Source organism: Triticum aestivum, chromosome 1B (assembly GCF_018294505.1).
Source record: "Triticum aestivum cultivar Chinese Spring chromosome 1B, IWGSC CS RefSeq v2.1, whole genome shotgun sequence".
Classification (NCBI taxonomy): Eukaryota; Viridiplantae; Streptophyta; class Magnoliopsida; order Poales; family Poaceae; genus Triticum; species Triticum aestivum.
This window is the reverse complement of record NC_057795.1, coordinates 334,364,637-334,436,725: the sequence shown is the minus strand read 5'-3', so window position 1 is coordinate 334,436,725 and position 72,089 is coordinate 334,364,637. Positions and strand designations below refer to the sequence as shown.

Genomic DNA, 72,089 nt, shown 5'->3' with positions numbered 1-72,089 from the left:
GAGCGCTTCACTCCCCGGCAACAGCGCCAGAAAAGAGCCTTGATGACCCACAAGTCTAGGGGATCAATCGTAGTCCTTTCGATAAGTAAGAGTGTCGAACCCATGAGGAGCAGAAGGAAATGACAAGTAGTTTTCAGCAAGGTATTCTCTGCAAGCACTGAAATTATAAGTAAGGAGTAGTTTGATAGCAAGATAATTTGTAACGAGCAATTAACAATAATGGTAAAAAAAGTGCAGCAAGGTAGCCCAATCCTTGTGAGGCAAAGGATAGGACAAAACGGTCTCTTATGATAAGCAAAGCATTCTTGAGGGTACACGGGAATTTCATCTAGTCACTTTCATCTTGTTGGTTTGATTTGTGTTCACTACTTTGATAATTTGATATGTGGGTGGTGTAACGCCCCGGATTCGATGCGCCAAGTGTCTGCCAGTTATTCGCCATCCTTGCCATGTCAGTTGCTTGTGTGTTGCATTTTTTTCATGTCATCATGTGCATTTCATTTTGCATACGTGTTCGTCTCATGCATCCGAGCATTTTTCCCGTTGTCTGTTTTGCAATCCGGCACTCCTATGCCCTCCGGCGTCCCCCTTTTGTCTCTCGTTGTGAGCGGGTGTTAAACTTTCTTGGAATGGCCCGAGGTTTGCCAAGCGGCCTTGGTATAGCACCGGTAGACCGCCTGTCAAGTTTCGTGCCATTTGGAGGTCGTTTAATACTCCAACGGTTAACCGGGTAACCGTAAAGGCCTCTTTTGTGTGCAGCCCAACACCCCTTCAAAGTGGCCCAAAACCCATCTAACTCCCCTCCATGCTCTCGGTCGTTCGATCACGATCATATGGGCGAAAACCGCACCTCATTTGGACACTCCTAGCTCCCTCTACCTATAAATAAGCCCCCCCCCCCCGAAATTCGCGGATGAATTCTTCCCCCGAAACCCAAGCTTTTCCCTCTTCGCCGCCGGACGCGTCCGCCCCCGGCCGGACACGTCCGCGCCGCCGCGCCCAGCCAATCGGCGTGCGCCACGTCTGCCCCGGGCCACCCCACTTCGCCGCGCCTCCACCGCGGGCCCGCCTGGCCCGTGGCCGGCCCTCCAGCGGCGCCAACCGGGCCCGTGCCCGCGCCTCCAGCCGCCTGCGCCGCTCGAGGTCTTCTCCGCTGGCGCCGCCCCTTGCCTCCGGCCGCCGCCCGACTGCCTCGCCGGCGCCCGAGGTCTCCTCCGCCGGCGGCGCCCCGCCTCCACCGCGCCGTCCACCGCTCCCCGCTGGCGTCCCGCGCCGCGCCCCGCGGTGCCGCGCCACCCCGCCTCCCCGCTCGCCGTCGCCTCAGATCCGGTGAGATGCCGCCGGATCCGCCGCCCCTGCCCACTCCGGCGAGCACTCCGGCCGCCTCGGTTCGCGTGCCCGCGAGGAACCCTAGATCCCGAAGGTCGTTTTCCTACAGTCCCCAATTCTGCATATTATCATGCCTTGTTCATCATGTCATATCTCTGCATATGTAGCTCCGTTTTGTGCGTGTAATATGTCAAATTGTTCATCTCGACGAGTACTTCATTTCATTCCATTGCATCATATTCATTTGAGCTCATGTTAACGCACGAAATGCTGTTGGAAGAGTGCATGTTGCTGTTAATCTGCTGAAACTGTTATAACTTGCTCATTTGTCAATTTTTGCCATGATTGATGTGTGCATCCTATGAGGTTGATGTCTACATGTGTTTTGATCTATGCCATGTCATATTTCCAGAGGTGCTATCCATGTATTTTTTTTTGATTTGTGTGCTGAGTGCATCGAGCTTGCTAAGTAGGGTACTTGCTGTTGCTGATTTCAGTCCCTGTTCTGCTGTTATTTTTATGCCATGTAAACTTGATGCTACAGAGAGATCCATGCTTATTTTGAGATACTTCAGTAATGATGTTTTGTATATATGGTTATGCTCTATCCATTCATGCCCCTGGTTGCATTTATAGCTTGTTGTAGGTTGTTGTAATCTTGCTCCAAAGTTGCTAAATGATGTTGTTGTCAGCCTGTTAACATGAAGTTCAATGTTTCCATGATTGTTGTTAGTGATCCATGCACCCTATGACCTTGCCATTGCCATTCTTAGCTTCATAAACATGTCTTCTTACTGTTGCTTAACTTTCCATGCCATGTGTTGCTCTGTGGTGAGTGGTTCAAGCTCACCAACATGCCTACTTATTGTTGTTCCTGCCATGTTTGAATCTGTCATATAACTTGCCATGTTTACAAGGGTGCCATCATATCTTCTGATCCTTTTTGGCTCTTGGTCAGTAATGGACTTTTGTTCTATGCTATTAGTAGATTCATTCTATGCCTTTGTGTGCCATGATAAGTTCCTGTAACATGTCGTTTGATAGCTCTAAACATTGCAACCTGATGTTAATTCTGCTAAAGTCTGAAACTGTTATTATTTGCAATCTTGCCATGTGTGTTTGAGCATGTTCTAGTGATTTCTGGAGATAGCTCAGTGTTCATGTTTTATTATGATTTACCTATACTTCATGCCCATGCCTTTTGTTATTACGTTGAGATGATGTAGCATGTTGTTTTGATGCTTGCAATATGCCTACTTGCTGTTTTGGACAGATTGTTATGCTTTGTATAGTGTGTGTTGAACCGTTGCTCCGTTTTGAGTGTGCTCTATATGAAACTTGCTTGATTTTGCATGTAGTTTCATATTCTCATGTTGCATCCTTGTTTTGAGGTGTTTGCTTGATGTTTGTATGCATTTTGCATCAATGTCATGCTTAACTTGTTTTGCTCATATCTTCTAAGTCGTAGCTCCGAATCTAATGAACTTTATATGTAACTTGACTAGAATCCCGTGTAGATCATCTTGGTGCATCTTAACTTGTTGTTTAACAACTTGAACATAAGGTTTATTCAGATCTGGACCAATTTCGAAATATGCATATGAGGACTTACCGAAATTGTTATATGTTGTTCCCGGCCTCATTTAAACTTGCCTTGATGTGATGTTCTTGTTTGCATCGTCTCTTGCCATGAGTAGCTTCATGTAGTCTTGTCATGCATCATGCTTGTTGTGCATCATGTCTTGTCCATGTGTGGTGTGTTTACTATGTTGTGTGCTTCTTCTCGATAGTTCCCGTTTCGTTGCGATCGTGAGGATTCGTTCGTCTATGCTTGGTTCGTCTTCGTGGCTTCATCTTCTTCATGGACTCGTTCTTCTTCCTTGCGGGATTTCAGGCAAGATGACCGCTACCCTGGATCTCACTACTATCATTGCTATGCTAGTTGCTTCGTTCTATCGCTATGCTGTGTTACCTATCTTTTGCTCATCAAGCCTCCCAAATTGCATGAACCTCTAACCTTTGACACCATTCCTAGCAAACCATTGCTTGGCTATGTTACCGCTTTGCTTAGCCCTCTTATAGCGTTGCTAGTTGCAGGTGAAGTTGAAGATTGCTCCATGGTGGACAGGATTTTGGTTGGGATATCACAATATCTCTTATATTATTAATGCATCTATATATTTGGTAAAGGGTGGAAGACTCGGCCTTATGCCTGGTGTTTTGTTCCACTCTTGCCGCCCTAGTTTCCGTCATACCGGTGTTATGTTCCTGGATTTTGTGTTCCTTACGCGGTCGGGTGATTTATGGGACCCCCTTGACAGTTCGCTTTGAATAAAACTCCTCCAACAAGGACCCCCTTGGTTTTACCATTTGCCTCACCACCACCTATACTTTTCCCTTGGGAGTCGCTCTCTCGAGGGTCATCTTTATTTTAGCCCCCCCCCCTCCCCCGGGCCAGTGCTTGTCTAAGTGTTGGTCCGAACTGAGCTGCCTGCGGGGCCACCTCGGGGCAACTTGAGGGTTGGTTTTACTCGTAGCTAGTCTCATCCGGTGTTGCCCTGAGAACGAGATATGTGCAGCTCCTATCGGGATTGTCGGCGCATCGGGCGGCTTTGCTGGTCTTGTTTTACCATTGTCGAAATGTCTTGTAAACCGGGATTCCGAGTCTGATCGGGTCTTCCTGGGAGAAGATTTATCCTTCGTTGATCGCGAGAGCTTATCATGGGCTAAGTTGGGACACCCCTGCAGGGTATAATCTTTCGAAAGTCGTGCCTGCGGTTATTGGCAGATGGGAATTTGTTAATGTCCGGTTGTAGATAACTTGACACCAGATCCGAATTAAAACGCATCAACCGTGTGTGTAGTCGTGATGGTCTCTTCTCGACGGAGTCCGAGAAGTGAACACGGTTTCTGGGTTATGATTGACGTAAGTAGGAGTTCAGGATCACTTCTTGATCATTGCTAGCTTCACGACCGTTCCGCTTGCTCTCTTCTCGCTCTTATTTGCGTATGTTAGCCACCATATATGCTTAGTCGCTGTTGCAACCTCACCACTTTACCCCTTCCTTTCCCATTAAGCTTTGCTAGTCTTGATACCCATGGTAATGGGATTGCTGAGTCCTCGTGGCTCACAGATTACTACAACAACAGTTGCAGGTACAGGTTATGCGATGATCATGACGCGAGAGCGATGCTTGCTTGCGTTAAGTTCTTCTTCTGCTTCTTCGATCAGGGGATAGGTTCCAGGTCGGCAGCCTGGGCTAGCAGGGTGGATGTCGTTTGAGTTTCTGTTTATGTTTCATCCGTAGTCGGATGTTGCTCTTATGTATGTTGTATTGTTGTATTCGTGTGACATTGTATGCCTTATGTATGTATCCCCATCTATCATGTAATGTTGATGTAATGATATCCACCTTGCAAAAGCGTTCCAATATGCGGTTCTATCCTTGGTGGGACCTTCGAGTTCCTTTTGGATAGGGTTGCATATTGGGCGTGACAGGTGGACTAGTGCTTAGGTGATGTTCTTACTTGAACAAGCCTCCTACTTATGATTAACCCCCTCGCAAGCATCCGCAACTACGAGAAAAGTATTAAGAATAAATTCTAACCATAGCATTAAACTTTTGGATCCAATCGGTCCCTTACGGAATAGTGCATAAACTAGAGTTTAAACTTCTGTCACTCTCGCAACCCATCATCTAATAACTACTCCACAATGCATTCCCTTAGGCCCAAATATGGTGAAGTGTCATGTAGTCGACGTTCACATGACACCACTAAGGGAATAACAACATACATACCATCAAAATATCAAACACATATCAAGTTCACAAGATTACTTGCAACAAGATTTCTCCCATGACCTCAAGAACAAAAGTAACTACTCACAAATGATAATCATGCTCATCAGAGGGGTATTAAATAGCATAATGGATCTGAACATATAATCTTCCACCAAATAAACCATATAGTAATCAACTACAAGATGCAATCAACACTACTAGTCACCCACAAGTTCCAATCTATAGTTCCGGTACAAAGATTGAACACAAGAGATGAACTAGGGTTTGAGAGGAGATGGTGTTGTTGAAGATGTTGATGGAGATTGCCCTCCCCAAGATGGAAGAGTTGTTGGTGATGATGATGACGATGATTTTCCCCTCCAGGAGGGAAGTTCCCCCAGCGGAATCGCTCCGCTAGAGGGCAAATGTGCTCCTTCCCAAGTTCCGCCTCAAGACGGCGGCGCTTCGTCCCAAAAGTCCTCTCCTTATTTTTTTTAGGTCAAAATGACTTATATACAAGAAGAGGGGCACCGGAGGTAGGCTGAGGAGGGCACAACCCACCAGGGCGCGCCTGGGCTCCCTGGCGCGCCCAGGAGGGTTGTGCCCACCTAGTGGGCCTCCTCTGGTAGTTACTTGCTCCAATAATTCTTATTTATTCCATAAAAATTCCTCGTGAAGTTTTAGCTCATTTGGAGTTGTGTAGAATAGGTAGCCTGGCGTAGCTTTTTCAAGTCCAGATTTCCAGCCGTCGGAATTCTCCCTCTTTGTGTGAACCTTGCATATTATGAGAGAAAAGGCATTAGAATTACTCCAAAAAACATTATTATGCATAAAAACATTATAAATAACAGTAGGAAAACATGATGCAAAATGATGCATCACATACCTCTAGCATGATGAACATGGAACTTCCCATCTCTTTCATCTGTCCAGTAAATGCCAAACGCCGGGAAACCATCCCCATATGTTTTCCCTCTTCGTGTGTAACGTGTAGTACCGCGTTGGGTCACCCCTAGTACCGCGTATTGCCATGTTATGCTTTGTGATGCTTTGATTGCTCTATTATTTATTGTGTTCCCCCTCCGTTACTTCTTTTCTGGTAGACCCCAAGACCGTTGTTGATCTATGATTGACTACTTCACCATCGAGGGTCCGTATCTGACTACAGAGCTTCCAGGCAAGCAAAACCCCATTGATCATACTGATATCACCCATTCCACTCTTTCTCATGCTTGCATTAGATTTTGCTACTGTAAATGATTGTTCCTATTCTGATGCATAGCCTGCTTTTGTAACCTGCTTTTGTACCTTACCTGCTTATCCTATATGCTTAGCATAGGTTGGTTAGTGAACCATCAGTGAACCCTCAGCTTGTCCCTGTTGCCCCTGCTGGATTACCAGATGACTTGATCAACATGATCGACATCTAGGGCCCGACACATCACCTCACCCCCCTTAGTTGTACAAGTCTGCAGAGTTACTATCGAGTGTCGAGGGTGACACCTCGTAACGCACTCCTGATGATAACTCTGTAGTGTATTTAATCGGTCATGGTCTTCGAGGGTGATTCCTCCTTCACCACTCCTGATACGACTCTGTCGTGCAACCCATCAAGTGTGAACCATCAAGGGTGATTCCTCGTTGTTCACCTTGATGGCTCAATCAAATGGAATCCATCAAGGGTGATTCCTTGGATTCCCCTTTGGTGTTATGGACACGGGGTTACTTTCAATTTACCATAGAACCATGTTAAAGATGGGTCGGCCCTGAGGGGTACCCGTGAGTGATTTGAAGTCGGGTTGACCTGGAGGGTACCCGCGAGTTAATTACGAGGTGTGGTCGGACAGGCAGACCACCCTGGAGTGGGGTAGGCCTGGCCCTTGCCGTAAGCCCTCGAGATGAGGCGACAAGAGCACTGATCGTCACCTTGTGCTCCCAAGACACTAACGAGATTGGGTATTTGATCTGAGTTGGTCTTTTGACCTATATGCACTAACCACCACGAGGGAACATATATGGGCACTCGGTGTCGTATATATCAGTCGAAGCTCTCCAGACGTCAGCGACTGAGCGACTTGCGCTCGGGTGGCCTGCGTAAGCACCTACCTTGTATAAGGAGGTTGCCAGGACTAACACCGGTCGCCCTCGCAACATACATGAGTGCAAAGGGCGATGGGCCCAAGACCCCTGCGCGCTTAGGATGTAGACCGGCGTGCTAGCCTCTCTGTTGAGCCTAGGTAGGGCTATGACGTGTTAATCTTCCAAGGCCGGGCATGACCCAGCAAGGTGTGTCTGGCCAGCGTGATTGAGCATGTTGGGCAAAGTGGTGCACCCCTACAGGGAAGTTTATCTATTCAAATAGTCGTGTCCACAGTAATAGGTCGACATGGAGTTGTATCCCGATGTATACAACTAGAACTGGATACTGAGATGTGAAATGGATATGATGGCTCCGAGATTTATTTTTCACAGGGAGTCGAGGAAGGATCTCTGGGCGTTAATGCTATAACATGCTTGCTACTTATAATATGCTATTCTGTACTCTTCTAAATGTTGCAAGATGCTTGAAGATGCTAGTCTTTGATTGGCTAGGCTTTCCCCTCTATTTCGGTATTCTGCAGTTCAATCCAAAGATATAGCCCCATTCCTTGAAACTGATGCATACTTAATATAGTTCCGATGTAAGTCTTGCGAATACTTTGGATCAGTACTCACGGTTGCTTTGCTACCTCTTCCCCCCTATATACGAATGTTGCGATCACATGACGGATCCCAGGAGCCAGATGCCACCACCGACGACTACTACTACCTCGAGGGTGCCTACTACTACGTGGAGGCAGTCGCCGACCATGAGCAGTTAGGAGGCTCCCAGGCAGGAGGCCTTGCCTTTTCTATCATTGCTATCATTTGTGCCATCCTTCTTAAGGCAAACTTGTTTAACTTATGTCTGTACTCAGATATTGTTGCTTCCGCTGACTCGTTTGTATTCGAGCTTATGTATTTGAGCCCTTGAGGCCCCTAGCTTGTAATATAAAGCTTGCATGACTTTAATATGTGTTTAGAGTTGTGTTGTGATATCTTTCCGTGAGTCCCTGATCTTGATCATACACATTTGTGTGTATGATTAATGTATGATTGAATCGGTGGCATCACAACCATGTCATTAACCAACACCTTAGCATACAACTACTCCAATAGGTTGTATCTAGTTTGCACAATAGGATGTGAGATAATAAATAAGGTGCTCTGTCATTCTACAATGGAGCTTGTGCAAGGGGTGTTGGTTCATGTATATACAACCTTACTCTCTTTCATCATTTATTATAAGACACATCATCAAAAATCCTATATGGCAAAGTCTACCAACAACTGTCTTACAAGCATTGAAGATACCCTTATGTATCTAGATTTTTCCTTTCCCCACTGCGTTGTCTTTCTTCCAGCCATTTATTTCACCTTCGCCATGGAAGGTGTTGAAAGAGAGTACCGTCGGTGCTGCAATAAGACGCGATGGTCATTGCTTGCGATGCAGCTATGAGAGCCTACCCTTGGTGCACTAATCCAAGGCGATGAGCTGCTAGAAAGGATGGTGACCACTGGTGCTTTAGGGGGAGTGGCGTCGTTTCCATGGAGTCGGGCTGCTGGTGCTACAAAGACCTGCACATCACCGGAGACCACCACCGTAGGGAGCTCTGATGCAGGGCACCATCAACTGCTTCAAGGACACAGATCTCGTTGAGCGGAGGAGCTGCAATGCAACTCGGCGGTGCTACGACCCAAATCGCATCTGCGATAGATGCTACATGCGGTGATGCGATCTGTATTTCGTCGGTGGCAGAGTTGCAATGGAACTCACCGACAGCTCCCAGTGTTGCGATGAAACACTCGCCGCGTGACACGGAGCTGGGATGCAGCACTCGGTGTTGCACGGAGCGCTGCTGGTGGCACTCGGCGGTGCGATGCAGTGCTCACCGATGGCTCTCGGAGCTGTGATGCAATGCTTGGTGCTGCAATTTAGCGCTCGCCGGCTGCTCCCAGTGTTGCGATGCAGTACCCACTGTCGGCTCCCAATGTTGCGATGGAGCACTAGCCGGTGGCTCCCGATGCAGCTTTGCTGCAAGCGGCGTGTTGCACCCTTGCTATAGCTAGAAGAGATCGAAGTAGGGGGCTGGCTAGTGCGATGTGAAAGAGAACGAGCATGTTTGTGTGTCGTTGACCTATTCAAGGGCTGGGATGAGCGCATCGGGCGGCTGGCGACCCGACTGATTTCTCCAGAAAAGCAGTCGGTTGACGCCTCACAACCTCCCTACACGAAATCACTAGTTACCTTTTCACGCGCTGACAAGTGGCCTACTGCATGGGCGCCACTTGTCACAACATGGGAGTTTTTACCTTCTTTGGTAGATTCTTTATTCAAAACGTTTTATCTCTTGAACCGTGTGTCCAAATCCTGAACCATTTCACTATTGGATTTCTCACGTCGAGACCTTTGAAATTTAGATCCTATGTTAATAGGTTTCAATGATTTTTTTCCACGAAAAATATTGGTAACCGGATAAGAATTGTGAAAAAACAAATACCAAAAAACCGATAAAAGCGAAAACTGAAAAAAAAATGACAACCAAAAAAATGAATGACGAAAATATAGAAGGAAAATCAGAGTCAAAATACATGTTTGCGATTTTTCACTTATTTCCGTTCTCGAGAAGCACAGTTGTGCTTCTCGAATGTGTGCTTGCAAGAAAAACAAATATATGCATCTTGTGGAAGCACAATTATTTTCCAAGAAGCACAATGGTGTTTCTAGTGAAGCAAATTTGTGTCTCCACAAGAGGCAAGCCTGTTTGTGCAAGCATAATTATCTTTCCTCTCCGAGAAGCACAACTTGCGGAAGTAAATATGTGCCTCCATAAGAAGCAAATTTGTGCTTCTTGTGAAAGCATAGATTTTCCTCCCTTTCCGAGAAGCACGGTTGTGCTTCTCCCGGAAGTAAATCGGTACCTCCACAGGAAGCAAATTTGGGTTTCTCGTGGAAGCACAAATTTTTTTCCCGTTCCAAGAAGTTGTGCTGCTCGTGGAAGCAAATATATATCTCCATGAGAAGCAAATATATGCTTCCTATGAAAGCATGAATTTTTTTTTCCTTTTCCGAGGAACGCAGTGCTTCTTGTGGAAGCAAATATGTGCTTCCACGAAATGCAAATTTGTGCTTCTTGTGGAAGCACTTTTTTCCATGTAAAAAAATGACCCGCATTTTGTCTCTCTTCAAAACCTAAGAAAACTAGGAGGAAACTAAAAAGTCGAAAAACACAGAAAAACAAAATTCAGAGGGACCGCCCAAGACATAACATGTGGTGACAGCTGAATACACCACTTGACATGCTCCCAGGCCACCAAAAGTAATCCTTGGAGGTTACCCAAACCTTCGGTTAGTTGCTCTCTATTAAACAACGCTTAAGGCGCCGACTACCTTAGCAGTGCATTGTACGCACACTCGTATGGGTTGACCCAAACGCTCGTTGAGTTACGTTCTCACCCGTGTACACTCGTCTATTTTTTCCACTAAATAAACAAGCAATTCTGGTTTTCAGAAAACGACTAAAAGTTTTCTGATAGAATTTCAAAGTTTTATGGAATAGAAAAATGTTCATTTTTTTTCAAAAATCATATATTTGGAAAAGTTCATGAATTTCAAAAATTTCTAAAATTTGTAAGAGTTCTTAAATTTGTTTAAAAAATCATGAATTTTAGAATTTTCTCATTTAAAAGGTTCATGAATTTTAAAAAATTATGAATTTGAAAAGGTTGATATATTTGAAAAAAAAATCACAATTTTGAAAATTGTTTGCAATTCCCAAAATGTCCACAAATTTGAAAAAATCTCAATATAGAAAATCATAAATTAAAAAATATTCTCGAACTCGAAAAGGTTCATGGGTTTAAAAAAATCGTGGATTTGAATTTAGAAAATGAAAAATATAACCAAAATAGAAAAAAAAACATCAGTTGGAAGCTTCTAGAAGCTTTAAGAATTTGAAAAACTTTTGTGAATTCAAAAAAATTTATGGATTTGAAATAAGAAGAAACAAAAAGGAAATAGAAAATGAAAAAAAAAAGAAACAAAAAACTAAAAAAATCCGTTGAAAGTTTTTAGGAGCTTCACAAACCCTGGTGTTGTAAGTACAGAAAATGCAACCTACATGGGCCATGGGCCGGTCCATTTCCTACGAAGGAGGGTATTTGCCATATACAAAATAAAAAGCTTATAAACAGCCATGAAGCGTCAAATACGAATTGACACATGTACTAACTTCATGTCCTAAATTTTTACTAAAAAACTGCATCTCATAAAGAAAGAAAGAAAAATGCTAATTACTACTAAAAAGGGCTTTACCTGAGTCCGAGTGCATCCCAAACGGCCTGGTGCGTCTGTTATCAATTTCTTATTATGCGATGAAGCTTATCAGAAGGCGTACACTGGTCAGGTTGAGCTATCGGAGATGATAGCCACAACATGCTGGTATCTGTGGTGGCAGCGGAGAGAATTCGTCAAAGGGGAGGAGCTGCAAACGCCGGAGAGGACAGCACCTGCGATCTTGGCGCTTGCCCTCAACTACGCTCGTGCTGTAGGAAAAGGTCCGACTGTTGCTAAATTAAACAAGTGGCCATCTATCTTACCAGGGCATCTAGTTCTGAACGTGGACGCATCCTATTTTGCTGGGACAAATTCAGGTGCATGCGGGGCGGTTGTCAGGGATCATAAAGGTCGTTTCATCACAGCTGCAACAGCAAGACTTGAACACGCCGCTGATGTTGTCGCGGCAGAAACAGCGGCACTGTTTGAAGGTTTAAAATTAGCCCTAAGTGTGAGATGTGCTAAGTTGATGGTAAAAATGGATAACAGTGTTGTGGTGAATGCAATAAAGCTAAACGAAGGCCATTCAATGGTTGCGGCGCCTTTGTTAGATGATTGTCGAAATATCTTGGGTGATTTTGGGAAGGTTACTATTGAGCATTGCTTTAGAGAGTCAAATGTAGTAGCTCACGAGCTGGCAAAGTGGGGGTGTGCAAACGATCCTCATGTTTGGGCAGATGCACCTCCTAATTTTCTTGTTAAATTCCTAGCGGATGATGTAACCGTTATTTGAGCTAATAAAGTATACCTTCCCGTCAAAAAAAAGGGCTTTACCTATTTTTTTCCTAAATACAAAATTAATCGTAAGTAGATAGCAACACATGACAACTACTTATTCTCAGAGTGTGATACATGCTAATGAGTTTTTTTATCAAATAGTTTTTCTTTTCTCCTTATAGATAAAGCACCAACCATGCATCATACAAAGGTAAAAAAACAACTACCAACCCTGTTGAGGATGGCAACTACACAAGTAAAGCACAAATAAGGCCAAACAAGAGCCCCAAGGAACATGAACAAGCCAAGCTAAGCACAAGGACTAAATGAGCTTGTTTGATCCTGATGATGAGCATAAATCTTTCCGGAGCGCCTCGATTGCCTTCGTGAAGCGGGCCATAACCCCCAAGGCGCACACCAAGTGACGGGACATGCGACAGCAGGATACAACTACAGTCAATCATTCTGTAAAGATATGTCAATTTTTTTAAATGGCAAGTGTGATCCCGGTCACACATTGGATTCATCGCTTGTACACAATGTAAATTTTGAAGGACAAATACATGACCACTAATTTGTGAAATTTAATTAAATTGTTTCACTCACAATTAGGCAAGATTCAGATACACGGATATGGAATTTGTAAATTCCTGTTGCATGAAGATATCAAATAATTCTTTGAGTTTTACATAGTATTTGTGTTTCATCCCTTACATAAGTTACTACTCGAGCAGCATTCGAACCTGCTCTTGCTAATCCACTCAGACTTGAAAGTAACTACATGTGATATGAATTTTGGGTATGCGTAATGATTTATTTTTATCTTGTGGGTCCATATGTTGAATATGAAACGTGTTCCTCTTCCTCCCACTAATGGTATATTAAACAATTCGAGGGTCACAATTCACAATTGTCATGTCAATATCTTTTTTTCAATGCTATTTACTTGCAAGAAGAATCAAGAAAACTCAATTTTGTAATAGCATTTCTTCCATTAGGTACCACTTTAGGATATAATAAAATTATTAGGCGAGACAAATAACTTGGAGGAAAAAAGTACTTCACCTTTATTTATGATCTCCAGTATTGCTTTAATTATCATCTCTAGATTATATATTTTGTGTTCTGTTAATTCAATTTTAGCCACATGGGAAGTTCACTTTCCGACATGGGGGAGTAGATGTGTTCATTTCTGATAAATATGCACACATTGCCCATAGTTTATTCGTTCATCGCACACAACCCATGTCTCGAAGTGGCGTCCCATGAACCCTACCCTCAATTGATCAATAATCTTCAAAGTTCATAGACTAGGCCAACCCTGATTCATGGCTACCGGCATTTTCTCCATAGCGAAGCACGTGCATTGTGCTAGGAAGTAGCTAGCGGAGGGCGGCCCTCACATCCTGCTTGACGAGATCGGATTTGTTGAGTTTTAAACATTCACTTCTTCTTCTTCTTCTTCTTCTTCTTCTTCTTTTTCAGCTCAATGACAGGTGTGTCATGCGGTGACCGAGCTCGTCGCCTCATGTTCGGACGCGTGTGATCTAGTGAACACCGTGGCCACCGTAAAAAGGAGGATAAGTGGCGCCATGGGTGGGATGCGATGTTAGAATGGAGGAAGTGGACCTGTGTGTGTGTGTGGGGGGGGGGGGGGGGGGTGTATTAGCAGTGTGAGATGTTTTTTGTTTTCTCCCGTTGCAACGCACGGACATGTTTACTAGTTTGTTGAAATTACAGAAATCATAGTTAGATGAAGACATATTTGCAATTGCCATAGTTTTACCTTTGCATAAGAAATACATAATTTTCTTCCTCCAACCACCTTGCATAGTAGACATGAAGTGCGTTCTACTACTACACTGGGGCTGCTCAATCTCACAACCATGGAGAAGACAGTGTGCATGAACTTGCAGAGATGACTGGACTAGTATGGTATACATGGATATGTTTCTCTTCAGTCCAGATAATGTTCATTTCGCTTTGTTGTTGAAGCACCAGTTCTCCTTCGAACTTTAAATAAGGGCAGAGTGGAGTGATTAACCTTGTAGTACAATCCAACAACCATGGAAAGGATGCAACGATGTGACAAGATATAGACGTGGTGATTCAAGTGCTATCATGTCACTGGTTGGCATCAAATGCGGTGAGCACTCGACTACTTTGCCCAAGAACATGCAAGTTCATTGCAACCAACAATCAGTGACCTTTAAATCAAACCACCAAAACTCTTTTTAATTTTACATTATTTGGCAATATGATCTATGTTCTCTATACAGCTGCTGACGGTGACCCCGTAAAAGAATGAGAGATGTTACTCGTCTGCCGTATATATCCTCGTAGTACGGAGAAATCCGGCAAGAAATACAACTCAGAAGGCATGAGCATCTGAGCACATGTTTTATATGCTTACTTGACCAATTGTCCTGTCGCGCATGCAGACCCATCATCATCAAAAAGCATTACTGGGAATTGAGGCACATGACCACTTGAATAAATACTGCTCATTCTTATCCCTGACCCACTCTGAATTTTGTGGACATGCTTGAGCTTGACATTGACCTTCGTGGTTTTGGGCGTGTGCAAGTTTCCACGTTGGATTTGTGGCAGCTGATCACTTAATGCCATTCGATGGGTTCTGCATTTTTGTTAGTTTTCCCCTTTGGTCGACCATTATGTTTGGCATTTTTACCCGTCAGAAACTTCAGTGCATGCTCGAGCGTAATCTTCTTTGGGTCTTGAGTCTGTAATCAGCCATTTTCAAGGCATTGTTAGACTTGCAATGAGAACATCCAAATTGAGAACTGTACAATTGTAACTGCGTATGATTTCTATTAAAGTTTCTTCCTAACCAGTTGACAACAATGACGCCAACAACAGAATCTCATTTCGTATGGTTTCTGGTATTTAACAACACCAACACGTACCTTTGGCACTGGAGCAAGCGTTCCCCTGTGCCGGATACTAAATCCAGCTTTAGAATGTGTCATAAGTACTCGATGCTCGTCATCAGGATGTTTTCCCTGTTGGCAAAGATATCATCATGATTCAACTGAACAACGCGTACAAAAATCTAACATTATAGAAAAGAATACCAGAATTTTTGGATACTGCAATAGCTCAATTGCATCTTTGATAGTGATAGAGTCAACATCTTTGACCTGAAAAGTTAGATATTTGCAATAAGTTTCTGGAAAGACAATTTGAAAAGGTAATAATTAGTTAATTACCTCAGAAAGAGGAGCTCTTTTCTGAGATGCCCCTTTCCGATCCTCTCCAACTTGGATGTAGTAACCGTAAGGACCTTGTTTCAAGAAGACCTGTAGAACGAGCAAAACTGTTGTACACACTTCCTACCTGAAAAATAAATAAAGCCAGATGCCATGCAGACTGAAAGAGAAAAGACCTTTTCGCTTGTATCAGGCATGACACCAAGTAACCTAGGTTCAAAAGACCTTGGAATTTGCTCGGAAGTTTCATTTTCATCATCTTCATCTGATAATGTGCGAGCGATGTACCTATCATAATTAGTTTAGCCATTAGGTATGATTGGTAGTGTCCCCATAAAAAAATGATGATATTCAGTTATAATCAAGAAACTGCAGTGGAAATTACAACTTGTAACAATAGAGAACAAGGGTTACTGCAGAGATCAAGCTCCAACTCCAAGGCATTTAATGTTCATGAGTAGGGATAACAAGATCATACTTGCACTTCGGATGTCGATCACAGCCTATAAAATAGCCTTCACCATACCTACTAACCTTAAATCTGAGGGTTCCTTCAGAACAACTGCAGATATTCAGCAAACAGTTAAGTAGTATTAAGAAAGAAACATGGTTAATGCATTGCATAATAGGGTAACATCCTAGGTTTCCCCTGCCAACTTAATATGTACGAATTGTGCAAACATCTACGTTTGGGAAATGGCAAGTATTAAAAATTAGACTTCCTAAACAGGATTAAATACTCCCTCCGTCCCATAATATAAGATCGTTCAAGCTATGTTAGCTTGAAAAACGATCTTATATTATGGGACGGAAGGAGTAAATTATTTAAGTATAATTATGGCATGCCTTACCTAGGGCAAATCCTACTATCGGTGTCAAGGTCAGGAAAGAGGATAGGACGGAATTTCTCTTCAAGCATTCTCTCTACCTGCAACAAGGTGGGTGATTCAAATGTCAGCTAGTGATCTAAACGCTCTTATATTTCTTTACGGAGGGAGTACTTAAGTAACTGCGGGATGATAAGATAGCAACTTATTTGCTACACTAACAATGATCTATCAAAAGGACTAGATCTACAATGGGTGGGATGATGATGAGGAACAATAGAGAGAAGGAAAAGAAAAAGGAAATCAGAAGACAAATCCATTTGACTACTCCTAGGTACTTCTACTCTAGTCTAATTATTTGTTTGTCTTGGCTTTAGCTACTGTTTCGGGGGAGACTTGTATGAGATCTCACATGTGAGCTCGTGAGATCAACCCCAAAAAAATCATATTTAGACATTCCGAAAAAATCTGAAATTATTTGACAACATCCATGTGGGGTATGTCTACAACTCCGGAAAAAAATCACCTCGAAACTCGATGTACATTTAGAGATTCAAAAAAGACAAATTCGAATGTGAATAGTGGCAGCTTTAGGTGAATAGTAGTTTGACGCTATTCACATCCGATTTTGTCTTTTTTGTTTCTATTAATGTAAGTTGAATTAGGAGCTGAAACTTTTTGAGGTTGTACATCAAACATTCATGTGTGCCTACAAAAAATTGAAAATGTTTAAACATGTATTTTCAAAAAAATACATCTCATTGATCTCGCCTAATGTGAGATCTCACACAAGTCTTACCCTGTTTTCTAGGGTCTTCTAGCTGTGAGTATAATCCTAAATCTTAACATTTTCTAGAGTGTTCTAGAGTCCTCACCTTTAGTTCGTAACCAGCCTATGTACCCCACTACCTATAAGAGACTTGATGTTTTTATCTAAGATCTTGGGCTAGATCTTGTGCTCTAGGAGTTTTGGATTGAACTCCTGCTGCCATATCGGCCTATATTCGCCTCTAGAGCGATATCTAGCGCAGCACATTGAAGTAGTTCCTTCAACGTAAGTGTTGTCCACTTTGTAGCAGCAAGGTAGAGTTCAATCCCAGCCAGCCTCCTCAACCTTGCGCTACTTCAGATGAGCTCAGGTGGGATTCAACATCCTACTGGAGGTGCAACAATCCCATCTAGGACTAGTATGCTATTTAGCTGGGGGATCAGTGAGCTGGTTACATCTTACTTTGTTCATCTATAAGCCTGTTCCCAAAATATTATAGCGAGCACTGCAAAAAAGGGTAATTAGGTAATACATACAAAATTTTGTTTGAACAAGAATAAGGGCTCTAGAACTGTGTTTTAGTTGAGTGATAGCAGCCTTTCAAGCAATAATGACAAACTATCCATCCAAAATAAGATGTATCCGCAGATGTAAGAGAATGGTCTTAGCCCACAACTTATCATTTGTCCCTGGAAGAAATGCAAAATTTGCTAGTTTCAGATGATATGTCAAACAAAAGCTGGTTTGACTATGAGATAGTAAAACTTGGGAGTAATAACCACATGCGAGAAGTAGTTGTTTTACATGAAAAACCTTCTGGGTGCAAGGGTACTGTTAGAGTACGTAATGGGTCTAATGGCCCGTTAGTCTTAGGGTTAATTAGAGATAAGGGTCGCTTGCTTAGGGGTCAAGTAAGCCTTGCTTGGGAGTCAAGTAAACCTCTCTATATAAAGAGAGGAGATGTATCAATCTAATCAGCACTACTAGGAAAAGGGCTATAGATGATATGGCCACTAATGGCGCACCAGACATGTGGTGTGCCATTAGTATATACTAATGGCGCATCATGTGTTGGTGCGCCATTAGTGTGCAAATACTAATGGCGCACCACATCCCACGGTGCGCCATTAGTAAAAAAAAAATTAATTTTTTTCAAAACTACTAATGGCACACCGTGGGTGTGGTGCGCCATTACTAGTTGACATAGTAATGGCGCACCAGAACCACCGTGCGCCATTAGTAGTTTTGAAAAAAAATAAAAAAAAATAAAAAAATTTGTTAGTAATGGCGCACCTGTGGACAGTGCGCCATTACTAGTTTTAACTAGTAACGGCGCATTGTCCACTGGTGCGCCATTACTAAGTTTTTTTCAGAAAAAAATCATTTTTTTTCTTTTTTTCTTTTCAAAACTAGTAATGGCGCACCGTGGGTGTGGTGCGCCATTACTAGTTTAACTAGTAATGGCGCACCACCCCACGATGCGCCATTACTAACTTGGCCCAAAAGTTCCCGAATGCACCCCCCTGACTGCCTTTTCAGTTTTTAAAAAAATAAAAGAAAATGATAAAAATGTCAAAAAAATAAAAGAAAATAAGTTTCCCATGTGATATGTGGTCTAGTTGTTGGGAAAATTTACAAATATGAATTTCGACTTTATTTGCAAAATCTCTCTGGAAATTTGTAAAATGGCCATAACTTTTGCATACGAACAAGGATTAAAAAGTTTTTTATATGAAAAATCATCTACTCGAAAAGTTACATCCGAATTTAACCGCGGGAACCCCGTTAAACATTTTCAAAATCCCCAAAAACCTAACAGAAAAAAAGTTACGGGGCTTTCAAGATCTAGAGACAACAATATTCAAAAAATTTCAAATTTACTAGTGGCGCACCATGGATGTGGTGCGCCACTAGTAATAGAAAAAAAAATTGGTTTTGAATTGTTTTTCAAAAAATGATACGTAATATGACCGGGAAGTTTGAAATATTTTTCAAAATTTCATCATAGTCATGAACATGAACAAAGTCCTAGACATCAACAAGGTATAATAGGATTGATACGCTAGATATATCAACAAGTGCCTGTGAAGTGAGCTGTTGCTGGGGTTGGATAGAGCTCTGAAATTAAGCGTGCTTGGGCTGGAGTAGTGTGAGGATGGGTGACCTTTCGGTAAGTTTGACCACGGAGTGCGATTTGACCTGAGTTTAAGCATATTGACCCGAGATTAAGCCATAGTGACCTGAGATTAAGAAAAAACTAAAAAAAAAATTGAAAAAAAATCTGAAAAAAAATTGAAAAAAAATGGCGCACTTCTATGTGATGCGCCATTAGTATATCAGATACTAATGGCGCACCACTGGTGCGCCATTAGTAAAAAATACTAGTGGCGTGATACTAATGGCGCACCAGTAGTGCGCCATTAGTAGGCAAAACTGGTGCGCCATTAGTAGGCCTTTTCCTAGTAGTGCAAGCAAGAATTAAGAAGGAAATCCCTTCCCTCTTGCCCGGCCGTGGGCAGAAAGGCCCCCGGCCGGCCCTCTCGCGCCCTCCTTCTAGCAGCGCCATAACAATTTGGTATCAGATAGCTCAGTTCCGATCATGTCTTCGCCGCCGCCCACCCCGTCGCTTCTGCTGCCGAGCGTCACCACCGCGCCGCTGTCCATCTGCACCGCGCCACTGCCCTCCCCGTCCGCGCCGCTGGTCGCATCCTCCGGCGCCGCCACCGCACCACCGGCCGCCGCCTACACCCCGGAGGAGATCACCGGGGTCCTCAACGACCTCGTCACAGCCGTCCAGCGGATCCCGCTGTACCTGGCCAGCCCCTACGGGCCGCCATCGGGCCGCCGGCCCTGCCGTGGTACTCGTCGCATCCAGGGGCCTCCGCGGCGTTCACTGGGACGCTGCAGCTGCCGCCGCCGCCCGCCGCCGCCCCGCAGTGGCCGACGCCGGCTCCCGCCGCGCCTCCAGCGCCCATCGCCGCCCCCGCGCCGCCGTGGCAGCCGCCGCACCAGGCGGCCTTTGCCGCGCTCGTCGGGCCACTGCAGCAGCCGCTGCAGCTGCCATCCGTTGCCACCACCGCCCAACCCTGGCTGCAGTGGCAGTCGCCACTCCTGGCGGCCTCCGCCGCGCCCGGCGCTCCGCCGCAGCAGTCGCTGCCGCTGCCCGGTGCGCTACCGCAGCAGCCGCTGCAGCTGCAGCAGCCACCGCCGGTCAGCTCCGGCCCCGCATCGACCGCGCCGGCGGGAGTCCCGCTCCACCAAGTCCAGTCCCCGTCGTCGCCGTCATCGCTTCCTTCTTGGATCGCTACCCGCCACGTGTCGGCGGCGGTGAGGCTGCAGGCTGCTGCGCGCGGCCTCCTAGCGCGTCGGCGTGTGCGGGAGATACGTGGTCTACAGGTGCCGCTCCTCCAAGTTGTCGTTCGCTGCGCAGAGGACCTCGATCTCATCCACTGGGTCGGGGATCTTGGGCATGCGGTTTCCCCCAAGGGCGGCGGGCCTACTGTTTTCCCCGCGGGCAGCGACCTCAAAGTCTGCGACATCGGCGGTTGGGGGGGCGCACCCCTCCTAGTCATTCTCCATCGCAAGCCCTCCACTCTTCCCTGTGCGGTGCAGACCAACAGCCGTCCGGCAGGGAGAAGGCATGGTGTCACCGACAGCAGCGCACCGCGTAGCACCACTGCATTCCGCCACCGGCCGCCGCGAGGGCGCCTCTGCTGGTCACTCTTGCGACCACTTCTAGGTGGTCATACACGTGCACTCCTTTTGTCCAGGTGGTGTCCATGGGATCCAGGTGGCTGTACACGTGCACGTCCGACGTGCGGATGATGTCCACTTTTGGTTAAGGGGTCCAAAATAAAGCATCCCAGTCCATTTCAGGTTGAGAATAATAAAACAAGCCGAGATGTAAAAGGCTTATTTTTAGGTGTTAGGCTTCTGTTGCGTCGAGTCATGGTTATAAGTTGGTTAGGCTGCAGCTCGAGGACAAACTGCATGTCCAGGTGGGGTGTAGTGTTAGAGTACGTAATGGGTCTAATGGGCCCGTTAGTCTTAGGGTTAATTAGAGATAAGGGTCGCTTGCTTAGGGGGCAAGTAAGCCTTGCTTGGGAGTCAAGTAAACCTCTCTATATAAAGAGAGGAGATGTATCAATCTAATCAAGCAAGAATTAAGAAGGAAATCCCTTCCCTCTTGTCCGGCCGTGGGCAGAAAGGCCCCCGGCCGGCCCTCTCGCACCCTCCTTCTAGCAGCGCCATAACAGGTACAGATATTTTCCAATGAACCACACAAAAAACATACCTTTCTGACATCCCACTGACTAGCATCTCCGCAATATTTGCTGAATCGTTCCCAATAATCTTTCATGAGACCCTTCCATTCAGTTGACCCAGCAGAGACATTGTCTAGCTGTTAATGAAGCAGAAAAAGGAACATTAACAGGATTATTACAACAACTGAATTTCTCATATGCCTAGTTACTTGCTGTTAACAAAAGAAAGAAAAATCTTCATATTACCACGTTTCCTATTCGGAAATCAGCGTAGTGCTCATCTTTAAGGAAAAGGGTTATCCAGTTGAGGATCATAGCCTTATGGAAGAATTATATCTTGACTCTGTACCCTTGGTTCTATTATGAATTTACAATTAATATCTTTAAGGAAAAGAGCTATCCGGTTACTCTGTTTGAGAAACCATGTAAAGTTGCAAACCTGTAAATCACATACCCCAGTATTCTACTGAGCACCAATAAAACCAGTGTATATATTCGTATTTCTTTCCCTTGTAAATGTTGTTTGGATAAAAGGTATTTAGTTTGCTTGCTGGGAATCCTGAGCTAAAAACAGAACTAAGTGAGCTCAGACATGATTACAGGAACAGGGAGATGAATTGAAGTTTCAGTATTCAACACACAAACATAATCTGGTGTGTGCTCTGAACACACCAAAACTCAACCTAACAATAGCTCCAACATCTGAATCACAAATTTGGTAACCTAAAATCTTAATATCACAAGCGATCAAGATGCTCAATTGAGTAGCACATCTGACAATTATAATACTGCAGATCTTGCTGGGGAGGCCAAGCATGGAGAAGCCGTGGAGGGAGTTGTCCGTGAGAGGCGTGGATAGAGAAGACATGAGCAGATCAGGCGAGTAGAGGAGGCGGGCAGTGAAGGAGGCTCGTACGGCAACAGAGGAAGGGTGGAGGAGCAGCTCGGTGCCGCCGGTGAGGGCAAGGGGAAGGGTGGTGTTAGACCAATTAGGAGCGCGTGGAGCCATTGACAAGCTGGAGAAGCAACTAAGGAGGAGAGCTCGTGGCGGCCGGCATCACCCCGCGTGTGGTGGTCGGTGGTCGTGTCTCACTCTGACATGATATTTGTTCTACTGAAATCCGAACCAACCTACCAAATTATTACTTTCCGGGCGTCTAGGAATACGACATACTGGGGTTGGACCAAAACAGGGGATCCAAACGAATTTTGAAAGGTCTGAGCTAATTTATTCATAGGCCTGTAACTTACACCTGTATTAGGATCAAAACTGGGCTTCCATGCGGGCTTTAAGAATCATAGGCTTAGGGTAGAATTCCATCTTGACTCTGTACCCTTGATTCCACTATGATCATTGATCAAAGCTTTTAAGAAAGGATAAATAGTGATGCAGACGCTGTCATGATCATGCACTTACCCAGCCAAGCTCCGTAGGAGACAGCACAAGGAATAGGAACTACCCCGCTGGACTGGGCTATGCTTGCATATCTTCATATTTGGATTTGTTGTTAGAATAATCTGAGGCACGTCGTCAATCATCCAAGGACCAAACAATCACACGAGGCACGACACCGAGATTTGTTAACGAGGTTCACCAAACTCAGCTACATCCCCAGGGCCTGACTACGGGCGCTCCTTCCCGTGACACCATCACAATACCGCGCACCGGCCACCCGAGCACCGGCACACGCCACCGGCTCCCCCAGTGTGCCTGTGCTATTATGGTGGCGTAGGTTACATCGTGTGTCTACAAACAACAACAACAAAGCCTTTAGGGCATCTCCAGCCGTTGGCCCCCCCAGGACGCATAAAAAACGCTCCCTGGGGGCGAGCCGGCGATACACTCGGCGCTGGGGGCGGTTTCGCGCCCAGTCGTCGCCCCCAGGCGCCGAAATTGGCCCACTTTGCAGCCCAATTTCGGCGAATAAACGGCCCATATGGGCGAGAATAGGCCCATATTCGGCGTGGTTTCGCCTTGTCTCGGCGTTCAATTATCAACACAATTATTCCTTATCACATATTTCATCACAGAAAAATCAAATACTTCAACAAAATACTACAACAACAAATAGTTCAATACAAATTATATAGTTCAACAAATAAAAACTCGTATTTCATCACGCGGCGTCCCCCTTGAGCCTCCATAGGTGCTCAATCAGATCTTTCTGCAGTTGATGATGCACCTGTGGGTCTCGGATCTCCTGACGCATACTGAGATAGGCAGTCCAAGTTGCCGGTAGCTGGTGATCAACTTCGGCTAGAGGACCCTGCCTGTAGTATGGTTCAGTGTCAAACACTGGGTCTTCTTGCTCGCTCTCGATGATCATGTTGTGCAAGATGACACAGCAAGTCATGATCTCCCACATTTGATCTTTCGACCAGGTCTGAGCGGGGTACCGAACAACAGCGAATCGAGATTGGAGCACACCAAATGCCCGCTCGACATCCTTCCTGCAAGCCTCCTGAAGCTTCGCAAACCAGGCGTTCTTGCCTCCTGCCACAGGGTTTGAGATCGTCTTCACAAATGTCGACCATCTCGGATAGATGCCGTCAGCTAGATAGTACCCCTTGTTGTATTGGTGCCCATTGATCTCGAAGTTCACCGGAGGAGAATGGCCCTCAACGAGCTTGGCAAAAACAGGAGAGCACTGCAGCACGTTGATGTCATTGTGAGTTCCTGGCATACCAAAGAAGGAGTGCCAAATCCAGAGGTCCTGTGTGGCTACCGCCTCAAGCACCACACTGCAACCGCCTTTGGCGCCTTTGTACATCCCCTGCCAACCAAATGGGCAGTTCTTCCATTTCCAATGCATGCAGTCGATGCTTCCAAGCATCCCAGGAAATCCTCTTGCTGCATTCTGGGCTAGGATCCGAGCAGTGTCTTCCGCATTGGGTGTTCTCAAGTATTGTGGCCCAAACACTGCCACCACTGCCCGACAGAACTTGTAGAAACACTCTATGCTGGTGGACTCGGCCATGCGCCCATAGTCGTCGAGTGAATCACTGGGAGCTCCATATGCAAGCATCCTCATCGCTGTCGTGCACTTCTGGATGGAGGTGAATCCAAGAGCGCCAGTGCAATCCATCTTGCACTTGAAGTAGTTGTCGAACTCCCGGATGGAATTCACAATCCTGAGGAAGAGCTTTCGGCTCATCCGATAACGGCGCCGAAATGTTCTCTCGCCATGAAGTGGAGCATCGGCGAAGTAGTCGGAGTAGAGCATGCAGTAGCCTTGCAGACGATGCCGGTTCTTTGCTTTCACCCGCCCCGGCGCCGAGCCACCTCGACGCGGCTTTTCATTGCTCGCCAGCAGCTGGGCGAGGGCGGCGAGCACCATCAGATGCTCTTCTTCCTGGACGTCGGCCGCGGCTTCCTCCTCCAGCAGCGCGGCGAGCTCTTCCTCCTCATCCGAGTCCATCGCCGAGACAGTCAAAACGCCGAACACCTTGCGCTCGGTGGGCGTGTACCCGCCGTTAAACCGCGCCTCCGCGGCCGGAAACGGCGTCCGGAAACGCCCAGCTGCTGCCGGAGGGGCTGTCGCGGCGAAGCGCTGCTATTTTCCGGCGGGGAATGGCTATCTAGCGGAGTAGGCCGGCGGCCGTCGCCGGGATATAGCTAGTGGTGGCCGAGGGCGCGGAGGGTGCGAGGCGAGTCGGGGGAAGAAAACCTTGACTTTTCCCCTGTCGATGTGGGCCAGGCATGCTTTTCCCTAGCGCCGGAGCCCCCAACGGCTCCCCAGCGCACCGGGTTCGGCCTGTGACCGCCGGGCGGAAAAAAGGTCCGAACCGGCGATTTTCGGCGTCCTGGGGGCGCGACTGGGACGTTTTTTCGGCGCCGGCGCCGAAAAAGTGGCCTGGGGGGGCCTGTTGGGGGCGCGGCTGGAGATGCCCTTAATCCCAAACAAGTTGGGGTAGGCTAGAGGTGAAACCCATAAGATCTCGCGACCAACTCATGGCTCTGGCACATGGATAGCAAGCTTCCACACACCCCTGTCCATAGCTAGTTCTTCGGCGATACTCCAATCCTTCAGGTCTCTCTTAACGGACTCCTCCCATGTCAAATTCGGTCTACCTTGACCTCTCTTGACATTCTTCGCACGTTTTAGCCGTCTGCTATGCACTGGAGCTTCTGGAGGCCTATGCTGAATATGCCCAAACCATCTCAGACGATGTTGGACAAGCTTCTCTTCAATTGGTGCTACCCCAACTCTATCTCATATATCATCATTCTGGACTAGATCCTTCCTCGTGTGGCCACACATTCATCTCAACATACGCATCTCCGCCACACCTAACTGTTGAACCTGTCGCCTTTTAGTCGGCCAACAGTCAGCGCCATACAACATTGCAGGTCGAACCGCCGTCCTGTAGAACTTGCCTTTTAGTTTTTGTGGCACTCTCTTATCACAAAGAACGCCAAAAGCTTGGCGCCACTTCATCCATCCGGCTTTGATTCGATGGTTCACATCTTCATCAATACCCCCATCCTCCTGCAGCATTGACCCCAAATACCGAAAGGTGTCCTTCTGAGGCACCACCTGCCCATCAAGGCTAACCTCCTCCTCCTCACACCTAGTAGTACTGAAACCGCACATCATGTACTCGGTTTTAGTTCTACTAAGCCTAAACCCTTTTGATTCCAAGGTTTGTCTCCATAACTCTTAACTTCCTATTTACCCCCGTCCGACTATCGTCAACTAGCACCACATCATCCGCAAAGAGCATATACCATGGGATATCTCCTTGTATATCCCTTGTGACCTCATCCATCACCAAGGCAAAAAGATAAGGGCTCAAAGTTGACCCCTGATGTAGTCCTACCTTAATCGGGAAGTCATCAGTGTCGACATCACTTGTTCGAACACTTGTCACAACATTATCGTACATGTCCTTGATGAGGGTAATGTACTTTGCTGGTACTTTGTGTTTCTCCAAGGCCCACCACATGACACTCCGCGGTATCTTATCATAGGCCTTCTCCAAGTCAATGAACACCATATGCACCCCTGTATCTCTCCATAAGTTGTCGTACCAAGAAAATGGCTTCCATGGTCGACCTCCTAGGCATGAAACCAAACTTATTTTTGGTCACGCTTGTCATTCTTCTTAAGCGGTGCTCAATGACTCTCTCCCATAGCTTCATTGTATGGCTCATCAGCTTAATTCCACGGTAATTAGTATAACTCTGAACATCCCCTTTGTTCTTGAAGATTGGTACTAATATACTCCGTCTCCATTCTTCTGGCATCTTGTTTGCTCGAAAAATGAGGTTGAAAAGCTTGGTTAGCCACACTATCGCTATGTCCCAGAGGCCTTTCCACACCTCGATGGGGATACAATCAGGGTCCATCGCTTTGCCTCCTTTCATCCTTTTTAAAGCCTCCTTGACCTCAGACTCCTGGATTCGTCGCACAAAACGCATGTTGGTTGGAAAAAACGGTAGGCGTAAGCGAGGCGGTTGGCCTTCGCCTAGTGCCTAGGCGGTGCTTAGGCACCCTAGGCACAGCCTAGGAGGTTATATAATTTTTACTATCAGGGTGTATATGTGGTTATTATATATGTATTTTATTAATTCAAGGCATATAAGTATGTTAACTACCAGCTACTACGATTGAAATATGGCTTTTTTGGCATATCAGTATAATATGCTTGATTTTTGGCTTGGGTAGACAATTTCTTACTTGCTCTGCCTAGACTTCTGCTTATGCCCTAGGCGAGGCGTTCGGCCATTGCCTAGCCCCTAGGCGTGCCTAAGCGCCTCCTAGGCACTGCCTTTTCCAACAGAGGTCTCATCAAAGGAGTCGTCATTCAATGGTAGAACTCTCATTCTCCCCATTGAACAACTTGTCGAAGTACTCCCGCCATCTATGCTTAATCTCCTTGTCCTTCACCAAGAGTTGGTCTGCTCCGTCCTTGATGCATTTGACTTGGCCAATATCCTTCGTCTTCCTCCCTCGGATCTTGGCCATATTATAGATGTCCCTTTCGCCTTCTTTCGTGCCTAACCATTGGTAGAGGTCCTCATACGCCTGACCCCTTGCTTCACTGACAGCTCGCTTTGCAGCCTTCTTCGCCATCTTGTACTTCTCTATGTTGTCTGCACTCCTTTCCATGTATAGGCGTCTGAAACAAACTTTCTTCTCTTTAATCGCCTTCTGGACATCATCATTCCACCACCAGGTATCCTTATCTTCGCTTCTCCTTCCCCTGGACACTCCAAACTCCTTCGAGGCCACCTTACGAATGCAAGTCGCCATCTTCATCCACACATTGTCCGCATCCCCTCCTTCCTCCCAAGGGCCCTCCTTAATGATCCTCTCCTTGAAAGCCTGAGCTACCTCCCCAATCATCAGAGAGTCGAAGCCTATTGAACGGGAAAAGCGAGAGACACATGGTTTGGACTGGAGCCCGGTGGTCCGATAAAAAAGTGAAACTCATCATCGGTCAGTGATGATCAGTGGTACTCTGCAGTAGGGGTTGAGTGGTGTGGGTTTCCGACCCTTGAGACTCGACTTGACAGCAGAGGCTCGACGCGGTAATAGGCTAATAGCGGTGAGGTGTGCAGTATGCACGGGACATGGAGACGGACCACGGCTCTGCTGGCCAGGCATGTGGTGAGACAACTGCGAATTTGTGTGTCTATCCTTGCATTATATAGGAAACTCCGCCTATGTCTTCTAGGCATAGCCGGTCCCAAGCCCGAGTAAAGGAGGAGGGTTGTGATAGGCTTGGCGAGCCAACGTAAAAACTAACCAGTCCCATGGGTATGAAACCCATTTGAGCAAGAGTAGTACTAGGATGGGTGACCTCCTGGGAAGTCCTCGTGAAAGGGTTACATATCTAAGGGTTGTGATAGGCTTGGCGAGCCAACGTAAAACTAGCCAGTCCTTTGGGTATGAAACCCATTTGGGCGAGAGTAGTACTAGGATGGGTGACCTCCTCGGAAGTCCTCGTGAAATGGTTTCATATCTAGCCTACCCCAACTTGTTTGGGACAAAAGGCTTAGTAATAAGTGGCACGTAATAAGCGAGTCGTTCAACACCACACATAAGAGTAACCTGAACTCAACATCCTCGCTCTTTTTGGACCGCCTGTCTGAAACTTGAAGGAATTTCACTGTTGCTTGTAGTCATCCTGAGTCAAATTCGCAGTTGTCTGACCACATGCCTGACCAGCAGAGCCATGGTCCGTCTCCATGTCCCGTGCATACTACACACCTCGCCGCTATTAGCCTATTACCACGTCGAGCCTCTGCTGTCTCGTCGAGTCTCAAGGGTCACAAACCCACACCACTCAACCCCCACTGCAGAGTACCACTAATCATCAGTGACCTATGACGAGTTTCACTTTTTCATCGGACCACTGGGCTCCAGTCCGAACCATGTGTCTCGCTTTTCTCGTTCAATAGGTTCGACTCTCTGTCAACTTACATCGTAGCCCCTCAATCAGCACCGAGTGGAATCCTCTGTCGAACTCGAGCTCACCTTCAACATAACTCCATGGTAGATGATCAATCCACCCCATGCCCCATCGACTTCAAGCTCTCATGTATGTCGTCTTGAATCAACCCCGCGCCATAGTCTTGCCGAAGCCACACAAGCCCTCGGATATGTGCCACATGTTTCCACGCCCAGAAGTCGGTCACCATCAGCATCACGTTCCTATGTCGTCTTCGCTGAAGGTGGAGCTGGAATAATCCGAGGCATGTCGTCAATCATCAGAGGACCAAACAATCACACGAGGCACGACACCGAGATTTGTTAACGAGGTTAACCGAACTCGTCTACATCCCCGGGGGCTGACTACGAGCACTCCTCCCTGTGACACCGTCACAATACTGCACACAGGCCACCCGGGCACCGGCACACCCCGCCAGCTCCCCTTGTGTGCCTCTGCTATTATGTTGGCATAGGTTACATCGTATGTCTACCCTCACATTATATAGGAGGCCTAGGATACAAGTGCCCTATTAGGACATGACTCGTACCTTATCTAGACATAATACAACTCAGAATCCAACTGTGACCTACCTTGTACACAATATTCGATACAACTCCAACATTTGTTAGATGCATATCTTCACATCTGGTTAGTTTGGATACGGTATTATGTTTAGTTGATTTGTCGCACTAGATATCCTTGTCAGGTGGCTGCCAATATAAGCATGATATCACCATCTATTTTCATCAACTAATAAATAACAAAGTCTTGCCATATCCCTAAAGTCCACCGTTGGTCTCTCCCTTGGCTGGCTATTCTAGATCTCTTCACCCAAGCTGTGACCACCATCTAGAGTCATTCTACCTCAAGTCGCCACTGCTGACCTCCCTCTTTACATGTTTACCACCAATGATAAACCAGGTTTATGATAGGCACTCTGCTGGAAGTGTAGAAAATTGATCCAGAAGAAATGATTATCCTCATTTGTTGGTTATAAATTTTTTGAAGATGTCATTCATCAGAAAATTCATGGAACAATATGTAGTTGAGGTTTCAACATATTGCTACCCCCACCCCCAACACCAACATCAACACCACACACACACACACACATGCAAGGAGGCTTATTGACCGATTTGGATATCTCCCAAGTTTTTTCGTATTGTATTTTCCATTGTAAATTGTGATCAAAAGCCTTTTCTCCTTCTAAACAATTCATTTGATAGTAACCTGCCTTCAGTTATGATTTTAGTGGAACTCCATTGTGCAGATTCATATATTGTTTAAATGGACGAACATGGTTGCGCATCCCCACATGGCCAACATTGAGTAGAGGGGTTTAATTTATTGTACAACTACTAGTCGGTTTTTTTATGGCTACTTGCCACAACCAGTTTTCCCATAATGGATTCAGAATCACAATTCCTAAATTATTCTGCAGCCATAATGCTGAGGTAACAACAGGACAAAAGCCCAAAACTACTCAATTTTGCATATTTTGAACCAGTTACACATTTCTTAATAATATTGTTAATACTCCCTCCGTCCCAAAATAAGTGTCTTGAGCTTAGTACAAATTTGTACTAGAGCTAGTACAAAGTTGAGACACTTATTTTGGGACGGAGGGAGTAGTATTATTTAAAGCAACAGGAAAAATGAACACGGTATAACCTTTCTTTTCAAAGTATGTGGATCTAACTTCCTACTGAAATCAACTTGCAGCTTTCCAGGAATTTCATATTATCCTAAACCACTAGCTAAGCTGGTTTCTGAAACCATAGCAAAGAACATGCACAAAAAAAATGTACAGATAAGCTATAGGCTGAAGAAAATTTAGTACCTCCGTCTCCATGTTAGCAGTAAAGCTGTAATCGATAATCTCAGAGAAAAGAAGTGAAAGAAATGCTGAGACCTGAAAAACAGATGGTGTTGAGCATGTGTAAAAATTAGACACAAGAAAGCTGAAATCTCATAGACAAGAAAACTGAAATAGTGCAACCTCAGCTAGGTGAACTGAAAGAACGCCTTAAAACACAGGCTAAAGCAATATGCAAAAAAAATTAAACAGCAGAAAAATGAAATAACAGGTGAAGTGTACTTGGGCATTTGCAAAACCATGAAATGTACAGCGTTGTAAGGACATCATTTCATCTTGATAAGAGACCATGAGAAAGAGTAATAAAGGTATAATTACAAAGATCATGAGTTGGTACAATGCATACAAATGCACTGGCAGTGCAGACAATGTAACAAAAACAATGCACATAACTGTCAGACATTATTTCTGAGCAAATCAACATAATGGAATTTCAGATGGCATCACGACGGAAGTTGTTTTGACCAAACATGATCTTTGCAGAAGGGTGAAGATGGCATCAGGAACAAGAATATACCATTCGACCGCGGAATTCAGGGTGCAGAACTCGACTTTTTGCTGTCACGTATTTCCGGTCCTGGATGGCACAAGTATGGCAAAAACTCTTATCCATTAGCACAAGTAGTTGCTAATGATAATGAATGAAGAAAGTACTGCCAATGGTAATTAATGGAATTACAAATTTGGCATATGGTGAATCCATAAGACCTCGCAACTGCTGGTCTCAGCCATGTGTTACTGTTATCAAAACATGATACTTGTATTTAGCATGGAGAAAACTGTAAACTAACCAGTTGTGCATACTAGTAACCACCCGGGAGAGAGACCTGTTAATCTGTGCTAGAAATCAATCGAGTACGCCAGGTAACCGAACCCATGTTGCAGACCACTAAAAAGGTCAACTTTCCCAGCAACCCAAAAGTCAACTGTGACATGCATTGCTAAGTTACCGCATGTCACGTGTGAGCTTTGTGGCATGTGGCGTGCAGCACTCGAGGGCAACTACATGAACCAACTAACCCAAAGATGTCATTCAGCATTAACGTGTTCACGAGACTTGACTCAGAAATCATCAGATATACTAGAAATAGCTAAACCGACATTCAAGAAAGGGAATGGGATGTATTTTTCATATAACAATAGATAGCAGGTTAGGCTACCTGCAACACCCTCATTATAGAGGCGTACGTAGACGGCCTTCCGATTCCAAGTTCCTCCATCTTTTTAATCTGGCAATTACAAGGCACGCTGTGAAAATCATAGGTTATAGAACAAACCAATACTAAGGAACCCTTCTTATTTCAGGCATGTGCAATTACAAGAGGAATACCAAGTGAAAAATCCAAACCATAGGTTATTACTGACCAATGCACCCTCAGAATAATGGGACGGAGGTTTAGTAAAGTGCTGTTCAAGATTCACTTTAATGGGAGACACCAAATCCTTCATCTGAGAAAAAGGATATATGCTATGACATAGTTCAATGATGGCCAGCAATCTGTGGTCACATGAAGAAAAAATGGGTACAGAAAGGGAATGTCAGAGGCCAATAAGCAACTGCTAACCTCTAATTTGGACAAGGCCTCGAAATTATCCTGATGTGCCGTTTCTCCTTCGGGGTTTTCACTGGACCCACTTGCTTCAGTGTCCTATAAGCAACACATTCTCATTATTGAGTTCTGTAAGCTCATAAAACTGAACACTGGGCACACAGACATTTTACAAAATACAACCATCTTCTATCCATGTGAAAGTTAACTGTTCACTCCTTAGGGGTTATTTGGATAACGGGTATTTAGGAAGCTAGTTTTCCTCGATCTCGTTTAGCACCGCAATAAACTAAAACTTTGTTTGGTTTTGTCCAACTAACTTGATGATATCTAGAATTGGTTCCCGTAAAACCCCAAAACCAAGTTTTTGGATAGACGACTATTAGTTGTTTTTTTAATAAATGTGCTTATGTGCTTATGTTATTCCAACAACCTTGATCCTACTTATTAGGCCCATCTGCTTTTCACGTTCCACCCACCCATGTCCACAAAAAGCCAAATCTACAAATGGGTTCAAGGCCTTCTTAATCCAAACATGATTTTCTATGAGCGCATACCTAACTGAGTTATATATAAACAAAACCGGTTTTCCGGAAAATATCTTAAAACAAGGTTTACTAAAACTGGTAGGTACTACTTGCTATCCAAACAACCACTTACGGAAACCTAGAAGCTAACGCATAACAGTAAAAATTAGAGATGCTGATGAATCGGCAGAAATTCACGCTTCCAGCAAAGGCAAGAAATGAGACATCCTGTGGCGACTCCTGCAGAGCCCCGTGGACATCCGGGCTCATGTAGACGGCTTTTACATAGACCTATTCTCTGCTTCCCCTCGGGGAGGTCTTGCCCTGGCGCAAGATATTTGGCCTGCCCACAGTTGCGTTTCGCCTGAGGACAACGAGGCCCTCACGGCATCATTTTCTGAGGCGGAAGTTTGGGCGGCTATTAAGAGCATGAACCCATCCTCGGCTCCTGGTCCAGATCTCCGACCTCGTCAAGTGCTTCAACTGTGGCCTCTCCGGCCACTCCCAGGTGGCATGTACTCGACCCTAGGGCTGCTACCTCTGCTCGGATCCTGACCACCCGGTGGCGGAGGAGTTGGTGATGTACGGGCATGGGATTGAGGGCCTCGGCTTCTTCCACGTTGAGGTGCCTGACATCCCTTCCCCCTCACCATCGCTCCTGGCGATTGTCACCGTTAAGGATGGGGTCGCTTCGCCGGAGATGATAAAGGCTGAGCTCAACCATCTGTACCACTACTCCTGGGATTGGCAGGTCACCATGTTGCCTGGAGGCCAGTTCTCGGTCGTGTTCCCCGACGCTGTCAGCCACGGCTACGGCACCCGCAGCGGAGACATCACTCTAGCTCTCCACAAGCTAGTGGTGGACATCTCTGTGCCGGTGCGGGCCCCCCTGGCGGTGGCTGTCTTGGACACAGCTTGGATCCTCATCGGTGGCCTACCCGACATCCCTCGATCGGAGCGGGTCATTCGGAGCATGTCCCGCATCCTCGGCAAGGTGGTGGTGGTGGACGAGTTGTCCCTCCGCAAGGAGGAGGAGGTTCACGTCAAGGTCAAATGCCTCGACTCATCCAAGCTTCGCGCCACGATCCGGGTGTTCTTCAACGATCAGGGTTTTGACCTCCGCATCTCCCCCGAGCCGCCCAACCACATTGGCCGCCCCCGCATCCCCGGCGACAGCCTCTTGGGGGGAGGGCCAGACGGGGATGGTGCGGGGGATCGCCGCAGCGACCGACACCCCCGCCACGGACGCCGCTCCGGTTCGGAGGAGGACGACGATGACTCCGAGGACAGTCCTCCTCACGACCAGCCTCCCGCTCCTGCTGCTAGGAGTGGCGGTGGGACCAGACGCTCCCACTCCTCGGCCGCTCCTCCATCCCCCGACGCCGGTCTCGACGCTTCGGACGCCAGCCTTCAGGTCTTCCCAGCTTCATCGCCTCGCTCCCCCGACGGTCCGCTCCTTGATGTCTTCACCACCCTCTCCGCCGGGGCCGTCCCGGACCCGCCCAGCTCGGCCGCGCCCATGCTTCCCGCGCCTTTGGCGGTGATCCCAGGGGCGGTCGTGGCGGCCCTGGACCCGACCCCCTCGGGCCCTTCTGCTGGGGATACCGCCCTGGAGATGGCGCTGCTCTCCCCCCCCCCCCGGCTGCCTGCGGCAGCTTCCAGGCCGCACCCAGGGGCGGAGGTCCAGCCTTCCGACGCCGACCTGACTCCGGCTCCCCGGGCCCCCGATGGGCCTCTCTGCCTGGCGCATCCTGGTCCGCCTCTGGTGCTTTCGGACTCCGCCGCCGTGGGGCTGCAGGTGGTGGTGACCACCCCGGTGGCCGCCCCCCCCCCCCTCCACCCCCCGGACCGCGGCCTACTCCAGGCGGGCCACGTCAACCCCGTCTCCGGTGACCTCCTCTCGCCGCAGTGCGCGGATCGAGGCGGCCAGACCGGTGGGTAGCCCTGCTCTGCCTATCCCCGAGCAGGCAGAGCTCAGGGCCGCTGCCCGGAACCTCGAGCCAGGTACACCGCACATTCCTGCCTCTTTAGCAACTCGTTCCTTTTCGGCCTTGGAGTCGGCTCCGCTTGGCCACCTCGCGAAGGTGGCAGCGGACTCGGCAATTGTGTTTCGGGGAGAGGTTGCCCCCCTGCTAGTTCAGATTGAGGCTATCCGTGCACGGGAAATCCTAGATGGTCGCCTCGCAGAGGCCCGTGCACGCGGCCCCTCTACGTCGGGCGCCCCGTCGGGGACGCCCCAGTTGAGATCCGCGGCCGCACTCGCTCTCGCACCACTGCCCTCCGCGCCCAGAGCGCCTCTCGTGTCTTGGGGTCAAGCAGCCTCCCGATGGATGAGTGATGCGGACCCTCTTCTGGAACATCCGCGGTTTCGGTCAAGATGGCCGACGCCGCCAACTAATCGAATACATGCGAACTGAGCGAATCGACATTGTGGCCATTCAAGAAACCATGCGTACGGAATTCTCCCTGTCGGAGCTCGAGCTCTTGAGCTCCGACCTATTTGCTTGGCACTAGCTCCCTTCTAGTGGGAGTGCGGGCCACTCGGGTGGCATCCTCCTAGGGGTGAAGGATGCCACCTTTGAGGTAGGCGGCATGAATCGGGCGAGTTCTTCGTGAGCATGGAGATCTTCGAGCGTGCACTGAACTTCAAATGGGAAATTATTGCGGTCTATGGGCCGGCCAACCGCCGCCGATCGGAGGCCTTCCTCGCTGAGCTCAGTAGGAAGGTAGCAGCCGCGCAGCTCCCGGTAGTGGTGGGAGGTGATTTCAACCTAAATCGGTCGGAAGAAGACAAGAGCAATAACTTGGTGAATTTCCCGCGAATGCAGATGTTCAATGACTGCATTGCGGACATGGGGCTTCGCGAGCTCGATCGTGTCGGGGCCAGGTTCACTTGGACAAACCGACAGGTTGAGCCGACTCGCTCCGTTCTCGACAGGGTCTTCGCTTCCCCTGAGTGGGACATTCGTTGCCCCCTAGCTTCGCTCCGGGCGATTACGCGGATTGGCTTAGATCACGTCCCCCTTCTCCTCCCTTCGGAGAATGAGCGTCCTCCCCTTCCGCCCCGATTTCGTTTCGAGACCTTCTGGTTGCGCCAGCCTGGGTTTTCTGCCGCGGTGGGCGCGCGATGGCGCGAGGCGCGTGAGGCCCCCCATCGATCCCTTTCGGCCGTGGACGACTGGCACTTCTGCGCCAAGCGGTCACGACAATTCATGAAGGGCTGGGGCGCAAACGTAGGCCCCGACATCCGGGAGCGTAAAAAAGCTCTCCTTCATGACATCCAGGCGCTCGACCTTCGGGCTGACGCTGATGGCCTCTCGGCTGACGAGTAGATGCTTAGATATGATTTGGAAGACCAGCTCACGGTCATCTACTCCAACGAGGAGGCCTACTGGCGTCTGCGAGGAACTCAGAATTGGGTCCTTAAAGGGGACGCCAATACCGCCTACTTCCAGGCGATTGCGAACGGCCGCCGACGCCGGAACTCCATCCCCCTTCTTTGGGACGGAGAGTCCCCCCTGCAGAGCCTCGTGGACATCCGGGCTCATGTAGACGGCTTTTACAGAGACCTATTCTCTGCTTCCCCTCGGGGAGGTCTTGCCCTGGCGCAAGATATTTGGCCTGCCCACAGTTGCGTTTCGCCTGCGGACAACGAGGCCCTCACGGCACCGTGTTCTGAGGCGGAAGTTTGGGCGGCTATTAAGAGCATGAACCCATCCTCGGCTCCTGGTCCAGATGGGCTCCCAGTGAAGTTCTTCCAGACCTTCTGGGAGGTGATCAAACCTGAGGTGATGGCACTATTTGACGAGTTCTTGGTCGGGTCCATCGACCTCGCCCGACTCAACTTTGGTGTAATCACCCTCATCCCCAAAGTGGCGGCGGCCTTGGAGATCCGCCAATTCCGGCCGATTACGGTGATTAACGTCATCTTCCGCATCCTCGCAAAGGGGTACGCCATTAGGGTGGCCCCTATTGCCGACCGGATCACTCACCCGGATCAGTCAGCCTTCATCCAAGGCCGTTATATCCTTGACGGAGTCCTGGTGTTTCACGAAGCACTCCATGAGGTTCACTCCAAACACCTCAAGGCAGTCTTCCTGAAACTAGACCTCCACAAGGCGTATGACACAGTTAGCTGGTCCTTCCTTCGGGAATGTCTTCTCTGGAAGGGCTTCGATGTTCGGTGGGTGACTAGGGTGATGCAGATGGTTTCCTCAGGCCGGACCGCGGTGAACATTAATGGGGAGATCGGCCCTTTCTTCCCCACCTTCTGTGGGGTGCGCCAGGGCGACCCCTTCTCCCCGTTCCTGTTCAACATGGTGGTCGACGCCCTGGCCGCCATCTTGGATAAGGCCAAGGCGGCGGGCCACATTAAGGGGATAGTCCCGCATCTTGTTGGGGAGCACGGGATCTCCCTTCTCCAATATGCGGATGACACCATCATCATGGTGGAGGGCTCGGAGAGTGATATTTCGAACCTCAAGTTCCTTCTGCTATGCTTCCAACAGATGTCTGGCCTCAAGGTCAACTTCGACAAGAGCGAGGTGATGGTCTTGGGGTACTCCCAAGATGAGCGCCAGAGTATAGCGGATCGGCTTAACTGCCAGCTTGGGAGCTTCCCCATGACTTATCTGGGGATACCCATTAGTGATTCTAGGCTCACGGTGGCTGAACTGCGCCCCACGGTGGGGAAGCTTCAGCACCGTATCGAGCCTTGGCAAGGTCGGTGGCTCTCCAAAGCAGCACGTACGGTGCTCATCAACTCGTCCCTCTCCAGCCTGCTCTTGTTCATCATGAGCTTCTACAGCCTTCCGGAGATGCTTCATCACGAGATCGCCACTGTTCAGGGCCGTTTCTTCTGGGCCGGTGAGGGAGACAAGCAGAAGTACCACATGGTTAGGTGGTCAGAAATCTGCAAGCCTCGCGACCAGGGCGGCCTCGGGATCATGTCTTCCAAACGCATGAACATTGCCCTCCTGACTCGGTGGCTTTGGCGGATTGCCAACAGAGATGGTGGCCTGTGGCTCCGCATCATTCAGCAGAAATACCTCCGTGGCCAGCCTCTCGCTTTCTGCCAGCGGTCTGGGGGATCCCAGTTCTGGCAATCCGTCATCCAGCTCCTCCCTGTCCTCCGGATTGAGACCTCGATAGAGGTCGGATCAGGCACTGCCACCTTGTTCTGGTTCGACAGATGGTCTGGCGACTTGCCCCTTGCAGCCCGCTTTCCCGACCTATTCTCCATGGCGGTGGCCCCTCAGATTTCGGTCGCGGCAGCCCTTATTGACTTAGGGCAGCTCGCGTTCCGGAGGCCCTTTGGTCCGGCTGAGACCGCCGATTGGCAGGAGCTGCTTGACTGCATTGCATTGCACGCGCCTGATCTTACGTCCGAGGATGACAGCTCCAGATGGCGTCTAGAGCCTTCTGGACAATTCTCCACCAAGTCCCTATACCAGGCCATTGCTCCCTCCCCTGGCCATGAGGCGCTCACCTTCATCTGGGAGATTCGCCTTCCCCTGAAGATTAGGATTTTCTTGTGGCAATGGATCCGCGGCCGCCTCCCGTCTGGCTTCGAGGTCCTGAAGCGCAATGGTCCGGGTGATGGGCGATGCCCGCTCTGCGGGCCGGAAGAGGATTTGAATCATATCTTCTTCACCAGCGTGTCCGCGCAGTTCCTATGGAGCTGTTTCCGCGAGATAGCGGGTGGAAGCTGGGACCAGAACAACTTACCCGCTCTCTTCGCCGAACTCCAGGCAATCCCACCCGCAGTGCGCCACATTAGGTGGCTGGCCATTGGGGTGCTGGCCTGGACGCTGTGGACTGTTAGGAATAAACTTGTGATTCAACGCATCCCTCTTCGTCGTGCTACTGACGCTTTGTTCAAATGGTCTGCTTACTTGCAGCTTTGGCGGCCGCTTAGCCGCCCCAGGGAGAGAGACACCATCACCTCCATCATCACCCAGCTTCGTGCGATGGCTCTCCGGATGGCTCCACCGCTTCCCCCACCACCTCCGAAACCAGATTAGATCTTCGTTGCCATCGCCATCGCCACCGCCTTGCCGTTTTTTTGTTGTCTCGTCGTGTGCTTGTGTTGGGCTTGTTGTGCTGTGCCCACAGCGGAACTTGGGTCTCTTTGTCTGTGTGTTTGTGTTGGACCGTGCCTGCGGTGGCTTTGAGTGAGTGTGTGTGGTGTGTTGTTGTGACCTTGATACTTTGTGCTTGGTGGTTGCTTTATTTATAAAGCGGGGCGAAAGCCTTTTCGGTAAAAATACATAACAATCTAGGGGGTATTACATGATTACGTACAACACAAAATGCACTATAAAGCAAATTCAATATAGATAAGCCATTCAGTAGATTTACTAGTGAAAACAAGGCATATTTTATTCCCATACATAAGAATACAGAATGCAAAAAGATCAAAATTGCATCAGTTGAAGATAAACCTTCAAGCAAGTTCAGTAGAAAAAATCAATAACGTACAGTATTGTTTGTATACACAAATTCACACCATAAATGAGTCAAAACTTCCCCACAAAAAATGAGTTAGGACATGTTGAATTTGTAGAAGATGTCAAAAGAACCACGAAGAACCAGCTGAAAATGGCCAGTTTTCAAAACAGGCCAAAGCCCGGTTTGTCGAAAACAAGACCAGTTGAGAGTTGAGACCATTAAGCACACCCTGATATGCATCCTATGCAGAATACGTGTATTAGTATTATCATTGTTGCATAAAATGGCTGTTAGATTTAGTTTGGCCCCGATATCCTAAATTATATCCACATCCAACTGAGAACATATTGTCTTCTATGTTTATATCCTAAAAGAATAAAGTGGTGGATCAGACGGATTGTATTTGAGCCATGTCACCCCTAATGCACACATACATATATATGCAGAGTTATGAAGTAGGGTTTGTGGTGGGAACTGGGAAGAGAGGGACAAGGCAAAAGGGAAAAACTCCCTGATTCTTGGTTAATTCAACTGAATGGATTGCCTCGCGTTTCGAAGAGGGGTAGAAGACCTAACAACTTCAAGTAACAGAGAGAAAGGAATCTGGTCATATCTTAAATAATTTGCTTAAGGTCCGTGAACTTAAACAAGGAATCTAATCACATTTATATAATGCAGCAGGCACTGGGCACCTCCTTTGATGTTGATGTGGACCAGCTCACATTGTAACAGATACAGACCAAATTAAGGTTACAGAGATGATAAAGATGAACACGATTATGCAATCATCCTCATCCCTTGAAACATGAAATGATATCGTGAGTGAGATGAATACAACATATTTCCTACTAAATCTACTCATGGGCTGGCCAAAGTAGCATAAAGGAAAGTGGAGAATGCTACATTAGAAGACAATCAACATATTTTCTTAACTGGGCAAACATAAGTAACAGAAGATCAAGAAGCCTAGATACTTACCTCATAGACAGCTTGGTACCCCTTGAAGTCAAGCCTTGATGCAGATGAATGAAAAATCATGTCTCCTTCAGGATTACCAATACCAACTTGTATCTACAATGCAATTATTAAAGTGCACACAGAGTAAGAAAATAAGCATGGGATTTTACAGGATATATAAAATAATGAAAATCCAAAACAAAAAGGTAAGAATTTAGCATGTCTTGAAGTTGCGTATCAAAGAAAATGGAAGTCATTTTCATTAACTACCAAGGCATCAAATATATATATTTAGCACACAACCAGAATTCTGTTTGAAGAGCCACGACAAATGGGATGAAATCTCTCTCGCCTAAGTTATAACAAATTCTAATAGGTAGATGCCTCATCATCATGTTCTCGTACTCAATCATATCATATACAACAAATCTCAAAAGATGACCACCACATTTATTCTTACACTTCGCATACATGCCAGTAGATTGTAATTCCTCTGTTTCACCACACTTATCCATTTTATTGAGAAATGCCAATTCAGAATGTTAAAATAGCCGGATTCTCTCCTGTTTTACCATTATTTAAAAAATAAGAAAGGTTCAAGGGTAAAGTATTTCACTTCATATGGCCATCGTCCAGCTTTCCATGCTTACTTGGCTTTGTTCATAAGATTGCTAGGTGACAGTTGTGGAACAGATGGCTTAGCTGGTAACGAAAAAACAGACCGATAGACAAAGAAATATCAGTACATTTAGGCAAAATGTTCTGTCATAAACACAGGGCTGCCTCATTCATCTACAGAAAAGAGTTGAACATAGGTTTGCTTGATTAGATGTCAACTTACAAATCCCTCTTAATTCTATACCTGTCATAATTTCCATAGACAGATGAGGAGTTTTCTAAACCAACAGTGCTGCACCAACGAATATAACATACAAATATGAGCAGCAAGCTACCTATACAGTGCAAACTTGTTGAATTCATATTTCCTTCAAACTGGAAACATGTGTTATTCATGGTTTTTAATGAGGAAAGAGGAGGGTGATTGGCATATTTTTTGCAGTCTCAAATCTCAAAAACATGTGTACAGTGAGATTCTTTGGTCTAGCTGAGCCAAGGTTCAGTAAATTATTACTGTCGACAATATAGCTTTGTAAAAATACACATAGTAGCCAGCCAGCCCAAAGAATGGAGTGATAAACAACAGATAAACATGAAGTAAAACAGTAACCCACCAGCTCAGTCCTTGAAGCTTCCATTTGGCAAGCCATTGTTCTTCTCCATATTAGAGTGTACAGTTTCAAAGAATCCTCATCAAGTATTCCAATCAAAGATGCTGAAAGAGATACCATGATAGTTATAGAACTATTAATGGAAAACAAGAAACCAAAGCTATAATGCTTAAATATAAATATGCAAGTAAGAAAAAGAGATGCTACAGAAGATTTGGCAAAACGAAAGAAACATTAGCCACTCCTAATTCTGAAAATGAAAAACACATTCAGGTACTCTTTCAGCCCTAGAGCGCATGCCTTCATGTATAACCATCATTTATCATGAATGTGTCAATTCTAAAGCATGTTCACAACAGATGGCAAAACCCTGCTAATTACAAATCATGAGGTGACATAAAGAAGGTTATGGTAGATGTGGAACAGAGAGTACATGAGAACGTACAATTAGCTAGTAAACAACACCCAGCATGCCATTCAAATACATACTATATATCACCTCTGGATTTGTAATGAACTAGTAAACAACACCCAGCCCAGCACCAAATCCTGCAGAAGAAAGCCATAGGGAAGAGAGAAGGGTGGGTAGAAGGAGCTAGGATTTGGGCTGTCAGTGTCGTAATGGAGGGAGGGTGCAGGTGTCTAGCTCAATGGTCCCTAGAATCCTATGACTGTCTCACCCTTGGTTATCTATTTTTGATAGTCTCTTTTGGATGTATTCCTCACCCAACAGAGGCTCTCCATCACCCAGTGCCATTGTACTTCCAAATCTCCTTGTCCCAATTCTCTCCATGGGAACAAATGAGAAATGTTTAAAAGGATTAAACAGCCAGAGAAAGGACAATAAGTAAAGGAAACACCTTTAGTTAATACATAATACAACCTCCGTTCGGAAATAACTGACATGGTTTTAGTTCAAATTTGAACTTTGAACTAAAACCACGTCAGTTATTTCCAAATGGAGGGAGTAATAAGAACTTTCGCAACCAAAGCTTGCAATGGGCATGAACTGTCAAATAGTCTATACATGAAATCTGCAACTCACAAGCCACTAGCACATACCCAGTATGTTTTTCAAAACCATCAATGGTAATCAGAAACTTGGGAAACTTGGGAAATGAGTATGTAATAATAACACACACACACACACACACACACACACACACACACACACACAGAGAGAGAAAAAACACATACCAAAAAATGATTTATGGTACTGCAACATCGTTAATAAACACAGAACTACAGGTGGGTTTATTACATGGCAACCTCCTTATGCTGGTGGGCCTTATGGCTTCATGGGCCTCTTGAGCATTTTTCACCTTCTTCAAGTACTTCCTAATATCCTCTGATGCATATTGCTCACCATACCTAGAACAAATACTTGTTAGCAAGAATGGAAGCCCCAGGTGACATACTCATAAACAGGAAGGTAACATGTTGAACTCCCAAGATACTGATTCTCTCAAACTAGCTTCTAAAGAATAAGATTAGACAGGAAAAGAAACAAACTCATAAAAATGATACCAGAAAGCTCTCCAGCCATTCCATCAAACATAGTAACATACAAGACAATCGAAGGGTTGTAAAATTTAGCGATATCAAATATTGTGTCTCACAATATCCAATCCCATAAATCCTGACAATGAGAAAGAAATAAGCAGAACTGCAAACTGCCACTTTGCTGAAATTAATCACTGGAGCACTAATCAGATTATTTGGCACAACGTAACTGATCAATTAAACATGAAACAAGATAGATTAGCAATCCAGAACAAACTTAGTAACACAAGCTTGGCAAAATATTCCAGTAGAATATACCTTTGTTTCACTAACGAACGAATATCTTCTGCAGCTCCATGAGAAATCTTCAATGGAAAGGACAGAATAAACAAATAAGGCAACAGCTTCAGGCTATTAAAATGAGTACCGCATAACAATCAACTATCACTGATAACTGACAAGAAATTCTCAAATCAAGGAATAGAGAGTAATATCTTTCATGCACGCAACACAATTAAGATTTTGTAGCCAAATCGAGTATTTGAGTTAACGTTCATATATACACATGATGTGTTACATGTAACTGAAGTTGCCTTAAATTTAAAATTACACCGAGCTCACTTGGTCGGGAATGGATGCACAATCTCACCGCTGAAGTTCAAGTCATCTGTTATGACCGGTTTGGTCTATACAAGGAAGAGGCCCACCGGGCATTAGTATTAGGGGCTTGATCCACAAGTTATCTTAGGCAAGTTATTTTAGGCAAGTTATCTTAGGCTAAAGTTATAAATACTAGTTGTAAGACATCGTTTGAGATCAAGCAATAAAGATAGTTCTATCATATTGCCCGGCTCCAGAGGAGCCGGAAACCCTAGCCGCCGCCGCCCTTCTTCTCCCTCGCGACGGCGCCAACACGCCGGAGCCGCCGCCCTCGCCCCAACCCTCGCTGTTCTGCCCGTATAACCTACGGAGTAGAGCCGGTAGGAACCCTAGTCCTACCAATTTGGTATCAGGTACCCGGGTTTCGACCATGTCTTCGCCACCTCCAATTCCGCCGCCGCCGCCACCACCGCCGCTGCCCATCAACTCCACCACCGCCGCTGCCGCCAACTCCTCCACCGCCGCCGCTTCCGCGCCGGGCGTCACGGCCTCGCTCTCGGCGGGCGCTACGGCGTCGCTCTCGGCGCCGACCCTCCCGGCGCCCGGCACCGCGCCATGGCCGCGGGTCCGCAGGCGCTGCCGTGGTACTCGGTACCGGGGGCCATCACCGGAGGCTACCCGGCGCTCCCCGCCCCGGCGGCCGCACCGCCGCCGTGGCCACAGTGGCTGCCGCCGCTCGCGACGGCAACCGCGCCACTCGCCGCCACCACAGGGCCGCAGTGGCCCAACTGGACCGCGCCATCCGCGCCGTCACTTCCAGCAGCCACGGAGCAGGGTCCTCCCCCGCCCCATTCCAGCCCTAACTTGGGTCGGTCGTCGCCGAGCGGGCTTCCGATCCAGGAGGTCCGCTTTCCGTCATCGTCATCACCACTCCCCGACTGGCTTCACGGGCCGCCATCGGCCTACCCGGGGGCCCGTCCGCCGTCCGGTTTCCCGTTGCAGCCCGAGGCGTCGGGCGCCACCGGGAACTACGCCGGGCCTTCCACCATGGACCGCGCACCATCATCCGCCCTACGCACCGCCGAGGCAGTGGGCCAGGGCGCGCCACACCAGCGGCCGCCCCGGTTCGCCAAGATCGACTTCGCCACATACGACGGCTCCGACGACCCTCTTAACTAGCTCAACCAGTGTGACCAGTTCTTCCGCGGACAGCGCACACCCGCGTCGGAGCGTACTTGGCTGGCTTCCTACCATCTCCGCGGGGCCGCCCAGACATGGTACTACGCCCTCGAGCAGGACGAGGGCGGCATGCCCCCGTGGGATCGTTTCCGAGAGCTGTGCCTTCTTCGTTTCGGGCCACCGGTCCGCGGGAGCCGCTTGGCCGAGTTGGGCCGCTTGCCGTTCACCTCCACGGTGCAGGACTTCGCCGACCGCTTCCAGGCCCTGGCGTGCCACGCGCCCGGTGTGACGGCCTTACAGCGGGCGGAGCTTTTCATCGGCGGCCTTCTCGACCACATCCGCGTGGATGTCGAGATGAAGGGGCCCCAAGACCTTCAGACGGCCATGTACTATGCTCGGGCGTTCGAGCAGCGCGCCCAGGCCTTAACGCGTCCATCCGCGCCACGTGGGGGCCGACAGCTTCCCCGGCCGTCTCCGGCAGCACCGGCGTCGTCCACAGCCGCCCCGGCACCCACCCCGGCACCGACGCGGCCATTCAGGCGCCTCACTCAGGCGGAACAGCTAGAACGCCGGCGCCTGGGCTTGTGTTTCAACTGTGATGCGCCCTATGCACTGGGCCATGTCTGTCCCCGCCTCTTCTACCTGGAGACGACAGACGAGCCTGAGGAGGAGACACTGGAGGATGGCCTCGGCGCTCCAGCCCTTGCGGAGCCCGCAGCGGCACCCGCGCCCGCTGATGGGGTTATGTACCTAGGGTAGGGTCATGGACCTGATCCAAGTAACTTACCCCAGGACATCCTTAGAAGAGGTCGCCTTCCAGTCGACCAACGAGGATTCACTCGACTAGCCTGAAGGACTCGACCACGAAGACTCACTCGACCACCAGGAGGTCAAGAGGCACTCTGCACTGCAACGGCCTGTAATCAAGTAGTCTTTATGATAGTAAAGGCACTTTATGTGGGGCGTTACCAGTAACGCCCCAGACTTAACTCACCTTAACCCCTCTCCTTCGTGGGCTGGCTGGGGTCCTGGCGTACTCTATATAAGCCACCCCCCTCCACAGGCAGAGGGGTTCGGCACCTTGTAGTTCATACACTCATAATCCACTCGACCGCCTCCGGGCTCCGAGACGTAGGGCTGTTACTTCCTCCGAGAAGGGCCTGAACTCGTACATCCTTTGTGCTTACAACCTCTCCATAGCTAGGACCTTGCCTCTCCATACCTACCCCCCACTCTACTGTCAGGCTTAGAACCACGACAGTTGGCGCCCACCTTGGGGCCGGTGTTTTAGCGATTTTGTGGAGAAGTTGCGATTCTTCCGAGTACTTTCATCATGGTGTTTGCTGGAGTTTTGGTCGAGGGTCAAGAGATCCGTCTCGGCACTCTCACCTTCGTCGCCGACGATTCTGCATGGCTCCAGGAGGCTCCACTCGACGTAGATGCGCTCCCCGTCCGCGGTGCGACGCATTTTCGTGCATGTGTCCGCGGCGTTCTGCTGCGGCAACCGTCGACCCAGTATTGGTCAGCTCCTCCATCGTCCACCCTCCCGGTCTCCCGCCAGCGCAAGCGCTCGGGCCGGTCGAGGCTTCAGCGATGGGTGAGGCACGCGGTGGCTTGCCAATCGGCCACCACCCAAGTCACGGCAATCGAGCCCGACGAACCTCTCTACGGCTTGTTCGACCTGTCGACTGGCTCCATAGAGACCGCATCCGAGTGCGGTAGCAGTGATCCAGCGGCGGAAATCTTGATGGTCGATGGGCCCCACAGTCCCCCTGGTTTCGCCCGTGGTGGTGGAGCAGGTGACGGCGGCGACCCTTCGCGAGGCTACGAAGAGTACCAACCCGAGCCACTCGACTCTCTGCAAAGAGAAGAACTTCGCCACAGGAACGAGGATCCCCTGCGTATTCCTATCGCAGGAGAAACCCCCGAGGCTCGTGCCTTGGAGGAGGTGCGCCTGGCCAATTTGGCCGAGCGCACTCGACTGGAGAACCTTCAGCGAGCACTCGACGAGCGCGCGCGGCAACGGGTTCCCGACACCAGTCGACGTCAACTCTTCCCGCCGACTCAGGTATACCGAACACCAATTCAGAATTTAGCAGCTGCGACCCGTATAGCAGAGTCCATCCAGCCTTCGCAGTCGGAAGCTGGCAGAGGTTTGCTGCAGATCAGGGATCTGCTCCGGGCAGCAGGAGATCAGAATTCAGCCGTGTCTCAGTCGCGCAACAGAATTCATAGTCGATCCGTCACTGTGAATACGGTTCAGTCGGCTCACAGCCCCAGATCGCCTCCGCGGCGCGAAGGGCGAGAGAATCGGCGAGATCAATATGGCGACAGACTTGACCGAGATGATAGGCGTCGAGTGCCCTATTCCCCTCCGAGGGGTGGGTCTTACGCTCCTCGGCAGCCAGATGATAGGCGTCAGTACAGTACAGGGCGAAGAGTTCCAGTTGACCCCAGAGAGCCAGGCTTCGACGCGCGGTCCATTATCGTGCAAGGGTTGGTCGACCGGAACAGAGCCCATCGAGGTGCACTCGACAGAGATGTACCCACAAGCAGTCGAGTGTATGTTTCTGGTCCTGAATGTTTCAGCAGAGCTATCAGAGCCGCAGTTATCCCCCCAATTTCAGGTTGGCAACAGGAGTCAGCAAGTTCACTGGTGAGTCTAAGCCTGAAACTTGGCTTGAAGACTACCGAGTGGCAGTTCAGATTGGCGGTGGAAACGACGAGGTGGCCATGAAGCACTTGCCTCTCATGCTGGAAGGTTCTGCCAGGGCATGGTTGACTCAATTACCTCCTAGCAGCATTTACACTTGGGAAGATCTGTCCCGAGTGTTCGTCAGAACATTTGAAGGGACTTGCAAGCGACCAGCTGGATTGACAGAGTTGCAAGTCTGCGTGCAGAAAGCTAATGAGACTCTCAGAGAGTATATTCAGAGGTGGATCACTTTGCACCACACTGTGGAAAATGTCTCTGATCATCAGGCAGTCTGCGCCTTCAAAGACGGCGTCAAGAACAGAGAACTGAGCTTGAAATTTGGTCGAACTGGTGACATGACCTTGAGTCGGATGATGGAGATTGCTACTAAGTATGCCAACGGCGAAGAAGAAGACCGACTCCGAAGCGGCAAGCACAAGCCGAGTCAGTCGAAAAAGGGAAACACCAGTCGAAAACAGAAGCGGAAGGCTGAACCGGCAGCTCCTGGAGAGGCTCTGGCCGTGACTCAAGGAAAGTTTAAGGGGAAACCTAAAGGATCCTGGAACCCCAAGAAGGTAAAGGATAAAGAAGGGAACGACGTGTTGAATATGCCATGTCACATTCACATGAAGAAAGACGAAGAGAGGAATATCATCTACCCGAAGCACACCACTCGCCAATGTCGACTCCTTATCCAGCAGTTTCAGGGAAAACGGTCTAAGGACAAGGAGAAGGAGTCAGACAAGGCCGAAGATAAGGAGGACAGTGAGGGAGGATATCCGCATATCAACTCCACTCTGATGATCTTTGCAGATGTGGAAAGCAGAAGTCGACTGAAAGTGATTAACCGAGAGGTGAACATGGTTGCCCCAGCAAAGGCAAATTATCTGAAGTGGTCTCAAACACCCATCACATTCGACCAATCTGATCACCCGACTCATATTGCCACCCCTGGGAGGCAAGCATTGGTGGTCGATCCAGTTGTCGAAGGCACTCGACTGACAAAAGTGCTGATGGATGGTGGGAGTGGGCTGAACTTGTTGTATGCAGATACATTGAAAGGTATGGGCTTTCCGATGTCCCGACTGAGCACTAGTAACATGAGCTTCCACGGAGTTATACCAGGGAAGAAGGCCGAGTCACTCGGCCAGATAGCTTTGGACGTGGTGTTTGGTGATTCGAAGCATTTTCGCAAAGAAAAGTTGACGTTTGAGGTCGTGGATTTTCAGAGTGCATATCACGCAATTCTGGGGAGACCAGCCTATGCACGGTTCATGGCTCGACCATGTTACGTGTACCTCAAATTGAAGATGCCCGGCCCCAAAGGAGTGATCACTGTCACCGGCGATAGGAAAAAGGCAGAAGAGTGCTTTCAGAAGGGCTCCAAGATTGCCGATTCCCAAGTGACAGTGGTCGAGTTCGAAGAATACAAGCAAAACGCAGATCCGAGTGACTTGCTGCGATCCAAGAAGCCCGCCACAGAGTCTGCATTCCAGTCGTCCGGTGAGACGAAGCCTGTTCACATTCACCCGACCGACCCCGAAGCAGCCCCGACCCGCATCTCCACAACACTCGACCCAAAATAGGAAGAAGCGCTCATCCAGTTCCTCCGTGAGAACTGGGACATTTTTGCATGGAAGCCCGCTGACATGCCAGGTGTTCCCAGGGGACTGGCTGAGCATCGCCTAAGAGTCGACTCGTCTGCAAAACCAGTCAAAGAGCATCTTCGGCGGTCCGCCGTCCAGAAGAGAAAGGCCATCGGTGAAGAAGTGGCTCGACTGTTGGCGGCAGGATTTATCCGAGAGATATACCACTCCGAGTGGCTCGCTAATGTCGTCATGGTTCCTAAGAAGGACAAGTCGCTCCGAATGTGCATTGATTTCAAGCACATCAACCGGGCCTGCCCGAAAGATCACTTTCCTCTCCCTCGCATAGATCAAATTGTTGACTCGACCGCGGGATGTGAGAGGTTGTCTTTTTTAGATGCTTACTCAGGGTACCACCAGATCCGTCTGTACGGGCCCGATGAGGTAAAAACAGCTTTCATCACTCCATTCGGGTGCTTCTGCTATATCACCATGCCATTCGGCCTCAAGAATGCCGGAGCCACATTCATGCGAATGATTCAGAAGTGTCTACTCACTCAAATCAGTCGGAATGTGGAAGCTTATATGGATGATATTGTTGTCAAGTCACGAAAAGGCTCCGACCTGCTCGCTGACCTCGCCGAAACATTTGCCAACCTCAGAAGGTATGATATCAAGCTCAATCCATCAAAGTGCACATTTGGAGTTCCTGGTGGCAAGTTACTCGGTTTTCTCGTTTCCGAACGAGGAATCGATGCTAACCCAGAGAAGATTGGCACTATTCTCCGAATGAAACGCCCTGTGCGAGTGCACGATGTCCAGAAGCTTACTGGATGCTTGGCCGCATTAAGTCGATTCATCTCACGACTCGGTGAAAAGGCACTGCCTCTTTACCGACTGATGAAGAAGGCTGACAAGTTCGAGTGGACTCCAGAGGCTGATGCAGCGTTTGCCGAGCTAAAAGCTCTGCTCTCCACCCAGCCGGTGCTTGCTGCTCCAATCAGCAAAGAGCCTCTGTTGCTCTACATCGCAGCCACAGGACAAGTCGTCAGTACTGTGCTAACGGTCGAGCGGGAAGAAGAAGGAAAAGCTCTCAAAGTTCAGCGCCCAGTGTATTATTTGTCTGAAGTCTTGACTCCATCCAAGCAGAGATATCCTCATTATCAGAAGCTTGTGTATGGAATTTACATGACCACAAAGAAGGTTGCTCATTATTTCTCTGACCATTCCATCACAGTCGTCAGCGACGCTCCACTATCAGAGATTTTGCACAACAGAGATGCAACTGGTCGAGTGGCCAAATGGGCGATTGAACTTCTTCCCCTTGATATCAAGTTTGAGGCAAAGAAAGCCATTAAGTCCCAGGCAATAGCAGATTTCCTCGCCGAGTGGATTGAACAGCAGCAGCCGACTGAAGTTCACTCGGAGCATTGGACCATGTTCTTTGATGGCTCTAAGATGTTGAATGGTTCCGGTGCTGGGGTTGTTCTGGTTTCCCCCAGAGGAGATAAGCTCAGATATGTGCTCCAGATTCACTTTGATTCCTCCAACAATGAGGCAGAATATGAAGCCCTCCTATATGGGTTGCGCATGGCCATTTCACTCGGCGTCCGTCGCCTAATGGTCTATGGCGACTCGGATTTAGTGGTCAATCAGGTGATGAAAGAGTGGGACGTGAGAAGCCCAGCCATGACTGGATACTGCAGTGCAGTGAGGAAGCTGGAGAAGAAGTTCGAGGGGTTGGAGCTCCATCACATACCCCGACTGAAAAATCAAGCAGCGGATGATCTAGCAAAGATAGGTTCCAAGAGAGAAGCCATTCCGAGTGGTGTGTTCTTGGAGCATATACACACTCCGTCAGTCAAGGAAGATCCCTTCACCGAAGCAACTCCGCAGCCCAAGAGTGTCACAGATCCGACTGAAGTTGAAGTCCCAGCGGTGGTCGACTTGGTCATGGAGGTTTTGGTGGTCATTCCCGACTGGACGATTCCGTATGTCGCATATATCTTGAGGAAAGAACTGCCGGAGGATGAGGAAGAGGCTCGACAGATCGTCCGTCGATCCAAGGCCTTTACCGTAATCAAAGGACAATTATACAGAGAAAGCGCGACTGGAGTCGGTCAGAAGTGCATAACACCAGAAGAAGGTCTACTCATCCTCAACGATATTCACTCGGGAACCTGTGGTCATCATGCGTCCTCTCGGACCATCGTGGTCAAAGCATACCGAGCCGGATTTTACTGGCCCAAGGCGAATGAGATGGCAAAAGAGATAGTGGATAAGTGCGAGGGATGTCAGTTCTACTCGAATATGTCGCACAAGCCTGCGTCAGCTTTGAAGACCATCCCACTCGTCTGGCCTTTTGCAGTTTGGGGACTGGACATGGTCGGTCCTTTGAGAACAGGACGAAGCGGTTTCACACATGTGCTGGTGGCAGTCGACAAGTTCACTAAGTGGATCGAAGCTAAATCAATCAAGAGCCTTGACACCGGTACTGCTGTTAGCTTCATCAGGGAACTAATATTCAGATATGGGGTCCCGCACAGCATCATCACGGATAATGGGTCGAACTTTGACTCAGAAGAATTCAGAACTTTCTGCAACTCCCAGGGCACACGAGTCGACTACGCTTCAGTCGCCCATCCGCAGTCGAATGGACAAGCAGAGCGAGCTAATGGACTGATTCTTAAGGGATTGAAGCCTCGACTAATGCGTGATCTCAAACACGCGGCTGGAGCTTGGGTCGACGAACTTCCTTCTGTACTCTGGGGACTGCGGACCACACCTAATCGGTCGACCGGAAGAACTCCATTCTTCTTGGTCTACGGAGCTGAAGCGGTCTTGCCGAGTGATCTTCTGCATAATGCTCCCCGAGTTGAAATCTACAATGAAGCAGAAGCTGAACAAGCGCGGCAGGACGCAGTCGACCTTTTAGAGGAAGAAAGGGAGATGGCTCTGATCCGTTCGACCATCTACCAACAAGATTTGCGCCGTTTCCACGCCAGAAATGTGAGAGGTCGAGCCTTCCAGGAAGGGGATTTGGTTCTCCGAGTGGATCAGCACAAAGCACACAAGCTTGCTCCTTCTTGGGAAGGTCCCTTCATCGTCACCAAGGTCCTTCACAACGGGGCGTATCGTCTTTACAACGTCGAGCATAACATCGACGAGCCCCGAGCTTGGAACGCGGAGCTACTCCGCCCGTTTTACACTTAAGTTTTATCACTTGGATAAGTTGCAATAAAGTACTTCTGTAGCTCATGGACATCAAAATAATAGTGTCATAGTTCCTCCATAATTTCTGTCACTTTTTATTTTTGTCCACATAAAATTCCCACCCAGTGGGTGGCTTAGCCGCGAATCCGTTTCGCCTAAGTTTGTAAAAATCCTACCGAGCGGTGGGCCAGACTCTCACTCGGAGGCTTAGCTGCGAATCCGTTTCGCCTAAGTTTATCAAAATCCTACCGAGTGGTAAGCCAGCCTTCCACTCGGGGGCTTAGCTGCAGTCCAAGGACCCGCCTAAGTTTATCAAAATCCTACCGAGTGGTAAGCCAGCCTTCCACTCGGGGGCTTAGCTGCAGTCCAAGGACTCGCCTAAGTTTATCAAAATCCTACCGAGTGGTAAGCCAGCCTTTCACTCGGGGGCTTAGCTGCAGTGCAAGCACTCGCCTAAGTTATAAAAATCCTACCGAGTGGAGAGCAACCCTCTCACTCGGGGGCTTAGCTGCAGTCTAAGCACTCGCCTAAGTTATAAAAATCCTACCGAGTGGAGAGCAACCCTCTCACTCAGGGGCTTAGCTGCAGTCCAAGGACTCGCCTAAGTTTATCAAAATCCTACCGAGTGGTAAGCCAGCCTTCCACTCAGGGGCTTAGCTGCAGTCCAAGGACTCGCCTAAGTTTATCAAAATCCTACCGGGTGGTAAGCCAGCCTTTCACTCAGGGGCTTAGCTGCAGTGCAAGCACTCGCCTAAGTTATAAAAATCCTACCGAGTGAAGAGCAACCCTCTCACTCAGGGGCTTAGCTGCAGTGCAAGCACTCACCTAAGTTATAAAAATCCTACCGAGTGAAGAGCAACCCTCTCACTCAGGGGCTTAGCTGCAGTCTAAGCACTCGACTAAGTTATAAAAATCCCACCGAGTGGAGAGCAACCCTCTCACTCGGGGGCTTAGCTGCAGTGCAAGCACTCGCCTAAGTTATAAAAATCCTACCGAGTGGAGAGCAACCCTCTCACTCGGAGGCTTAGCTGCAGTCCAAGCACTCGCCTAAGTTATAAAAATCCCACCGAGTGGAGAGCAACCCTCTCACTCGGGGGCTTAGCTGCAGTCCAAGCACTCGCCTAAGTTATAAATATCCTACCGAGTGGAGAGCAACCCTCTCACTCGGAGGCTTAGCTGCAGTCCAAGCACTCGCCTAAGTTATAAAATCCTACCGAGTGAAGAGCAACCCTCTCACTCGGAGGCTTAGCCGCAGCCCAGTGCTCGCCTAAGTGGACTAAAGAATAGGTCGATTGCAGAAAAGGCGCCTTGCTTTGAACCTGCAAAAGACATTTTGAGCCGAAGGCAATCATATTCAAGCGCCAAATTCAAGTTTGAATCGATATCTAAAGGAACCGAAAGTGCTCAGGCGTCAAGCCTGTTAAGGTTTGTCGGTTACAATTCCACTCGGCATACCGAGGCAAATTTAAAGCGTCGAGCCAGAAGAAGTTTTTTACCCCTCCTGTGGAGGGCTGGAAGGTGCAACAAATTTATCAAGGTCAATTCCGTCGGCGATCCGAGTGGCAGCTGCAAGGAAAGTCTCCATAAAGGACCTGAAGTCGTGCTTCTTGGTATTGGCCACCCGAAGGGCCGCCAGCTTCTCTTCTCGCGCATCTTTGCAGTGGACTCGGGCCAGACACAGAGCGACATCTGCACCACACCGAGCCGAGGACTTCTTCCACTCCTGCACTCGACCAGGGATCGTGTTCAAGCGGGCCATCAGCGACTCAAGGTCATTCTGAAGCGTCTCCTCAGGCCAGAGCGTCGAGTCGATGCGAGATGTGGCGGCCTTCAGCCTTGCGAGATAGTCCACGACAGCTGCAACACGAGACTCCAATCGGAAAACATCCATGGCAACTTCGTCGTTCACCGGAGAATTGACGGGGTCGAGGTTTGGCTCCAGTCGGCTGGTTTCTTCTTCAAAGTTTTGACAAAATTCTGCAAGGATGATCACTAAGTCAAGAGGATAGTCGAATAGAAAAAGCCACAATTGGAAATATTTGCCAGACATGGAGGTTTACCTTCAAGCATAAGAAACAGCTTCTTGGCAAGGCCACTCAGGAAGGCCTCCAGTTCAGTTTTCTTCTCAGTCAATTTGCTGACTTGGTCGGTCAGGGCAGCTTTATCAGTCTTCAGTCGACTGACTTCCTTGTTGGCAATCCCAAGAGCAGCTTTCAGATTGGTATTGTCTTGTTCGAGCTTGGTGACTGAAGCTAACTTCTCGTCAGCAAGCTTGATCTTCTCAGCTAGCTCAAGGTCTTTCTTCTGCTGAGCCTCCCTTACCTTACCTGCAAGTTACAGCAAGATCAGATTCTGAAACAAGCAAGGGGAAAAGCAGTCGTCAGAGTCTCACCAAACATACCTTCGGTCTCCTCCTTTGCCTTTGTCAATTTCTCCTGAACCAGCTTCAAGCTCAGCTCGACTTGACTATGTTTTTGTTCCAGCTCTGAGTAGCGAGCCACAAGATCACAAGAGTTCTGCGAAGAACCAATCGACTAAATGTCAAAAATAATTCACTTCCGAGTGAAAAGGGAAAAACACACGTTTCTAAGACTACAGCCGAATACAAGCATTCGACCGTAGTCTCGGGGACTACACCCAGTGGGTGCACTCAGCGTGCCCCCACTAATCCTGTTGAAGACAAAGTCGACCAGTCGACCTCAAAAAAAAATGCATTCTCTAAGACTGTGATCAACTGCAAGCAGTCGACCACAGTCTCGGGGACTACACCCAGTGGGTGCACTCAGCGTGCCCCCACCGGTTTGTGAAATCCAGTCGACCAGTCGACTGACGGAAAGATTGACATCATAAAGCCTAAGGCCGACTGCAAGCAGTCGACCTTAGCCTTGGGGACTACACCCAGCGGGTGCACTCAGCGTGCCCCCGCTAACACGGAGTTTATTCGACACACCCAGTGGGTGACTGCTATAAATTCCGGAAAAGAAAAGTTTTTGGTAGCATATCCAACAGAACAAACAGCGGTCGACTGACCTGGACATTGCTTTGGAGGGCAGAGCTGGCGTCATAAGCTGCCTGGCTCGCGTCTCGGATGGTCTTCAGCTGCTCCATCATGAGTCCCGCCTGGCGTATTGCCTCCTTCGCTGCACCAGCTTGGTCCTCTGGGACGTGGTGAGTCGTGAAGAGGGAGGGCTGCTGAGCACTCGTCAGTGGATTTGCGAAGGACACCGTGTGTCGAGTGGTGTTCTCTTCCTCCACAGTCAGAGTCTCAGGCGCCGTCACATCCTGAGGCACCTTACTGGCGGGCGTTTTCCGACTCTTCCTGCGTGCCAGTGGTTCTTCATCCTCGTCGTCGTCAGGAAGATTGATAACAGTATTGGGCGGAGCTGCGAAGAAGAATCAGGATCAGAGGTCGCGAGTCAGTCGACTAAAAACGGTGTTAAGAATACAGTACCTGGGTTCGAAGTTGCCGCATCCTCCATCTCGTGGTCATCGGCCCGGGCCGAGGTCTCAGAAGTAGCAGCACTGCAACTCCAAAGGATCAGTCGACTAACTTCAGCGTCGACCAGAAATAAAGTTCACACAGAATAAGAAAATATGAGCAGCACAGTTACCCTGATATGGTAGGGATGGACACCTTCATCTTCGGCAAGAGTTTGATCGGCTTCGACGAGGCCGCCCTGGGCTGCTTCGGCACCTTTTCAGTCGGCGCTGGAGAGGTGGTCCTAGGGCGCTTGGTCGACTGGCGGTCGCAACCCCCTTGCCACGTTCAGTCGAAGGGTCGTGGACAAGCTTCGACCGCCTTTCCGAGCGCGGTGGCACGACCTCCTCCTCCTCCTCTTCCTCGTCCTCGACGTCGTCTTCATCACCGACATCATCATCATCGTCGTCATCGTCCTCTGCGACATCCGAGTCCCATTCCTCCTCTTCCTGGCTCTCGCCTCCGCTCGCCTCGCCCTCCTCAGTCGAAGCTTGTGCCCCATTGGGCATCGAGTACAGCTCGGTGAGGGCCTAACAGATGCCCAGACAAGAATCAGTCGACCAGTCGGCAGGATTAACAGAAATGAATACGACGAGGGCGCAGTGGAGAGCAGAGCAAGTGTACCTTATTTGAGTCGCTGTTGTGGTCGAGTGGAGGAACCCTTCTGGCTCCGCGCGGGTTGTCCTTGTTTCCGGTGACGGCCGCCATCCATCTTTCCAGAGTGACATCGTCGACTGCTTCTGGATGGACTCTAGTCTCGTCTTCGGTCCCACAGTACAACCACATGCAGTGGCTCCGGAACTGGAGAGGCTGGATGCGACGCCTGAGGAAAACCTCCAAGAGGTCCATGCCTGTCACTCCCTCCCGAACCAACTGCACCACGCGCTCCATCAACATCTTCACGTCGGCTCTCTCCTCCGGAATCAGCTTCAGAGGGGAAGGCTTGCTCACTCGGTCCATGGTGAACGGAGGGAGTCCACTCGACTGCCCTGGCGTCGACTGGACCTGGCAGTAGAACCAAGTCGACTGCCAGCCTCTAACGGACTCGGGAAAGGTCATGGGCGGGAAGGTGCTCTTATTCCTCACCTGAATCCCCAGGCCTCCGCACATTTGGACGACTCGGGTTCTCTCATCACCGGGGCTCGCCTTCTTCACGGTCTGAGATCGACACGTGAATATATGTTTGAACAAACCCCAGTGCGGTCGACAGCCCAAGAAACCCTCACACATGGACACGAACGCAGCAAGATAGGCAATGGAGTTTGGGGTAAAGTGGTGGAGCTGCGCTCCGAAGAAGTTCAAAAAGCCACGAAAGAAAACACTCGGCGGCAAGGAAAACCCCCGATCAACATGAGTGGCCAAAAGCACACACTCACCCTCTTCTGGCTGGGGCTGCCACTCCTTCCCCGGAAGCCTCGCAGCTCCGTGGGGGATCAAGCCCTCGTTGGCCATGTCGAGGAGGTCATTCTCTGTGATGGTCGACTGGATCCAGTCTCCTTGGACCCAGCCCTTCGGCAGGCGGGATCTGGACGAGGACCCTCCGCGGCTGGTGGATCTCCCCTTCGCCTTCTCCGATGCCGATGCCTTCTTTGCACGCTCCAGCGCCGCCGTCTTCTCCTTGGCCATGGTCGCCGGCGAGATGCGCGAAGGGAAGTGGTGCGGGGGCGAGAGCGAGCGCGCTGAGCAGGGAGGAAGGAAGCAGAGAGAAAGGGGGAATGCTAAGGCGCAGCACAGAAATCCCCGCCGGGCACATTTATAAGGTCGCTTCCGAGTGGATGACAGGTGGGCCCGGTCGATCTAATCATATCTGGAACAGTTATGCAGACGGGATACGTGGCGAAAAAGGCGGCGCGGAGATCGAGGCGTCCATGCCCCGTCCCATCCGAACGCCGCGGTCCGCCCCGCTTCGCGCGCGCCCCCAAATTTCGCATTCCGCAGAATCCGCGAGCAACAAATCAGTCTGTCAGGCGCGGTGTTTCCGGCGATCCGTCGCTCGGAGATCATCGTAGCTTGAAAGATCACTCGACGCAAAAGCAGAATGGATCAAGTCGACTGAAGTCAAGTTGTTTCCTGTCGACGAAGAGATTCTTTAGTACAGAACAGCGCACAACCAGAGCGCAAAGGTTAATCGGAAACGACATCAACTCCTTCTTCACTCGAAGCCTCAATCCATTCGGGGGCTAATGATGGGGTTATGTACCTAGGGTAGGGTCATGGACCTGATCCAAGTAACTTACCCCAGGACATCCTTAGAAGAGGTCGCCTTCCAGTCGACCAACGAGGATTCACTCGACTAGCCTGAAGGACTCGACCACGAAGACTCACTCGACCACCAGGAGGTCAAGAGGCACTCTGCACTGCAACAGCCTGTAATCAAGTAGTCTTTATGATAGTAAAGGCACTTTATGTGGGGCGTTACCAGTAACGCCCCAGACTTAACTCACCTTAACCCCTCTCCTTCGTGGGCTGGCTGGGGTCCTGGCGTACTCTATATAAGCCACCCCCCTCCACAGGCAGAGGGGTTCGGCACCTTGTAGTTCATACACTCATAATCCACTCGACCGCCTCCGGGCTCCGAGACGTAGGGCTGTTACTTCCTCCGAGAAGGGCCTGAACTCGTACATCCTTTGTGCTTACAACCTCTCCATAGCTAGGACCTTGCCTCTCCATACCTACCCCCCACTCTATTGTCAGGCTTAGAACCACGACACCCGCCCCGGCCACCGCCCTCGTGGTGTCCCTACACGCGCTGGCCGGCATCCGTGATGAACGGACGATGCTCTTACCGGTCATGATCCAGGGCGAGCGCTTGGTGGCCCTAGTGGATACAGGGTCCACGCATAACTTTCTGCTGGAGACCACCATGCGGCGCCTTGCATTACAGCCAACCGGCGGTGAGCAGTTGCAAGTCACAGTCACTAATGGCGACCGTCTCCGCTGCCACGGGCTCGCCCGCGACGTGCCCATTACTATCGGCGACGAGCACTTCACCATCACCTGCGCCGGCATCGACTTGGGCTGCTTCGACTTCATCCTCGGCGTCGACTTCCTGCGCACTCTTGGTCCTATTCTATGGGATTTCGACGCGCTGACGATGACCTTCTGGCGGTTGGGCCGCCGCATTCAGTGGGACGGCATTGGAGGTGCCGCCCCAACCACTCCACTCCAGCTGGCCGCGACCACCGCCACGGCCGAGCACCCACTATTGGAGAGCCTCCTCCAGCAGCACGCGGACATCTTCACCGAGCCACAGGGGCTGCCGCCCGCCCGCACGTACGATCACCGTATACATCTTCTGCCAGGCTCCACGCCGGTGGCGGTACGGCCTTACCGCTACCCACAGTTGCAGAAGGATGAGTTGGAGCGGCAGTGTGCGCTCATGCTCGCGGCAGGCATCATCCGGCTCTCCACTGCGCCATTTACCGCGCCGGTGCTTCTCGTCCGCAAGTCAGACGGCACATGGCGTTTCTGCATCGACTACCGTGCCCTTAATGCTGTCACACTTAAGGACAAGTTCCCTATTCCGGTGGTCGACGAGCTCCTCGATGAGCTCCACGGGGCGCGCTTCTTCACTAAACTTGACCTCCGGTCGGGGTACCACCAGGTGCGCATGCACCCGGATGACATCGCCAAGACGGCGTTTCGGACTCATCACGACCACTTCGAGTTCTTGGTGATGCCCTTTGGCCACACCAATGCCCCGGCGACCTTCCAGGCTTTGATGAACGACGTCCTCAGGCCCTACTTACGCCGGTTTGTGCTCGTTTTCTTTGATGATAATCTAATCTACAGTGTGTCTTGGGCCGAGCACCTCCAGCACGTCGCCATCGTCTTCAACGAGCTTCGAGCGCACCACCTCCACCTTAAGCGCTCGAAGTGCTCGTTCGGGACGCCTTCGGTGGCCTACTTGGGCCACGTCATCTCGGCCGACTGGGTGGCTATGGACGCCGACAAGGTGGTAGCCGTCTCCGCATGGCCGACGCCTCACTCGCCGCGGGCTCTCCGCGGGTTCCTCGGCCTCGCCGGCTACTACCGGAAATTTATCCGGGAGTTCAGGCTTATCGCGGCGCCCCTCACGCGGTTGCTTCGCCGCGACGCTTTCGCCTGGGACGACGAGGCGACGACGGCATTCGAGGCCCTCAAGGGGGCCCTCACGACGGGCCCCGTCCTCCAGATGCCCGACTTCGACCGCCCGTTCGTGGTGGACTGTGACGCCTCGGGCGCAGGGTTCGGCGCCGTGCTTCATCAGGGCGATGGGCCCCTCGCCTTCTTCAGCCGGCCTTTCGCTCCGCGTCATCTTAAGCTGGCAGCATATGAGCGGGAGCTCATTGGCCTTGTACAGGTTGTTCGTCATTGGCGGCCGTACTTGTGGGGACGGTCCTTCCAGATTTGCACCGACCACTACAGCCTGAAGTTTTTGCTGGACCAACGGCTGTCGACCGTGCCGCAGCACCAGTGGATCAGCAAGCTCTTCGGCTTCGACTTCTCCGTCGAGTATCGGCCGGGCCGCCTTAACACCGTGGCCGACGCGCTGTCCCGTCGCAACTCCGACCTCGCTTCCTCCGCTGGCGAGTCCGCCGGGGCGGCCCTGTGCATCCGCTCCGGGCCGACGTTCAGCCTCTTCGCCGACATTCGCCGCGCCACTGCGACAGCCGACGACGCCGTCCGTCTTCAGCAGCAGCTCACGGCCGGCGACCTGGAGGAGCCATGGCGCTTTTCTGACGGACTGCTCCTCCATGGGCGCCGGGTCTTTGTTCCGGCGCAGGATGATCTCCGTCACCAGGTGTTACAGCTCGCCCACTCAGCGGGTCATGAGGGTATGCAGAAAACCCTCCATCGTCTTCGCGCCGACTTCTACATCCCTGGCGATCGCGCCCTGGTCCGCGACTGGGTTCGGTCTTGTCAGACATGCCAGCGCAACAAGACAGAGACTCTCAGGCCGGCCGGGTTACTCCAGCCCTTGGAGGTGCCATCTCAGGTCTGGGCGGACATATCCATGGACTTCATTGAGGGCCTTCCCAAGGTGGGTGGCAAGTCGGTCATCCTCACGGTGGTCGACCGCTTCTCCAAGTACGCCCACTTCATAGCGCTCGGCCATCCATACACGGGTTCCCTGCTTCGATCGTCAGTGATCGAGACCCCGTGTTCACGGGCCATGTCTGGCGTGACCTCTTCAGGATGGCGGGTGTCCAGCTCCGCCTGAGTACGGCGTTCCATCCTCAGACGGGCGGTCAGTCCGAGGTGGTTAACAAGGTCATTGCCATGTATTTGCGTTGTGTGACAGGTGATCGGCCTCGCGCTTGGGTGGACTGGCTCTCTTGGGCGGAGTACTGCTACAACACCTCTTATCACTCCGCCCTGCGCGCTACGCCATTTGAGGTGGTCTATGGTCGACCACCCCCGCCTATACTTCAGGTGGATCCGGAGACAGCTCGGACGGCGGTTGCGGGTGACCTCATCCGCACTCGTGACGAGATGCTTGTTGAGGTTCGTCAGCGTCTCCTTCAGGCCCAGCAGCTGGCCAAGCACTACTACGACGATCATCATCACGAGGCGGAGTTCGCGGTGGGTGATTGGGTGTGGCTGCGTCTTCTCCATCGCTCTACGCAGTCCCTCGACCCGTGCGCGAAGCGCAAGCTCGGCCCTCGCTACGCCGGGCCCTTCCCTATCTTGGAGCGCATTGGAAAGGTGGCCTATCGTCTTCAGCTTCCAGCCCGCGCTCGCATCCACGACGTTTTCCGGAGGAGGAGGAGGCTACTTGGGAGCAGCGTGAAGAATTCCGCCAACACTATCCAGACTTTCAGCTCGAGGACGAGCTGTTTGCGCAAGTGGGGAGAGATGTTATGACCGGTTTGGTCTATACAAGAGGCCCACCGGGCATTAGTATTAGGGGCTTGACCCACAAGTTATCTTAGGCAAGTTATTTTAGGCAAGTTATCTTAGGCTAAAGTTATAAATACTAGTTGTAAGACATCGTTTGAGATCAAGCAATAAAGATAGTTCTATCATATTGCCCGGCTCCAGAGGAGCCGGAAACCCTAGCCGCACCTTGCCCTAGCCGCCGCCGCCCTTCTTCTCCCTCGCGACGACGCCAACACGCCGGAGCTGCCGCCCTCGCCCCAACCCTCGCTGTTCTGCCCGTATAACCTACGGAGTAGAGCCGGTAGGAACCCTAGTCCTACCATCATCACCACTTGAAAAATTCATGCATATATTTCTGTATTAAAATGCACATGAGTTCCTTCTACATGTTCGTTTGTGATATTATTATTACTGTAGCTAACCCAGGGTCCTAGAAATATACATGAATGGAACTAAATAATGAGAACAGAAAGTCAAAATATAATAGTGCAGACAGCTTATTTGGAATAGCAATAAGGACCTATAGAACTCCATTTCCATGATCAGATGTTTGAGCTGATATACTAAGTTTTTTCTTCTACTAAGCAAAAGTATCCAGATTTTGGCCATAGCATCAAGCTGGCCTCTCTACTCAAAAAACTTTTCAGCTTCCGCCTTCCTATCCAAGGATGAGTATTGTCACTGTGTCACATCAGATTCAAGCAAGAACCTAGATCATCCCACTCTATAATCTCTCTCCTTTATCTGAGTGTCAAAACCCTCAAAGTCAGCGCCATGTAGAATCTTTCTCTACAGTTCACTTGTATACAGAGTGACCAATTTGATGGGTTTTTTTTTTAATGCACCAACTTCAACCAACAACCACAGATCACAGAGAAGAGACCAAGAGTGTGTTTTACCTGACCTACAGATACATTTATAAACAGAAAGACTACTTTGGCAATCAACTAAAAGTAGAATGAACGTACATGAAATCCATCTGTTCTGAGGTAAGTTATTAATCCTGTTGCTTGTTCTGACGAAAGATTGATCCCTTCATAAAGCTTCTGGGCTACCTGCAGTCACATAGTGAACCATATGAGTCAAAAGGTCACTACATGTAAATGACAGTATTATAATAGTAAAGCTATGCATCTAAGTTCTTATTAAGTAGAAACAACCTTCATGGTATGCCCTGCACCAAAGTGTAGTTTGTTTGCTGCATCTTGCTGAAGGCTGGATGTTATATATGGCATCGGAGGATTCTTGTGAATTTTGCTTCTCTGAACACCTCTTACTTCAAATTGGCAAGAATAAATCCTCTTTTCTAGAGCTCGTGCTTCTTCTTGAGAGCTTATAGAAAGCTGATCCAACTTTTTTGAATTGAGATGCTTTATCCAGGATTTAAGGCATATGCCTTTTGAAGAATCTGAACACTGGGTTTCAAATTCAGTATCAATAGTCCAATATTCCTGTGGGCTAAACTTTTCTATTTCAGTCTCCCGATCACAAACAAGAGCCAAAGCTGCAGACTGGACTCGTCCAGCGGACTGACAACCAGGCAACTTCCTCCATAAAAGTGGTGATATGGCGAACCCAATCAAATAATCAAGGGAACGGCGTGCAAGATAAGCATTAACTAAGTCCATATCAATATATCTTGGAGACATTAAGGCGTTTTTAATAGCATCCTCTGTAATTTCATGGAAGACAACTCTTGCAACAGTAACATGGCAAGCCAAGTTCTGTTCAAGCATTTCTTTTATGTGCCAAGCAATTGCTTCACCTTCACGGTCAGGGTCAGAAGCGAGAATCAAATTTTCTGCTCTGGAGATAAGAAATAAGCAACAATAACAGAAGACAATCAGCAACAACTTCATAAAGCAGGGGAACTCAACATGGAAACTTGCACCAGCATAAGTTTAACATATTTATGTAACATATACAAGAAAGAATTAACTCAAACACATGTATGACACTTGCTATAAGCGGAAGGCAGATCTAGAGAAAAAAGGTTCAACTAATTAACGGATACTCAGATGTAGCAATGAAAAAAATACTCACAGAATTCAGAATTCAATTGAAGTTTCGGTTGAAACCAATTTAATCAGCCATGTGAAATATGCAAAAGATTAAAATAAATAGAAGTAAATGAACAACCAAGACCGTAACTTGGTAATGGAGCGTCTATTACTTAAGTATACAGTTAAATAGTTCGGTTGATATATTTTCACAGAACATGTATGGGTCTAATAGAGACGTCTTCATCTGCAAGTGATGTGCAGGTATAGTATGCCAACATACACCTGGTGATAGTGACATTTGCATACAAGAATATAGGCATAAGATACTTGACACAAAATTAACTACAGGGACAGCTTAACAACAAAATCTGCATATGAGATGAATCAACCATCACCAACACCATACTGTTGTTATAGTTTCTGTCTATGTGTCCTCGAAAAGCCATCAAGTTTAGATAGAACATAATAAATCTAGGAGACATGGTACTGTTTATCACTCTGTGCACACTTCACGGACAATCTAACTTATGCTCAAAGGTGAGTGGCGCATGGATCCAAAAGGTATTAGTACTCACGACATTGCATTACGTCCAATAAAGATTACAAACTAAAAGTTGTAAAACAGAAACCAAGACGACTATCATGTGTTCACCCAATTAAGCCTTGCAGAAAGTGACAAGGATATGGACAAATGGTATTGCATGGAATACAAGTTTTTAGAGACAAAGATATGAATCATACTGTAAAAGTAACAAATTATGTGAATTTGTCTTACTTTCCCAGCAACTAATCATAGCAAACCTATATGCCAAGAACGAAAATTGAACAAAGTTACTGATAACCAGCCTATAAAACATACCCTTTCAATGCAACTTCAATGCTTTTAAGGCATGTCCAGGCACCATTAGGCACCTCCCATACCATGCTGAAGTCGTCCTCAGGGCGGACAGATCTTGACCTTCGAGCTAGATCTCTCACATGACCATAGCTGGGTAATACTTCGTACATGTCCCCAAGGTATTGTTGAATAACTTTTGCTTTTGTAACTGATTCAACAACAACAACTGATTTAGCTACGGGGGGGTACAGAGGTACAAGTGGCCTCCTCTCACTACCAGAAGCATCAACGGTGGTCTTCATGTAATTATTGGCTTCGGCAGCTGCAATAGCAGCAGATTCCTTTGCTTCCAAAGATTTCTTCGAACTGGTTACTGTTTTTCTCAATTTGGAACTACCAACCCCTTTCTTTGATTTAGATGTGTCGGCCTTCTTTTCTTCTTGCTTCGCACTTGCTTTCTCAGTTGTATTTGCTGCTGTTTTACTAGTTTTAGTAGAACTGCTCTTTTTCTTGGTAGATACTTTCTTTTCTTTCACATCTGTGCTAACTTCTTTTTTGCTGCCCCCAGAATTTTTATTCTTCGAAATGTCCTTTTTAGTACCTGTACCACTCTCACTGCACTTGCTCGTAGATGTGGAAGCCTCATCAGCGATGGTGCTGCAGGCAGCTAGTGTGCTTTGGCGTCTCTCAGATCTATGGAAGTACCTATGGGCAGCACCCCCATCTTTCCTATTTATATTTGGATTGATAAATGAGCTCTTATTACTAATGAGAAACCTTAACTTTTTACCATATGCAGTTGAGAAGAACCGTGAATTAACACTATTGGTAGCCTTTAAAGCAACTCCACAGACATCTGCTGTTCTGGAACTTACAAAACTGTGATAACCCGAGAGCCCAGTAGTAAAAAAGACGCTAGTTTTGAGCTGTAGGGCGAGCTGAGAGCTAGTTCTTAGAGACATTTTCCTTATTGAACTATTCCTCACTGCAACTCCACACATTTGACAAGGAAGGAAAGGTGAACAAGGCATGAAGGTGCATGAATATCTCTGAGAAGTCCCAAAAGGAAGCTGCAAAGGTAACACATAAACAATATTTAGAGAGTTAGAGAGCGAGCATAAAAATCCTCATACGATCATCCTTGTTTTGACAAGATGATGGAAAAAAACAAACGCAAAGCAAAAGTGTGATACAAGGGAAAAGCATTCTCATTTTGTTAGTGGCATCCTCAAATGCACCGATACGGATATGCATATCGGTATTGGACTATTTTTTTAGTTCACAAAAAAATGTATATAAGCTAGGAACAGCAGATTACCTTTTTGCTTGCTCTCCTGAGGATGCCGAAGCAGCATCAAGCCTCTCCAATTGACAATGTTGATGCCGTGTTCCAACTTCAAATTCCAAAGGGATAGAATTAGGGTGTGTTAGATTGAGCTGCAGATTCTGAAAAGGCAACTGTGAGCTGTGAGCTGTGAGAAAGCTGCTGTGAGCTGAGAACTATGAAAAGGCTGGAAGTTGTTTGATTGAAACAACTGTGAAATTGTAGTTTTGGCATGAATTATTTGTAATGCCCCTCAGGGCTGAAAGAATTTTTATGTGCTAATTGACCGTAAAGCAGTGGTTTGAGCATTGTTAGGCATTTTAACGACCATTTTCGAAAGGAAAATTAGACAATATAGACAATTCACGGCTAACATATAGGAAATTCAACGACTATTTTGTAATGTTGCATACGTATAATTATTATTACTAAAGACATGGACCATATGGAACACATATGGTTCACATGATGATGGCCTTCATCAACATAGCTAACCTATCTTGCTCTCGCAAAACACACATCGGCTATCCTACTATGAATATTGTTCAAGATATCTACATTCTCCTCCTCTTGAACAGGATCCACTTGTGTTGGTGACACCCCCTTTGGCAGCGCTGGGAAGTACATACACATGCAATTCAATAACTTCCTAGCGTATATATTGACACAGAAGTTAATTTTAACTTCAAACCCAGAAAATGAAACCATGTGTAACATTGCTAGTGAGGTTGACTAGGTGAAAACCCAAAGAATGGTTGACTTGTGTAACATGAAACACGTAATTGCAGGACAAATTGTATGAATAAACAAGAAACCAACAATTTCTCTTGTGTGCACAGTAGCACGATCTGAGCAAAAATACAGAAAGGTTTGCAGCATGGCATAACAGGAAAGGTGGGACCTGGAGATCAATCAACTAACATGCAAAAGGAGAAACAATCACTTTAAACGGTAATATTTTAGGTCTGACTGTCAAAATCAACAATAACAATACCACTAAGTAGTACTAATGTGTTAACCAATTTCGGCCAGTATAACCAAGACAAAACCCCTGCTCTCTCGAATTGCATGTTACTGCTAAGCTTTGATTTCAGGTCAAGAAGGTGCAGATAAAACAACTTAATCTTTTCCTTTTCATATATCGCGAGTCATTGCATATTCCACTGCTAATGTGTTTCAACCAAAGATTTCCTTCTCCACATTCACATGGCCCGCGGAGATGATCTACATGTCATCAAATATCTTCCACTTAAACTCAGAGGACCTGCCCGGCATTGGCTAAACAGTCTGCCGGCAAATTCCATTGGCAGTTGGGAAAACCTGGAAGACGCGTTCCTCGATAACTTCCAGGGCACATACGTGCGACCACCGGACGCCGATGACTTGAGCCACATTACTCAAGAAGCCGGAGAGTCGGCCAGGAAATTCTAGACTCGGTTCCTAACTAAAAAGAACCAAATAGTCGATTGTCCGGACACCGAAGCCCTGGCGGCCTTTAAGCATAATATCCGTGATGAGTGGCTCGCCCGACACCTCGGCCAGGAAAAACCCAAGTCCATGGCAGCACTCACGACACTAATGACCCGCTTTTGTGCGGGCGAGGACAGCTGGTTGGCTCGCAGTAGCACCACGCCACAAATGTCCGCGACAATAACGGCAAGCCACGGCGCAACAGACATAAGCGACGGAACAACAACGACAACACTGAAGACACGGCAGTCAACGCCGGATTCAGCGGATCCAAATCCGGTCAGCAGAAAAAGCCGTTCAAAAGAAACAATCAGGGACCGTCCAGTCTGGACCGCATACTTGAACGCTCGTGCCAAGTTCACGGCACCCCGGATAAGCCAGCCAACCACACTAACAGAGATTGCTTGGTGTTCAAACAGGCCGGTAAAATAAACGTCGAAAACAAGGACAAGGGGCTGCACAGCGACGTTGACGAGGATCCCCAGTCTCCGAACACAGGGGGACAGAAGAAATTTCCTCCACAGGTGAAAACGGTCAACATGATCTACGTCACCCGCATTCCCAAACGGGAACGGAAGTGAGCACTACGGGACGTCTATGCGATGGAGCCAGTCGCCCCAAAATTCAACCCATGGTCAGCTTGTCCGATCACCTTGGATCGTAGGGATCACCCTACCAGCATCCGTCATGGCGGTTCGGCCGCATTGGTCCTAGACCCAATCATCGACGGATTCCACCTCACGCAAGTCCTTATGGACGGCGGCAACAGCCTGAACCTGCTTTATCAGGACACAGTGCCCAAAATGGGCATCGACCCTTCAAGGATCAATCCCACCAAAACCACCTTCAAAGGTGTAATTCTAGGAGTAGAGGCCCGTTGCACGGGCTCTATAACATTAGAAGTGGTCTTCGGATCTCCGGATAACTTCTGAAGCGAAGCGTTAATCTTCGATATCGTCCCTTTCCGTAGCGGTTACCATGCACTGCTTGGACGAACCGCATTCGCTAGATTTAATGCGGTACCACAATATGCATACCTCAAACTCAAGATGCTAGGACCGCGCGGGGTCATAACAGTCAACGGAAACATGGACCGCTCTCTCCGTACAGAAGAGCATACTGCAGCCCTCGCGGCGGAAGTACAATGTGGCCTCCTCCGACAAACCACCAATCTGGCGACAACAACCTCGAACACCGTCAAGCGAGTCCGGAGCACCCCGCAACAGGATCACCAGGCCCGCCAAGGGCGCGACTAGTAGTCCGGCCTCCGCTCAAGCCCCATCAAAGCAGCATTCGTGCCGCGCGTACACAATTACGCACTCAAAATACCATGGGCATAGGCGGAGGCGCAGCAGTGACTCAGTCAACAGTGCGGTATAATCGCACCCCCTTTTTATCTTTCAGGACACTGCTTTAGGGCAGCCTCTTCAGAAGAGCCGGATTGTCGGACTTACACATGAGAGAAAACTGAGGCAACAGGCTTTGCTCACAATAGGAAATACCCAGGTGGAATCTGTTCACGATCGTTATACCTGTTTTATATACCTACATGCAGCCTGCCCTTGGATAGGACATGTTAAATAGTCCTATTTACTTCTGCTTAAACGCACCCATTGTAAACATACGCTTAAACATATTATTCATCAATGGGAGATAATATATAGCGTCAGCTTACTATTCCTATTTGCGCATTTTTCTTACAAATGTTTATTTAATATTGCATCCGTACACCTTGGTACGATCAGTTTGCCAGGGGCTTCTTATGGCGCCCCATAATACGGCAAAACAAGTCCGAACACTTTCAACAGTGCGGCACCCCGAACTTATAGCACTATATGCATCAGCTCCGAATCACGTCTTGGGTCAATAGTTGGGTTTGCCCGGCTCCCTTGTTTTGGTACCTTACGTTCCGTCATATCTGCTAAGGTAGCGCAGGGAGAACTACTGCGATTGTGTCCCGGTTCTTCTGGACGAGCACTGAGGGAGTCCTGGACTAGGGGGTGTCCGGATAGCCGGACTATCATCATCAGCCGGACTCCAAGACTATGAAGATACAAGATTGAAGACTTCGTCCCGTGTCCGGATGGGACTTTCCTTGGCGTGGAAGGCAAGCTTGGCGATACGGATATGTAGATCTCCTACCATTATAACCGACTCTATGTAACCCTAGCCCTCTCCGGTGTCTATATAAACCGGATGGCTTTAGTCCATAGGACACAACAACAACAACCATTACAACAATCATACCATAGGCTAGCTTCTAGGGTTTAGCCTCCTTGATCTCGTGGTAGATCTACTCTTGTAATACCCACATTATCAATATCAATCAAGCAGGACGTAGGGTTTTACCTCCATCAAGAGGGCCCGAACCTGGGTAAAACATCGTGTCCCTTGTCTCCTGTTACCATCCGCCTAGACGCACAGTTCGGGACCCCCTACTCGAGATCCGCCAGTTTTGACACCGACATTGGTGCTTTCATTGAGAGTTCCTCTGTGCCGTCACCGATAGGAAGGATGCCTCTTCCCGTCTTCAAGGACGGTATCTTCGCCAAAGGAGCCTTGGCTGCCGGCCAAACTATCCGGCTAGGCGGTTTTCTTATGACCGCCTGTCCGGCCACCGCTTCGACGATGACCTCTCGGGTCATCGAAAGCAATCTTCACGTCAACTCGGAATTCGCCGAGCAGCTAGATCCGACAGAGCTCTCGTCCGTAAACGAACTCTTGGATCGCATCGCCGCCCTGGGAGTCGCTATAGACTACAATCAAATCGGGCTTAAAACCGATCTGAGAGAGATTAACTCTCCCCAGGTTACCCACCACGTCACGGTGGTAGAGGAACATCGCGACGACTCTTCTCCTATATTGAAAACTAGTCGTGTCCGGGTTACCGAACCCTCCATGCCGGATTCCCGCGGAGGGATGGGTTTCGATCAAGCGCTGAATCTAAAGTCAGGCATCGGACCAGACTCGTTGGACAATGTTCCACTTTCCAAGCTTCCGAATTCGGAAACTTCTCGGCCCTCGAGCCTCGAGATGGGTAGGATTCCGGACTCGATTAGACCCACCCGTCCAGATATATGCGATCTATCTCTAATCCGGCAAGAGCCAGCTGAAACAGTACATCATTACTGGGCCAGATTCCTCCTGGTTATGGACAGGATAAAGGACTGCCGAGAGGAAAACGCAATCTCGATTTTTTGCAATAACTGCACGGACAGGGGAATCTTGAACGCCGTCAGCCGTCGTGAAATCACACGCTTCGCCGACCTGGCATCCATAGCACGAAAGTACTGTGCGATAGAGAGTTTCCGGAAAACCGAAAATAGGTTTTGGGACAATCCGGCCCCGAATACAACCCCAGTCCGCAACAAAAGGGTGCATTACACTCAGGCACCAGGTATAAAAACCAAAAAACAGAAGCCCCATAAAGGGAACGGAACCGTATTGGAGGGATGGCTTAGCAGACCCTGTACAATTCACAGTACCGAGGGCGCCACCCCAACACATAGCCTTCGAGCATGTTGGATATTACGGCAGGTGGCCAAAAGTGGCGAGGAGCTTCTAGCCCCGGAAAACCACACCAACAGTACCGGTACGGTATCAACAGTCTTCGAAACTTTCGCATCAAACATTATGCGGAAACGAACAATCCGCGGCCTCGTCGAAGTCTACCAAGTAGCAACAGCAAATCCTTGGAGCGATGCGGCCATCACCTTCAACGCCAGCGACGAACCTAAATTCCGAACAGCCCGAGCACCAGCCGCATTGGTCCTCAACCCAATAGTGGACGGCTTTCGACTTACCAAGGTACTCATGGATGGCGGCAGCGGATTAAACCTCATCTACGAGGAAACTCTTCAAAAAAAATGGAAATAGACTGGAGCCGCGTTGAGCGAAGCAGCACAACCTTCAGAGGAATAATCCCTAGCCGGGAAGCACGCTGCACCGGAAAAATCACACTTGATGTGGTGTTCGGCTCGCCGGACAATTACAGGTCCGAAGAAATCACGTTCCAAGTGGCCCCGTTCAGCAGCGGATATCACGCTATATTAGAACGAGAGGCATTCACAATTTTTCAAGCCGTACCCCATTACGGGTACATGAAGCTCAAAATGCCTGGGCCCGGTGGGATAATCACTCTCATTAGTGATCCGGACATAGCACTCCGCACCGAAAACAAAACAGCCGCATTAGCCCTGGAGGCACTATCTGAAGCCCTAGCGGCAGAGGAACTCACCGCGCTGCGCTCTACGGTGCATAGAGACTATGTGATACTCGATAAGAGATCCAAGTCCACCTCCTTTAAACCAGCGGACGAAATAATAAAATTCCAGGTCCATCCGACGGACCCAACAAAGACGGCCTCCATCGGGGCACAGTTGAACCCTGATGTAGACGCCGCACTGCGAGAGTTCCTTCGGGAAAATTGGGACATTTTCGCCTGGCATCCTTCAGATATGCTAGGAATCCCACGCAGATTGGCAGAGCATAGCCTAAATATCCTAAAAGGGTTCAAGCCAGTCAAACAGGCTCTTCGACGATTTTCCGAACCCAAAAGACAGGCAATGGGAGAAGAACTAGCCAAACTATTGGAAGCCTGATTCATCAGAGACATCAAACATCCGGATTGGCTAGGAAACCTGGTAATGGTACCAAAGAAGGACAAATCCTGGCGCCTATGTGTCGATTTTAAAGACCTAAACAAGGCCTGCCCAAAGGATCCCTCCCCCCTCCCCCGCATCGACCAAATCATCGATGCCACCGCAGGGCACGATTCATTGTGCTTCCTGGACGCATACTCCGGCTACCATCAAATCAAGATGGCGGAAGCGGACCAAGCCGCAACGGCATTCATTACTCCATATGGACCATTCTGCTTCAACACGATGCCCTTCGGACTTAAAAACGCCGGCGCAACATATCAGTGCATGATTCAGACATGTCTGGCTATCCAGATCGGCAAAACAGTAGAGGA

At 48.7% G+C, this 72,089-nt stretch overlaps 1 protein-coding gene across 1 annotated transcript; it reads right to left on the bottom strand.

The window, feature by feature from the left end:
* Window positions 1–14,371: 14,371 nt before the first annotated feature.
* On the bottom strand, window positions 14,372–65,864 carry LOC123122365 (DNA topoisomerase 1). Its single transcript, XM_044542559.1, has 21 exons — window positions 65,639–65,864; window positions 64,342–65,390; window positions 62,640–63,285; window positions 62,448–62,534; window positions 43,185–43,231; window positions 42,625–42,734; window positions 41,367–41,467; window positions 40,156–40,248; window positions 32,216–32,299; window positions 32,016–32,099; window positions 31,811–31,879; window positions 31,168–31,227; window positions 30,615–30,686; window positions 21,364–21,471; window positions 16,325–16,401; window positions 15,952–16,035; window positions 15,650–15,761; window positions 15,474–15,563; window positions 15,339–15,404; window positions 15,171–15,266; window positions 14,372–14,987 (listed from the first exon to the last, which is right to left on the bottom strand). The coding sequence occupies exons 2-21, from the start codon at window positions 65,349–65,351 to the stop codon at window positions 14,862–14,864; spliced, it is 3,222 nt and encodes a 1,073-aa protein (XP_044398494.1). The 5' UTR covers window positions 65,352–65,390; window positions 65,639–65,864; the 3' UTR covers window positions 14,372–14,861.
* Between the last annotated feature and the right edge of the window lie 6,225 nt (window positions 65,865–72,089).

Excerpts from the sequence above, each read along its gene's own strand:
- LOC123122365 (XM_044542559.1), bottom strand. The coding sequence starts at position 65,351 with ATGCCTTGTTCACCTTTCCTTCCTTGTCAAATGTGTGGAGTTGCAGTG. Across the intron at positions 63,286-64,341 it reads ATTGAAGTTGCATTGAAAGG|AGCAGAAAATTTGATTCTCG; the intron begins GTATGTTTTATA and ends TCTTATCTCCAG. Across the intron at positions 40,249-41,366 it reads AAGCTTCAAGGACTGAGCTG|ATACAAGTTGGTATTGGTAA; the intron begins GTGGGTTACTGT and ends ATTGCATTGTAG.